At 36.9% G+C, this 72,089-nt stretch overlaps 2 protein-coding genes across 2 annotated transcripts; both read right to left on the bottom strand.

The window, feature by feature from the left end:
* Window positions 1-23,629: 23,629 nt before the first annotated feature.
* LOC127209294 (60S ribosomal protein L23a-like) lies at window positions 23,630-24,389 on the bottom strand. Its single transcript, XM_051168878.1, has 2 exons — window positions 24,132-24,389; window positions 23,630-23,876 (listed from the first exon to the last, which is right to left on the bottom strand). Exons 1-2 carry the CDS (start codon window positions 24,387-24,389, stop codon window positions 23,664-23,666), a joined length of 471 nt encoding a protein of 156 aa, XP_051024835.1. The 3' UTR covers window positions 23,630-23,663.
* Window positions 24,390-25,177: 788 nt separating this feature from the next.
* LOC127209037 (T-complex protein 1 subunit epsilon-like) lies at window positions 25,178-25,748 on the bottom strand. Its single transcript, XM_051168575.1, has one exon. It carries the CDS (start codon window positions 25,716-25,718, stop codon window positions 25,203-25,205), a length of 516 nt encoding a protein of 171 aa, XP_051024532.1. The 5' UTR covers window positions 25,719-25,748; the 3' UTR covers window positions 25,178-25,202.
* Window positions 25,749-72,089: the final 46,341 nt, after the last annotated feature.

Below are 72,089 nucleotides of genomic sequence, written 5' to 3'. Positions count from 1 at the left end.
CTGTAAGACTCGGATGTAGTTTTAACATTGTTGGAGGTGCAAAGGAAGGTCCAAATCCCAGTGGAGAAGATATAATCCCTCACTCACCTTTGACAAAGAAAAGCTCAAGCTAATCTACTAAGATCAGGACATCAAGAGAGTTAAATCCTATAGTATGTGTTTATTAGATAAAATTATGGATTACAACATCGTCCACTGTGACTTTATCTTGCTAAATGTTACTATATTTTTTATATTTTAGGTATGATCACCTTACCATGATGAGTTTTGTTGTGTTATCTACTTGTTCATTTTATTGATTCTAAGTTTACTGCAGTGCACCTATTCCATTGGCTGTCTTTTATCCTGTACTGTCTCAGTTTTATTCCATATGTTTTACTGGTGTCTGTTTCATCTCACCCTAAAAGCCTTTGCATCAGCTTTGCCATACATTCTGCAGACAGACACTCATGTTTATACTTAGCATCAAGTTTGGGAAAATATTTGCCACAGATATTCATGTGTTCTCAAAATTCTTATGTGGACACTTGCTGGAAAGATGCTGCTGTTTGAGGTTTTGGTTCTCCTGGTCCAGACAGTCACTCTGAGCTCTGTTTTCAGTACAGGACTCTCTCTCCACAGCAGGGCCTCAGGCTTTCTGCCTGACTTCACTTGGAGAGTGTCTTTAGACATAGATGCCCCTAATCACATTGATATATGCCCTTTGACCCAGCTCCCTCCCAGCTTCCCCCGCCTGTGCCTATAGAAAAGTTAGATACTGTGTTCCTGTTCATATGACAGAATTGTGCTGCCAAATGCAAAACCAAGCATCCCAAAAGTGCCTGGTTCCAACCAATTATAAATACCTATCCTGGAAGCCCCCATCCACTCCCCAAGGTCTATATAGCATTTTTTCTCACCAATTAAAGTTGTAACTACCTCTTGAAATGGTTCCCAGGGTGTTTGATCTCCATCCTGCTCATGCCCTGCCGGCCCTGTGTCTCCTCTCCTGCTCCTTTTGCCTCCGTGGGCTGGTGATGAACAGCCCCCCAGGGAAGAGGAGAACCACAGACACTTCTATCCCAAGTATGATATTTAGAGACAGGATCCTCTTGAGGCTGAACCTTCATGATGGGATTTATGTCCTTATAAGAAAAAAAAATATGTAAATGAAAACAAACAAACAAAACCTAAAAACTCCATCTTTTTAAATTGTCTTCCCTATAAATGTTATATGGAAAAAAAAGAAAGAAAGAAAGAAAGAAAGAAAGAAAGAAAGAAAGAAAGACAGAACAGTCTCCTATAAGCACTGCCCATTGAAACCCATTATTTCTGGCATCCACATCTGAAGACTCATGAAATAGTAAATTTTAACCTGTTTCTTCCTGTGATATTAATGTAGTTACCATGGAATCCCCATTAGTTCCTGTTGGAGAAGGTTCCTAGGGGAGAGCAAGGCCTCCAAATATTGCCCACTCCTTGCTTCCTAGCTTTCTTTCTCCCAGTAAGTGCTCAGATAATCCTGTTAAATTGTCACCCACTAAGGCATGATGGAGCCAAGAACACCCTCACTGGAGCCAAGCATGTGTTGCTGTCATGCTTTGTGCCTCCAGAACTATACATTGTAAAAATATCTTTTATGAAGTACTCAGTTTCTGGGGGTTTATTATAGCCATAGAAAAATTAACTTATGCTACACATCATTGATTGAAGTGAATTTTGTTGGTGAATTTATAAAGGTAAGAGAAGAGAGACAGTAGGAACGGATTAGAGGAGGAAAGTAGAGTGCTGGGTGAGACTTAATGCTACAGGCTCAGTTTACTGTGGCCATCAGCACCAACTCTCTAATAAACATCTATCCAGTGCCTGAAATAGAATCAGGAGGAAACATTCAAAACTAATTAAAATGCGGGTCCACAGTATTGACGTCACAGTGCATCCTGATCAGTACAGCAACGACTAACAGCTGTTCCTAGAGAAGGAATGATGGGAAACAGATTCGTTCTGTTGTGTTGCATCCATCCTACAAGTCAAGGGAGACTGGGATCAAGGATAAAATACATTTTTCAATAAAAAAAACCTAAAGTATTTTCATGGGAACATAATGTCTTGAACAGAGGCTCTTGCTTGCTAACATGAAAGAAAAGAACTAGATTTTGAGACACCATAATAAATACATGACCCATTTCTGTCATGTTAGGATTGTGTTACCTTGAACAAACCATGCTTGTCTCTCAAAACTTTGAGCTTCTCTGGTTCCAGACTCTAGACAGCTAATATCTTGCCTTGCAGATCCTCAGAGATGTGAGGGCTCAGAATAATAAAGGGCAAAATATGCGTACCATACAGTGCAATGCAAACCACTTTATGTGTGTCATGGGCACATAAAGTAGTGTAAAGAATCTGTGCCATGCATACAAAGGGCTGGTACTGGGTTTGGTATAAAGTTGTATGTCTAAGCAGACGTATGTGTTAGTCAGAGCCCTAACTTTCCCAAAGCTGCCTGTGTTTCTATGCCAGGCTTTTCTTACTTCAAATGTTTGATTATAAATCATCTGAACAAAAGATTTTAGTAAAACTGAACCATTGCTGCTGGAATTTACCTAGCCATAGGTGTGAGGGGTGAGGTAGAGGTGTATCCGTTGACACTGGTCTTCAGAACGCTGCATTTTGATTACTTATGGTTCTCTGCAGTGGTCTTAATCTGTTGCAGAGAAGTTTTTCTTGATGAAGAGTAAGAACTATGGATATAAGGACAAATATTAAATATGTAGCTAGGGATGGTACTGGTTTACTAAAGTGGTGGTTGGAGGTTCTCCTTCAAGATCCATGACTTCCCTAGCCCTGGGGAGCTGGTATGGTTTATAGGTTCATGCATAGTTTTCCCTTGTGGAAGCACCCTACACAAAGTACTGCAGGCAATCAAGGATTTCTGAGAATGGGAGAAATAGTCCTTCTTAGGAAAAAGCATACCAATTGCTAGACAATACACTTGGTTATCCATTTCTAAGGTGGCTGGCATAGGAAGATATGTATACTTGTCACATAATACAGGCTGAGCAGGCTGTATTCATGAATACATATGTATATACATATACACGTGAATAAAACAACCAGTAATGAAAAAACAGGCCATGAATTTGAAAGAGAGCAAGGAGGGGCCTATTGGAAGGTTGGAAAGTAAAAAGAGAAGGAAGAAATCATGTAATTATCTTATAATCTCAAAAACAAATTTAATAAAGACCATGAGCCATTCAGTTTCCAACCCCCAGGCCGGGTAGTTCACATCTGCCTATAATTCTAGCTGCATAGTCTCTAATGTCCTCTTCTGGCCACTGTGTGATATGTGCCATACTCATACACACCCACCCACCCACACACACACACACACACACACACACACACACAAGCACACACTAGTAAAATAAAATTTAAAAATAACATTGATATCTAGTTTTTTAATGTTAACTTAGTAAATCTTATGTGATATTTACTGCAACAGGCAGCCATGTGTTTAAAACGTGATATATTAAATTGCAAAAGAAGACATTACTTGAAGATAATACAAAAGTGGAGTTTTGTAAGAGACAAATATTTTATATGCATAGTAACTGTAATATATACCATGATAGTTACCTTTCAAATATAAATTACATATCACGTATATCCATATAATGTCATTTCTATTTCATTCTAAATGTAATCTTAGAAAATACTAATTGCCCTTGTCATGTAAAGGTAATTGATATCAGAACAATACAATAATATATAAAAGTAAACAGAATGAGAGAGTGATTTAGGTCAGCCTATGTTATAGGCAATCCAAATTCCTTACTGAGTATACTGTTACATTTTTCCTAAGTAGAGCACAAGAGTCACTCAAGAACAAAGAAAGGATAACAACCTTTCAAATGACTTCATTCTTTATTAGATGAAAGAAGATTTTCATCTAAGCTCCATCAAATTGAATAATGCAGCCTTATCAGGTTTATATTTATTTTACTTAAGCATAAATGTGTGTAAGCCATCCTATTTTCTCTTCATACTTAGTGAATGTAAATCTTTCTATTCTACTTCATTTGTATTCTCTAGCTAGCATCCTGACATACTGTTATGGGTGTTTGTGATGTGAAAATTTAAAATGTAACTTGCAGCTTAGTAAAATGAAAGAATTGGGCTCTGATTGGCATCTTTAGTGCATATCAAAATATCATCAGGTACCTGTCCCAGCTCTGATGCCTAATAAGCAGATTATCTCCTGTATTGAACTTTATGAGCTTGAGATTTCACTGTGCATAAAAAAAAAAAAAGAATGAACATTCCAAAAATGAGAATCAATGTATTCTGGGTTTTTTTTTCTAAAATCTACATTGTAGTTAACTGTTTGCTTGCCTGTGCATAGCAGGGTAGCTTTTATCATTTCTACATAGTGACCAGTAGAGTTTTCTCTGCAAATACTGAGCCTCCATCTCAGTGCTTTCAATTCTACAGCAAAGTGAAACTTCAATAGTAGGCATAACATTTTGCACTGCTAAATTTAAAAATGGGATGTTGGAGGTATGTTATAACATGAATGGACCTAGGGCCAGGTAAACCAGTGCTCAAAACAGAACACTGGGTTTTCACATAGACGAAGAACTTAATGTAGTCAAGATTATAGACCTAGAAAGGACAATTTCGGTTGCCAAAGGCTGATGGTAGAGAGAGCTAGAGAAGTTTTCTTTCTTTCTTTTTTTTAAATTTTATTTTATTAATTTATTCAGATTGCTACTCCATTGCTATCCCATCACTTGTATCCTCCCATTCCTCCCTCCCTCCTGCTTTCACCTTATTCCCCTCCCCTAGGTCTATGACCAAGGGGAACCTCCTCCCTCACACTATGGTCATAGGCTATCAAATCTCATCTTGGTAGCCTGCTTATTTTTTCTTTGAGTGCCATCAGGCCTCCCCACCAAGAGGACATGGTCAAATATGGGGCACCACAGTTCATGTCAGAGTCAGTGCGTGCTCTCTACGTAACTGTGGAGAACATCCTGTCCATTGGGTAGATCAGAGTACAGGTTCGATATTTACTACTTGTGTTGTCCTTGGTTAGTGCAATAGTTTCAGCAAACCCCCTGCCCCAGGCCCTGATCCACCAATCACAACGTTCTTTTTGTAGGTTTCTAGGACCCTCTGGGTCCTTCTATTTCCCTATCTCCTATATTTGTCTTACCTAGAGTCCCATTGGGATGTCCTCACATCTGTGCCAATCGCCTGGTAAGTGAAGACTTTCATGGGACATGCCTTTTGGGCTAGTGCCCAATTATAAGTGAGTATATACCATATGAGTCTTTCTGCTTCTGGGTTAACTCACTCAGTATGATCATTTCTAGTTCCATCCATTTATCACAAATTTCAGGATTTCCTTGTTTTTAATAGCTGAGTAGTATTCCATAGTGTAAATGTACCACAGTTTCTTTATCCATTCTTCAAGTGAGGGACATTTAGGTTGTTTCCAGGTTCTGGCTATTATGAATAAGGCTGCTATGAACATGGTTGGGCATATGTTCTTGTTGTGTGGTGGAGCATTTTCTGGGTATATTCCAAGGTGTGGAATAGCTGGGTCTTGAGGAAGCCTTATTCCCAGTTTTCTGAGAAAGCACCAGATAGATTTCCAAAGTGGCTGTATTAGTTTGCATTCCCACCAGCAATGAAGGAGTGTTCCTTTCTCCCCACATCCTTGCCAGCATGTGGTGTCACTTGAATTTTTGATCTCAGCCATTCTGATAGGTGTAAGATGGAATCTCAGAGTCGTTTTGATTTGCATTTCTCTGATGACTAAAGTCAGAGTTTCAGTCCTATAAGATGAAAAGTGCCTGAGAATTGATGTTGGTGATGGCTTCAGAGCATTGAATGTATTTAAAATACTACTGAAGTGAACCTTTACATTTATTAAAATATGATGCTGTATATAATGTAATTTTACCACTAAAGTATCCTAAAAACACAAATTCCCTTCAAAAATAAAAGAAATACAATAAAATGTAATAGTACTGGTTTAAAATATGAGGTTGAGGAAGAAGAGAACAAGATGGCTCTGGACACACTGAGGTGAGTCATGAGTTTAGCAAAATAACTGATTAATCTGCATAGAGGGAGGCTTAATATTTATACTCCTTTCCTGTGTATCTCAGAAATGAACTGTTTGTCCTATAGTTAAGTAAATCTGAGAAATTCCGTAGGAGACAGGCCAGGCCATGAAAAGAAGGCTGTAAGGAGGGAAGGAGAATTGCATATTGGCAAAGGCATGGTCTAAAAAATCAAACTCACCTCAATGTGTGGGCTTCCTCTCATATATGAGCCAGATACCACATGGGAAGCAAGCTGTCCATTTCTTGCCTAGTAGAACTTGCCTATATTTCTAAAACAATTTGAAGAGATATATGTGATCTACAATGAAATTCACAGAGATTTTCCCTTGCACGTATTTTCTGAGATTTGAATTCTCAGTAGTTAATTTAGAGAAAGGAAGTTTAACATTCAAGAACAAAAAACTTTAAAAAAATGTTTTTCTTTCTTTGGTTGTCCACTGAACAAAGGACAGAAGAAACCAAAAGGCACAGGACATTCTCTCAACTTCCTTGAAATGAAAGCCTTTTGTATGTCTTCTGGATTGACTTAAAAAAATCAAAACAAAACAAAACAAAACACACCAAGACAAGGGCTGAGATGAGCTTGTTTACTTGGTTGCTGTGATGCACCCGTGTCGCTTCTCATTTAATAAACTACATCAGGAACAGTGGCTCTTTGTTCTTCCCACTCTCCTACCAAAGAGCCTCAGACCCTGTCCTCAGAATAAGACTATGAGATATCGTCTTGGATACATTTAAAAGGCTGTAATTGGATGACTTCAAACCCCATTTAAAACCCTTTTCTGTGGTACTTGAAGGCCCACTTCTGTACAAAGGGTTCTCTTAAGTTTTCCTGAGAGTGGATCTCATCCCCAAGCTAGGTACAGGAGGGTATCTGGGAAACACACGTATTAGGGATGCACTGCCATTGGAAAACTGACATTCGTAACTTAATTACATTGGCAGCAGCACTACTATGAATCAGTTATTTATCTGGCATTTTAAAAGCACAAGCAGCTTGATAATATAAGGGGGAGGGTGAAACTCATAAAGCCTGCTTTACCTCAGGCTCTTGGTCCAGCTGGATTCCCTGATCTTGCTCTGGTAGGAACTTCTTCCTAAGTAATGATAATAACAGTGATCAAAACCACAAATGTAAAGTTGCTGAATGATGAATCAGAAGGACTGTACTTTCTTATAATTGCTAAAGCTGATCACAAGTAAGGGAAGAAACGGTATTTGCAGACCATTAATGTTCTCTCAAAGGACATTGGCAAATACAACTCTTTGCCCAAGTCCTATTTCTTTACTGGTTATTTGAAGGTGATAGACATGGACTCCAGAGCCAAGCTTCCACTGGGCAGACTATCACAAGTTAGAACAACAGGTCATGGTTTTTTTGAAATCATGACTTAACCCAGGGCAACTTCAGAGTTATATAATCTTCCTACCTCCACTTCAGTCACTGGGATTATAGGTGGGTTTTTCTCTTTACCAAGTCTGATAGTTTTACTCTTCCTAAACACTTCCTCTTCATTGTAGAATCTAACAAGGGCTGCCAATCACCCATGCTCTTCTGATACTCTCCTGACAATCCATGAGGAGATCTCTTTACATGGAATTCAATACATGTTTCTACATATTTTTAGACCAGAATCAAGATCGCATAATACTCTTGTTTTGATTATAATATTATTCTCTTAATTATGAGAGACATAGACTTATATTATTGACTATATTTACAATAACCAAAGATGATCAATGTTTTCTGCCAGTATGTAACATACCTTATTTTTTCCTACGTAGCTGAGTATTATAAATACATTTTGTAATATTTTTACCAAGATTCTTCCAAAACTATATAAATAATATCAGGATAGATATATAGTATCAGAGGGTCCTAGAAACCTACAAGAGGAACATTATGATGGGTGGATCTGAGACCAGGGGTTCTGCTTGACCAAAGGCACCAACCAAGGACAAAACGTGCAGTAATCATCAAACGCCTACCCAGATCTAGCCAAGGGACAGAACATTCTCCACAGTTAAGTGGAGACTGGGCACTGACTTTCACAGGATCTCTGGTGCCCCATATTTGGCCATGTCCCTTTGTTGGGGAGGCCCAATGGCACTTGGAGGAAGAATAGTGGACTACCAAGAAGAGACTTGATACCCTAGCACCATATTCAGGGGGAGGAGGTCCCCCTCGGTCACAGTCATAGGGAAGGGGGGTTGGGGTGAAAGTGGGAAGGAGGGAGGAATGGGAGGATGCATGGGATGGGATAGAAAATGAGATGTAATATGAATTATTTTATTTTTCAATAAAAATGTGTTAAAAAATATAAACAAAATTCATGTGTGTATATTATAATTTATTAGCAAAATTTACCAAACCTTATTTAATGATAATGCCTAAAAATAGATGGTTGTTTTATATTTTTGTTGTAGCTATATTATAAAGTAAACTTTTCTTGAGATATGTGTTATATTTCTTCTGTATTAGTAGAGGTGACTTCAAAATTATTTTTTATTCTTTGGTCTGAGACATATTTAAACCATTGATAGATAATTCATGCTGCTATACTATGGATTCAACTAATTTTTACCAAGTCTCATGGATAATTTCTTATGGTGTTACCATATTTTCCAATACATTTTATTGGAACTTCTCGACAGCTTTCTTGGCATAAATTTATCTGTACTGGAAGTTGCCTTGTTAAATTATTAAATCAGAAGAAGTGGCTTTGACAGTAATTCTCTCTCTCTCTGTCTCTCTCTCTCTCCGTCTCTCTCTCTCTCTGTCTCTCTGTCTCTCTCTGTCTGTGTGTGTGTGTGTGTGTATTCTTTCACTATTTATTTTGTTATTGAAATTCCAATCACAAAAGCTAACTGTCATGTATATATTTTGTCAAAACAGCTTCAACATAGGCAAACAAGTATACCTAGTCTACCTTACTTGACAGAATATACAAACTCACTTAAAAGCCTCAATTTCAATAAAGACAATGAGCAGAGAACCACTGAATAGAAAACATGTAATGTTTTATGTTTTGAAACCTCCCTAAGATAACACTAAGCAGAACTATGACCTAAATGTCTGTAAAATGGCTCATGAGTACAGGGTTGTTGGCAGTCAGCCATAGGTATCTCCTTTTTGGCAGAAGTATCAGCTGATGGCATTTGTTCTGTGTATTATGTGGGGGTACTTACTCAATTGCAAATGGCCTATCACTCCTTTGGAGCTGGAAAAATCCCATAATTCAGTTTCTGAAGTATGACAAACTTTATATTTGAACTATTACAACATATGCTCGAAGCTTATATTGTTACAAAAAAAAAAAAAAAAAAAAAAAACCTAAGATAATCCATTTGTGAAGAAAATTGTTCATTTGGCTCATGGCTTGGAGACACACATAAGTCCTTACCTCATAAAAATACCTCTAATACTAATATCTGAAGAGAAGTTTAAAACCAACTTTCGAATATCTCTGTCTTTCTGCTTCTCTCTTCAGCTGTGAGTCTCTATTAATTTTTCATATATATGATATATATGTTAGAGAGCTGTATATGTGTGTATAGTCTGCACGAAAATTTCAATTACATTTAAAAGTAAAAGTTTATATATATATATATATATATACATACATATATATATATATACACATGTATAAACAGATACATGTATAAATTGACATATGCCTGCGTGTCTAATTTGCATAACTATTTTAATTACATTAAAATATACAATATTGAAAATTAATACATAAAAAGCCCAAATTGAATAAGTATGAAAATTGGATATTGAAGATTTATGTTTCTTAGCATACACTTCTAAAATTAAACCACACTCAGTGGTTACTTATCTACATATGCTATGGATGCACCCACACCTACTCACATTTGCTAAAGCTCTTCACTGACATACATTCTGTCCTACATAAGTTTTCAAAATATTTAAGGGGTATGAATTGCACTAAAACATTTCAGGTTTCTATTTCTTCTTTTGGATCATGAATTCAAAGGTCTTTAAGAAATAGAGAGGGTTTTGTTCAGTTCTCACAATTAAGCACACATCTAACCACATATATGATAAAAGGCTGTTGGAATAAAATTGGGAAGGTAGGCATGAATTTAAAACGCGAGAATCATAAAATGCTCAGGACACTCCACCAATTATTATCCTTTCCAAAGTTTCAGTGATAAAATATTGAGAGATCTTCATTTATACTAAAACATGAAATGCTTATAAAAATGTCAGACATGAGCATATTTTTATTAAGATAAATCACTAGAAAATATTTCCTAAATTCAAAGTTGGTAAAGCTTTTGACCAAAAAGAGCAATAGCAATTTCATCCAGATATAGGACATAGTAACTGATTCCATGATAGCTACTGGTGTCAAAAACCACTGGATTGGTGGTGTATATGCGGAGAAATGTGTCTTTCAGTTCAGCCACCATTGGGCAACACTGTCACTACACCTGGGTAGTACAGTCAGATGGTATAGCTGTAAAAATCTCTCAGTCATATTCCTTCATATTCAGGCCATGAGCCATTAAGACTGCTGTTTGGCCCTGCCTTATAGTTGAGTTATTGAAATTTAATGACCACTGTCATGGTTGAACATGAAAGGTCCTTTAGAGGTGATTGGGCCATGAATACTCATCTGTTTGTGAGTGGAACTCATTCACACACACACACACACACACACAGACACACACACACACACACACACACACGAGTGCATGCACAAAACCGAAAGAAACCCAGCACAAACAAAACAAAAACAACAACTATAACAACAAACCCTTGGTAGAAGCACTTCTCCCCTGCTACTCCATGGCACTTGCTACACGATGATACACTAACCGCCATTCCGCAGTGGGCAATGTTCATATTGAAATAAAAAAATGAATCCAGCCAGGCAACCAAACCTGCAAGCACCTTGATCTTTTCAACGTCCTAGTTTCCAGAATTTTAGGGGAAAGAAAACTATTCTTTCTAAAGTACCCTCTCTGTGATATTTTGTTTCAGCTTTATACATGGACTAACCCTCATGTTCAACTCAAACAAAAATGGCCCACTATTGGCCAGTTCACTGCTTTAGTCTATAATAAAGAATCAAACTATGAATATTTAATTTTCAATATGACGAACAGGGAAGGGGCCTTAGCCTGTCGCTAATGCTGTATGAATTCAAGGTGATGTGTCCAGGCCTTGTCTTCCACTGCTCACACAGTACTATACTTACACCCTTAACGCTGTGGAGGGCTTCATGGGTATTCTGTCTCTGGTAAAATAATTTTTACAACTTTAAATTTCCATATAAAAGAAGAAGATTATGACAGGCGGATCTGGGCCCAGGAGTCCTGCTCAAACAATGACACCAGCCGAGGACAATACAGGAAGTAAACTTCGAACCCTTACCCAGATCTAGTCAATGGACAGGACATTCTCCACAGTTGAGTGGAGAGTGGGGACTGACTTTCACACGAACTCTGGTGCCCCATTTTTGACCACGTCTCCTTGATGGGGAGGCCTGGTGGCACTCAGAGGAAGGAGAGCAGCCTACCAAGAAGAGACTTGATACCCAAAGAGCATATACAGGGGGAGAAGGTCCCCCTCAGTCACAGTCATAGGGAAGGGGAGTAGAGAGAAAGCGGGAGGGAGGGAGGAATGGGAGGATACAACGGATGGGCTAACAACTGATACGTAATATGAATAAATTAATAAAGTATTTTTTAAAATTTCCAAACTTAGTAGCTGAAACTTGTCTTTAATCATCATGTTTTCTCTCCTGGAAACATTTCTTTATTTTTAACCTATCTTAATAGTTCAGGAAAAAAAAGGGTTACACCTTTATTATTCTTAGAAGCAAAAAAAGCATTCTCCTAGATATTATTGTTTGAGAGTTGACTGGATGTTGCTGAATTCAGGGTCATTGAAAATGTGACTACAGAGTGAGGATTGGCACTGAGAATGCAGGAAATGATCTTTGAAGAGAAGGAGGTAATGTTTGGATTTCAATTCTTGTGGTTATTATCTTGACTTTGGTTGGAATCATGTAATCCGTGATCTTCCATGAATACAAAACAAGAACAAGCACTCTCTCTAACACAGTTGTTCAGTTGATAAAATGTATTGAACAGATTCTTACCTTAAAATGCTTCTTTGAGGATTTTAAGACAATACAACAAAGCGAACTGTGGGATCAGTCCCTTAAATGAATGAATATGGTAGCACAGTGAGTAGACTTGATAAAGTACTCCTTGTTATAATATTTTAAAATGACTACAAGCAAATTTTTTCTTTAATACAAGTAGATGATTGCATATTTTACTGCATGTTTAGCATGTTCAAGACAATAGTGGTAATATCATTACATGTATTTTTCCAATTATGATATTAGAAACAAAACTGAGTAATAATGGCAAGGGATGACAAGGACATAGAACATTGAACATAGAACAGTTAGAATTCTTCCACATTGTAGGTGTGGGTAAAATATGGGGTAAGCAACTGTATTATTCAAGGTTCATCAAAAAATAAGACAAGAATGTGTTACTATAGTAAAAAAAAAAAAGTTTACTTCAAGGAGTTGGCAAGAACAGAATTGTCAGGTGGGTTGGCCGACTAGAAAGTCAGAGAAGAGTAGATGCAGTATTTCAAGTCTAAAGTCCATCATGCTAAACATAGGAAGAAACTGTAGCTGAAATTACATTCAAAGACCTACTACATAGAATATTCTTTTGTTTAATGCAGACAGATGAATATTTAGTTTTACTCACACCTTTAATTGATTGGTTGTGGTTCACCCAGATTGTGGAGTGCAGTATTCTGCATTCAATGTCTACAAAACAAGTAAATATAATATAAAGGAATAAAATGTGAAATTCCTTAGTTGGTCAAAAAGATTGAAATTATCACGCTGATATTTGTCCCTACAGTCTTGGGAACTGAATATGGGACTTCCTCATTCAGGCTAGACAATTCATCCCTCACAGAAAATATGTAAGGTAATTTTTTCACTGTAAATGTAAGCATGATAGCTTAGATCTGAGCTAAATTCATATCAAATTAGCCTTTCCAACCACTTATCATATAGCATACTATTAACTCTTAGCTACCTATTCAAGCCTAGTGGAAATCAATTCTTGTGCAGACTTCAATGTAAATGTCTAACAATGGTTAAAATTATGGTGCTTGAAGTTTGATATCACCAGTCTATGAGACAGAATTAACTATAGCAGTGGTAAATCTCAACTTTATTGTAATAAATACTAAAAATTAAAATAAGCACCATAGAGTAGTTTTTTCCTTTTCTTTCTTTCTTTCTTTCTTTCTTTCTTTCTTTCTTTTTTTTTTTTTTTTTTTTTTTTTTTTTTTTTTTTGAATGAGATTCTACTAAGAAACAAACTCTAAATACAGAAGAAGAAAAAAAGAAAGGTAGAGATAAGTTTGAGAATGTGGAGGCAAGAAAGATGACTCCAAAGAGAGCATTTGGAGAGACTGTGTTAACTGACAGTTTGATGCTTCACAATTACATCAATGTGTTAAAACTCAAACAGTTCATCTCACCTGGTGTAAATTATACAAGAACAAACGGTCTCAAGTTGTTTCTACCAAAAGACATACTAGTCATTTGTACATTATGTGTAATTTAAAGTGGCTCACATACCTGAAGCAATAAACCAAGTGAAGGCTCAGGAAAAAAAAAAAAAAAAAAGCTGTCAGTCATCCGGCTTACAAGTTGATTTTCCTAGAAAAGCATATCTACCCACTTGTCAAGATTTATCAGATAAAGGGGGCCATATTTAAAGTTCACTAATTTAATTTTTTTACAATATATGATTTACAGGTGTAGGCTTCAGCTCTTTATTTTCTTCTATGAATTCATCACAATGAAAATGTTTATTTCTTTAGTCAATCTTTATGTCCTGGTTTTTTTTTTTATTTTCTTTTTTAATTAGTTTCTTTTAATATAATAAATTCTGATTATGTTTCCTCACCACCAACTCCTCCCAGAACCATCTCACTTCTTCAGTGACACAATTCTACCCTCTTTTTTCCTCTCTCTCTCTCTCATTAAGATACAAACAGGAATGTACATAAAAAAAGAATTAAACTAAATTTTAAAAAAATGAGAAAGCAAACAAATGTAAAAAGGACCAAAAAGCTTAGGAAAGACATATAGACACAGACACACAGTTTCACACACAAAGAAATGCCTTAAAAATACAAAATCAGAAACCATAATACATACCCCCCAAAAGCTATCAGTTAATAAATAATTAAATAAAAGATAGATAGATAGAGATGACAGATAAAGAGATAGATGATAGATATATAGGTAGGTAGTTAAATGATAGATGGATAGATACATGGACAGACAGACAGACAGATAGATAGATGATAGATAGGTAGATAAAAGGTAAAGCCCCAATAAAGCTTTATGAGAAACAAACAAACAAACAAACAAACAACAACAACAAAAAAACCCTCCAAAAATGCCGTTGAGTTTGTTTTGTGTTGGCCATGTACTGCTGGGTGTGTGACGTGGCCCTAAAGGTAGGAACAGTGCTGGTCTCTGACTCCTTTGCCTAGTTTTGGGAGCCTCTTCCTTCTCCTGGGTTGCTGCATCCAGCTTTAATATGAAGGGAAGTGCTTACTGCAACTTGATATACCATGTTTGCTTGATATCCCTGGGAGGCCTGCTCCTTTCGAAGGGAAACAGAAGGGTGGGTTGGGGGAAGATGAGTGGGGTGAATCAAGATGACACAGATGAACTGAGAGAAGAGGGAGAAAAAAAAACTGCTATTGGGGTAATATGTAATGTGTAATATATGAGAGAATAAATTTAAAAATTAACTATATATATTGGCATGTATACTCAGTGAGGATCCACTGACATCTAACTTTCAATCTGTGAGAGCATATCAATTGGAGATGGCAGGCCAAGAAATGGTAGAGTCTCGCACGTTTAATTCCAGTACATGGGAGGCAGAGGGAGGTCGATCTCTAGGTTTGAGGCCAGCCTGGTCTACAAAGTGAGTTCCAGGACAGACAGTGGTGCTACACAGAGAAACCCAGTGTCAAAGCCACTCCTTCCTAGTGAAAGAAATTAGAGATAGCTGAGATGGCTTCTGTGTAAGGAATGGGGCATGTATCCATTTTCCCTCTCAAACTTTCCTTTCTGGGACCGTGCCAGGTCCAGCCCCATGCGGACCCTATACATGCTGCCACAGACTGAGTTAATACATATGGAAGGTCTTGTATCATTGGTGTCCTTCAGCACTTCTTGCTCTTACAGTCTTTCTGTTTCCTCTTTCACAGGGTCCTCGTTCAATCTTTCAAGTAATTTAAGCTTGGGTTTAAGCGGTCTTTATATGTGACATGTATTTGACACAGGTGTTTGAGTGTTAATCTGATTAAACCAGTGATTCTTAATTATTCCTACAGTTAGATTTCATGATCATACTATAGAGATGTGAAAGTTTGAGTTGTGAGTCTTGTTAAAGCTTATTGAACTAATTGCCTAACCATTCAGGAGTTGGTTTTTGAAACTGTTTGGCTACAGATTTCAAAATATATTCCATTTCCAAAGAAGGTAATCTTTGGAATGTGTGCTGAGTTGTTATCATAGACAATTTTATTCTAACATCCTTCCATTGAGGACCAGCAGGATGGCTCAGTATGTAAAGGTATTTGTTGCCCACCCTGATAATTTGAATTCCATAACTGTAATCTAAATGGTAGAGGAGACCTGACTCCTGTAAGCCGGCCTCTGGCCTCCACATAGACACCTCTCTTTCTTTCATATATTTCATACACAAAACATATAAATATAATTCAACTAATCTAAATAAAGCAAATGTAAAATTATTCAGTGACTCACAAATTAAAACATTATTAGAGGTTTTATTTTATTTTTCCAGTGCTGGGAATCAAACCTGAGACCCTATGGATTCTAGGCCAGCTCTCTTGAACTGAGCTACAGTCTGAGCCCCTAACATCTTTCTCAAGATGAGGTTAGACCACTGAATTCAATACTGCACTCAAGACGGAAATATTCAAATATCCAAGATCATGTTCAGCAAGGGATTTCTTTTGAGGCTTCATAATAGATTCTCAAAGTGTTTTCATCAGAAAAATATTGGGGAGTATGGCCCGATAATAGGGTTACAAGGTCTCTGTTACTGAGTTAATTTAAATTTTACAGTTAGAGAGTCTCTCAGGGCCAAATTGTTAGTGTACAAGATGAAGAACAGAGGAGTGGATTTATTTCTTTCATAATCACACAAATGGAGAAAAAAAATAACAGAATGTTGCAATGTTTAAAATCAGATGAATTCTCTTCATTGTAGTCGCATTGGCACATCACTGTGAAACATCTTTTCACAAGCTATACAAAGTTGGAACACAGTAGAAAAATTATTATTAAAAGTTCTTACAGCTAATTATGAATGGAATAGAGTGTCTCAAACAATAGCACTTTGTTTATGGAAAATAACTGGCCTATCTTCTATCAGAATTAGTTATCCAATTTCAATAATAACACTAGGGCAAAACCCCAGAAATCTATGTGCCTCCAATTACAGCTAGGCAATCAGAGTTGACCTTGGCTGGTCATGTCACTAGAAGGTTGAGGTGAAAATTGCTAAAAGATACTGGAAATCACAGTGAATCTACTCGCCTTCCAGTCACGCCAGGTTCCTCTGTCAAGATGTCCACAGAATGCCATTAATGGAATGGCAAGGGGAGGGAAGTCAACAACTGGGCAAACAGGGTCATTCATGAAAGAAGGCAAGGAGACAAGTGAAAATTACAGTTCTGACATTAGGAAGAGGGAATAAATGGAGATGCTCTCAGACTGGTGTTTGTGAGCTGTGAACAGGTAATTGCATATAATAAATTTCCTGGAATTGTCATTCTTCTTGGCCAGTACACCCTTTCTATTTTATTGCCTCCTTTGGAGACTTTGTGTGGTTTGTTTTATTTCCTCTCTTACCCTTCCACTTTATAGTTAATAAAGAGTCACTCTTAGAAACTGGAGTTACACTGTTTCTGGCAGGAAGAAGTAAAACTCCTACAGAATATCTTTTTCTCTCCTGTCTGTCTGCAATACAAATCCCTAAATCTTTTATTCCACCACATACTTTTGGAAGCTCATGTCAGATATTAAGCTAATGCTCACTTGGAATAAATAGGAAGAAAATTGGGACTTAATACGTGCCCACATCTTATCATATACCATGGTCAGTGGGTTTTGGTTTTTTTATGTTTTTGTCTAGCATCTTGTTAACCACAGAAAAACAAGAAGTGCTGGTTCCATAGATCATGTGGTATATACATATTAAAGTTATAATTCACCCAAATCTAGTACTCTTCTATTTTTTGCTTATTAAGAGACCCCAAAACATCCCTGAGGATGTAGTCTGTTCAAGTCCTTAATCATAATGTCACATTGCAGTTGCTTGATTCAGAGCTGATGTTATTCTGAGTCCACCTTCTATGTAAAAGCATATTAGCTGTGTCTTAAACAAAATCCTTCCTCAAGAGTCTTTTCTCTTCGGTGAGCATTATGTCAAGTGTATGTCACTAAAGCAAACTTTGTCGTGGCACCAAAGAATATTAAAGATATAAACCTCTTTAGAGAAATACTGTACTGCTTGGAGAAGAGAAAGTCTTGAAAGAAATGAGGGTTTTATAAGAAGGATGAAATAAACAGACAAACTAATGCTTTTGCGAAACAGTAATTTTTCTGACAGTCATGACAGTTTACTCTAATGATTTTATTGGATTTGGTTTTGGAAACTTAAGAGACATGGGGAGCAGCTAAACCCATTCTATTTTACTTTTTCTTATCCACTATGGTATGCTCCCCTAGTGTTTTTGCATAATGGTACAAGCAAGGCTTAGGAGTGTGCAGCAATACTAGGGTTGTAACTCAATACCTTGGCCCACTAAGCAACTGATAAGTCTGCACATGAAAATGTTACGCCCCTTGGGCTACTGGAATTGACTTCAATGTTTTGTGGTTTGCTGGAAACAAACATAACAAGTTCAAAGCTTGATCACTAAAAATGAAAACTTTATTAGGTTCAACAAAACTGGTTACAGAACAGCAAAAAAAATACAATATGTGGTTAACCACAAACAAAGGCAGTCTGTACGCTTAGCTCCACTGACCTCCAAAACTCCTTTTTCCCTCACAGGCATTCTTCTGGCATTTGTCCATGAGCTGAAGAATTGAATTCAGAGGAACAGTGTGAAGCCAGCTCTAATATGTTTATATAGAAGCCAAATACCATTACTCTACCAGTGGTCTCAACCTTCCTAATGCTGTGACTGTTAATACAGTTCCTCGTGTTGTGGTGATCGCCAACCATAAAATTATTTTTTGTTGTTCTTTCATAACTGGTATTTTGTTACTGTTAAAAACTTTAATGTAATTTTTTTTTTTTTGAGATACAGATTTGTCAAAGAGGTTGTGATTCACAGGTTGAGAAAAGCTGTTCTATACCAATGTATATATTTTATTCTCTTTATTTTGGGGTGAACAAATTAGGTATATTCTATTACATGCATCTTAAATAATCAATGCATATCATTCATGAGTAACCCTTAGTCTGAACATAGTCCATGGAGTGACCACCTAGCAAGAAGTGAGGAAACGGTTACAGATGGACATCAGATGCTACTACAAGAAAAACCCAATAATAGTACTTTACCCAGGATTCAATTAAGAACTCTAAGATGATAAAATTTTATTTTATGAGCAAATAAAGTATCTAAATATTAAGAAAAATTGGCCCAGCTTTTAACACATTAATTAAAACGTGATTCTTTAACCATATTATTCGGGCTTTAAAATCGGGATGTGGTGTTAAACATGGATTCATGCCAGGCATGGAAGTATGCAGCTATAGTCTGACCACCTTGGACACTGTGATAAGAGAACTATACATTGGAGGCAAAAAGGAATGACAATAGTAAAGTAGCAATCAAGAAATCAAAATAATAAAAAAAAATGGATGTTGGTTTCAGAATTCTAACATGGAAGATAGCTTGAAGTTAAGTGTTTAAATTGCGGATTATCTATTAGTTGCTCTCTGACGTGGAGACAGGAATAAGCATCAGGTCTCATGTACAGAGGAATAAGGACACAAGTGTGGCGTTTATGTAGATAGACCTAGGGATCCAACGGTAACCAGAGAGTGATGTCTGCTATTCAGACTTGAGCACTTTTATCTTAAGATCTTCGCTTGCTCAGCTTTGCTTTTCTGTAGCTTATAAATCACCTGGTATGTCTAGAAAGTTCTACTAATGAAGCTCACATAAATCCTGGTGTTTGGGTAATGGTAATACCCTGTGCTTATGTTTTGTTGACATTAAAGAAAAACAGATGTAGGTCATATGTACATAGCTCCTGATACCTTTGGAATATTCTCCTTTCATAAAAAAAAAATGATTTTGATTCAAATTAGTAAGTAAAAATTCATGGTTAGTATGTCTCTCTTGATCAGATAGTCTCTTCCCATTTCATATTTCTGCATGCCCTTGGAACCAAGTGAGTAAATTATAGCACTTTTTTCTGTCTTCTTAGATATATATTAATATTCCCCCATTTTAAAAGCTCTGGATAGGCGAAGCTTCCTTGGGTAAGCAATTCCACTAATTTTATGGATGTTTACCTTACTTTAGAAATTCTACAATATAGTAAATAACTTATCACATTATTGCTCTATTTTAAAATTTCAAATGTTTTATCATTCTTGATTATACAGAATTTGGCTAAGTAACAGTTTACATCTTTTATTTTGTCTCATACTGTGTGGTTTTGGTTTTGGAGGGTATTTTCCCTAGTTTGTGCTTTTCTTTACCTTGGTTTTGTGACCATTTTGCTTTTGTTTTTGAGAGAGAGAGATAGAAATAAGGTTGAGTGTATAGGAAGAAGAGCAGCTGTGAGGAACAAAAGGAGGACAAAATAGGATAAAACTATATGAAACATTTTTAAAATAAATTATTTGTAAATAAAAGAACGCAGTATATTATATCTTAAAGAATTAAGAATAGATATAAAACGCTCACCAGAAAATAATTATAATGATTTAAGTTAATTTATATTTAATTAGCCAAACTTGTCATTATACAATATATATTCTTAAATTTTTCATGTTACACATTATCAATGCACACAATCTTTTTCAATTTTAAAAATAAATTTAAAATCCTAAATATTCAGAACCCTACAAATAAAAGCTCTTATAATGTATTATAAGGGGCTGAGTATATAGCTTTGCGGTAGAGTGTTTACTTAATATATGTGAGACCGCAGATCTTATCATTATACAGACACACAAAAATATATTAGCGATGATTTTCTCAATCACCCTTCAATTCTCCATTGTGAGTACTCAGCATTATGTGAACAGTTGTGCAATAAGTCTGTGCATCTCAATATGACAGTTATCATTAACACTTCACAAGAAATTTATTATGAGTACAAAGGACAGATGAGATGAATGGAGTACAAGTTTTGACTTAGAAAATATAGAAGAATTTGGCAGAAGAAATCAAATGAATATATTTAATTTTTTATATATTATAAATCTATTTTTATCCTTCACATTAGAGAACTCTGCACTTATTTGCACAAAGAGTTAAATGGGTCTTATACGCATCTTGTTGCACTATTGATGATGTTCTTCACAAAACCTGAGGCCTGGTCTCCTCATCGCCTTCCACATTCTCGTTTTGTTGTGTCAATAATTTCATGCCTTAATAATACTTGTATCTAAGCTATATGCATCATTATTTATTTTTGCTTTTATATTTTAGTCTCATTTGAAAACTTTTGATTCCCACTAGTTTCCTCCTACCTTAGGCTCTGCTTGCATTTAATTCCAAGTAAATTTCACAATTACTGTCATGACTGTCTAGTTAAGAACCAATTTTTGCCAGCCTGTAAGCCAATATAGAGAAATTTATTAATTTACAATTTAAGAAATTGCTATAGCAAAAATTGACTATGGATCAAAACTTGTTAATTTGTAGAAATTTCCCTTAGAAATTTTCTTTCTCGCTTTCTGTTCTTAATTACAATTAAGCCATACATTTCTCCAATGTCTTGAACATAAACAAGTTATAGCACTAATATCAAGAAAATGTGTAGTACCCTGGCCAGGGAGTCAGGTACACTAGCTGAGCGTCTTCAGCCCTCCCTTGTATCTTCTAAATCCCATCCCCCAATTTTACCACCATATCTGCAGCAGATCGCCTGCTGTGGCCTCCAGCCAGGCTCTGCTCCCATCTGCAGTGGATCAAGTAGATCTTCCACACTTATCTGGTTAAACCAGCTCCAACTCCAGCAAATTTTCCCTGTGACTCTGCCAGCCAAGCTGCCAGAGAGGCAAATAGGAGAGTGAGGCAGATAGACAAGCTTTGGATATTCACTGGCACCTCTCTCATTTAAATGCAAACCATCAGTGTCATACCCAGTTCTACAGCAGACTACCTGTTGTGGCCTTCCCTCTCTCTCTCTCTGCCTCCATTTTAAGAGAACTAGGCCTATTCTGGTGGTAGAGCCTGTTTTCCTCCTATCTGTGGACACAACTCTAGTTCATTCCTATTTGCCCAGTTACGAATACCTAGAAACACATTTTACCTGGAACTTATAGTTGCCAAACCTATCAGGATCCCAGAAGGATTTTCCATTAGGCAACACATAGTTACCACACTCTCTGAAGAACTGGAGAGGAAGCAGGAGAATCCAAGGAACAACAACAAAGCAACAACAAAAAAACCCCAAGCTCCCCCCAAAACCAAACCAACCAAACAAAAAAAGTAGCAAAAACCACCCAACAAATATAAGACCAGATATCAGCATCCTGATTTACAATCTTCAATCTTCCCAAACTCAGATACCTACATACCAGCATGAAAACACAACCCATAATATCCAAGACAATATGTCTCCACAAATGCCCAACAACCCTGACAAAGTAGGCATTAAATATATTAACATAGTTAATACAGAAAACTAAGACATTACAGTAGCTTTGGTGAAAATGATTGAGGTCCTTCAGGAGGAAATAAATAAATTTCTTAAAGATATCTATGAAAACATGAATGATGTATCTGAAAGGACTTAAAAAGATTTTATTTTAAAAGTCATTTTAAATAATTAAATAATTAAATAAGATAACATGAAAAATAAAAGAAACATTCTTCAATACATTTATGGGGCCATAGTTACCCTGAGCCTAACCACATAAAAATCCAACAAAGAAAGAGAATTACAGATGAATTTCACTTATAAACATACATGCAAATATTCTCAGTAAAATAAATAAGAACACATTAAAAAAAATCATTAACCATGATAAAGTAGACTTCACCCCAGAGACCCCAGAGTTGATCAACATATATATAGCAATAATTGCAAGCTACCTTATAAACAAACTGAAACACAAAAAAATGCATGATCATCTCATTAGAAACAGAAATGGCTTTTTGACTAAATCAAACATCTTTTCATGATAGAAGTCTTGAAGAATGTAGACACACATGGGATGCAAGGATGAGAGATACATACCTCAAGGTAAAAAACAGTTTACAGCAATCCAAAACCTTGACACTGAAAAACACTTTGTAAACAGAACACCATTAGTACAGGTACTAAAATCAACAATTAATAAATGGGACCTCATGAAACTGAAAATTTTATGCACAGCAAAAGACACTGTCATCAGACAAAGATGAAGCATACAGAATGGGAAAAGATGATTTTGACTAATTACTTGTCCAAGCGGGGGAGGATAATATACAAACTATGTAAATACTCAAAAAAACTAGTTATAAAAAACATCAGATAACCCAATTTTTCAAAATAGGATGCATATCTAAAGAAAGAATTCTCAAAAGGGGAAATTTTAGTGTTGATAAAGAAAGAATTGTACAACATAATTCCTTAGTCATCCTGGAGCCTAGTTAGAGGCTTCATCTTACACCTGTCAGAATCACCAAGGTAAATAAACCAAGTAATACTTCCTGCTGGTATAGATTTGAATTAAGGAGAACACTTACCCATTGTTGGTGGGAATGCAAACTTATACAGCCAGTGTGGGAGTTGATGTGGCAGTTTCTCAGGAAGATGGGAATAAAGTCTACCTCAAGATCCAGAGGTAGGTATTCACATATATGTGAATGTTAGCTGTTCAGTCAATGATAAGCAAAGTACAATCCTTAGAACCACAGAGGTTAGGTATAGAATGAGGGACCTAGGAATTGTAGATAGATTTTCCTAGGAAATGGGAAAAGAATAGATAACTTGGATGGATGGATGGCAATGGATCCAGTGGATCAAGTGAAGTGTTGAGCGAACACTAGGTTGTTTCCAATTCTAGTTATTATTACAAACAGAGCATCAATGAACATGGTTGAGCAGGTGTCTCTCTCTTAGGAATAAGTGACCTTGGAGCACTCAGACCTAAATTGGATGTTTTTGTTTTTGTTTTTGTTTTTGGGTGAAAAAAGTGTATATTTACAATTAGCCAGATGGACTCAGTTTAGATGATCCCAATCTTGTTGGCAACATCCAGAGCATCATAATCAGGAACCAGTCGAACATATGCATTCTTCTCTCCGTCAGGCCTTATGAGGGTACTGACTTTGGCCACATCAATGTCGTAGAGTTTCTTCACGGCCTGTTTGAGCTGGTGCTTGTTAGCCTGGACATCCACAATGAACACTAGTGTGTTGTTGTCCTCTATCTTCTTTTTGTTGTTATTGTTTTTTTTTTATTTGTTTTGTTTGTTTTTATTTTTTATTTTTAAATTTTATTTTATTAATTTATTCTTGTTACATCTCAATGGTTATCCCATCCCTTGTATCCTCCCATTCTTCCCTCTCTCCCATTTTCCCCTTACTCCCCTCCCCTATGACTGTGACTGAGGGGGACCTCCTCCCCCTGTATATGCTCATAGGATATCAAGTCTCTTCTTGGTAGCCTGCTATCCTTCCTCTATTTTCTTCATGGCTGACTCGGTGGTCGGGGGAATTTTGATGATGGCATAGTGGTCAAGCTTGTTTCTCCTGGGTGTGTTCTTTCGAGGGTATTTGGGCTGCCTCCGGAGCCGCAGGTTCTTGGGCTGCTGGAAGGTGGGCGACATGCGGATCTTCTTCTTCTTGCGGCTGTGGACGCATTTCAGCACTGCCTTCTTCGCTTTCAAGGCCTTTGCTTTGGCTTCGGCTTTGGGAGGGGCAGAAGCTTCCTTCTTCGCTTTCGGCACCATCTTGGCGAAAAGCAAATTGGGTGTTTCAATCAAATCTCTTCCATCAGGTCTCAGGGATCCCTGTGGAAGATGAGGAAGAAAGAAAGTAATAGCCAGAGGGTTTGGAGGATATCAAGAAAACTAGACCATCTAATGCAACATGATCAACACACAACACGAGCTCACAGTGACTGAGACAGCCTGCACAGCACCTGCAGAGTCTGCACCAAATGATGTCCTAGAGATGAAAGGGGAAGTGGACGCATCCCTACATCCTTAACCCAGAAGCAATCTCCTATTGATAACCACTTACAAATGGAAATTTATTATCTCCAAGGGAGTCTCACTGAAGAAACAAACAACTCTTAAGGTTGTGTTGCATACCCAGAAGTAGATGGCTATGATAAAATACATATTTTGTGAGACAAAAAAAAAAAATCTATTTTCAATAAAACAAAAAAGAATATATCATCTAGTAACTTGGTGAGTCTAGTGCTAAAAAATTGCATGGAATTTCTGTACCCGATTTCAGACCACATCACAAATAACACATTTCTTCCTTCATTCACTTATATCCTCAATAAATACTATTAATGATTTTCAATATGGAGATCATTCACATGATTTAGGATGTAGGAAAAATTAAAATTTAACCAAACCATTCCTTGACCTGGGAACACTGACTTAATTCCTTGTACACTATTTCTTTCTTCAAACAATTAGAATTGGAGATTCCACTTCACATGTCTTACAGCATCCTCCATGTTGTATTTTTTTTTTTTTTTTAAACAGCACAACACACCCTTTATTTAGTCACAGTAGCGGATGGACAGTTTACTCCTCAGATTCCCCAGGCTTACGGATGTCATCAATCTTCAGAATCATTCTAACCATCTGTGTAGCAAGAGAGATCTGCTGCTTTTTGCCAATCAAGGTTTCTATGACATGCTGATACTGCATATCGTTGGAGCCCTTGTGCAAACAGTCGATCCCTAGGGCAGGGTTGGACTCCTTCACTTGCTTGGCTCGAACTTCAGTCATGGTCTGGATGGGATTCATGCCACTGTTTTCTGCAAGGGCCGTGGGGATGACTTCCAAGGCGTCTGCAAAAGCTCTCATGGCATACTGTTCCAGAGTTGGACACTTGTCTGATGCTTGGCTGACTGCCAGAGCGCAGGCTATTTCGGCTGCCCCTCCTCCGTACACAACACGGTTGTCCCGGATGAGATTCCGGATGACACACAGGGCATCGTGGAGAGATCGTTTTGCTTCTTCAATGATCATCTTGTTTCCTCCTCTGATGAAAATGGTCACAGCTCTAGAGTTCTTACACTTCTCAGTGACCAGCATTTTGTCTTTGGTAGTGCCAAACGAGATCTCCCGTACTTTGAGCTCATCAAAGTGGAAGGCAAAGTGGGAGGGAGGCTGGAGGACACCAAACTGATAAAGGGTGTGGTCGTCGATAAGGACTTCAGTCACCCACAGATGCCAAAAAAAAAAGTGGAAAATGCTAAGATTGCAATTCTCACATGTCCATTTGAGCCACCTAAACCAAAGGCAAAGCACAAGCTGGATGTAACCTTCTGTGGAGGACTACAAAGCCCTGCAGAGATACGAACAGGAGAAGTTTGAAGAGATGATTCAGCAGATTAAAGAAACTGGTGCTAACCTAGCTATTTGCCAGTGGGGCTTTCATGACGAAGCCAATCACTTACTTCTTCAGAACGCCCTGCCTGCAGTTCGCTGGGTAGGAGGACCTGAGATTGAGCTGATCGCCATTGCAACGGGAGGGCGGATTGTCTCAAGGTTCTCCGAGCTTACCCCGGAGAAGATGGGCTTTGCTGGTGTGGTACATGTTGTATATTCTTAATAAATGCCTTTTTGTCTTTTAATTCTGGTTATTTTCAGGATAATGTGAAATAGATAAGGCATATTGACAGTGGCCAAAAACCTTTGCTATTAGGAAAAATGAGATTAAAACCTTATCATCTCTTCCTTATAATTGTGACTAACCCTCTCTCACTGTTCATAAGAGATGGCTCCAATAACCCTGACAACAGAAGAGTCCAGAAAGAGTAACCTCATTGTGCAAGGTTATATGTGTGTGTGCTGTGGTGCTGCTCATGTTGATGAGTGTTAGTTCTGAGGGGAGCCGCATATTCTTAGAGAGAAGCAACTGGAGTTGAACTTTAGTAGATGAGTCATCCTGAGATCTGAAGCTCCCAGGTAAAGGTCAGATTAATGCCAATGACAAAAGGAAACATTAACAAATAATCCATGTTCCCCATAGAGAACTAGAATCACGTTAGTTTTATATTGATCTATAAAATAACACTGCTGTTCTTAAAATATATTACATCACTGATAGAAAATGGACAAGCCGCAGTATTGATAAGGTATCAGCTGTCAGCCTAGAGTCTATAATTTTCTAAATGTCCAATCTAGAGATGATACCCTCAGTGTCAGTCTCTGGCAGTTGAAGGAAGTATTCGATGTTTTTGATAAATGGCCTACTATTTGCACCCAAGACACTGGTGCAATATGGACTTCAAATATGGAAAAAGAAAATAATTCTATAGCTATTAGATATAATAACTACATTTGTGATGATTCTTTTGAACAAAAAGAATTATTTATCATCATCATCTTATATAATTTTGTGTTTGGATTATTGCCATCTTATTTATTTTTGTTTTGCTTTAAGAACATCTGGACCATAGGTCCTCTTCCTCCACATCCCAGCTCACCTCCCCATCTCCCCCAGATCCACTAGTCCTTAGTTTCACTTGAGAAAAGAACAAGCCTCCCAGTGATATCAACTGAGCACAGGATAAGAAGATACAATAAGACTAGGCACAAACCCTCATATTAAGGCTTGGTGAGGGTCCATGGTAGGAGGAAAAGCATGCCAAGAGCAGAAGAAAGAGTCAGGGACAACCTGGCAGTGGTGGCACATGCCTTTAATTCCAGCACTGGGGAGTCAGAGGTAGGTGGATTTCTGTGAGTTCAAGGCCAGCGTGGTCTATGGAGCGAGTTCCAAGACAGCCAGAGCTGTTACGCAGAGAAACTCTTTCTTGAAAAAAAAATAAAAAAGAGTCATGGACACCCACACTCTCAGTGTTAGGAGTCCCACAAAACATCAAGGTAGCTAACATAACAGATATGCAGAGGACCTAGCGAGGACACGTGCAGGTTCCAAGATTGTTGATTTAATTTCTGTGAGCCCCCAAAGAGGCCTGCTCAGTTGATTCTGCGAGCCTCTGGATTTTATAATTCTTCCTCCCCCCCTTTTTTTTGTGTGTTTCAACAATATCCAATCTATAAGTATAGCAGAATATATTAGGAATCATTTTATTGATTTTTTTCCCCCTTTCCCCCATCCTTGGTCACTGAGCTATCCATCCTCCAGTTCCTGGCCATATAAGCAGTGCAGGGAATAGACTCCCTTCTCTGTGGGCTTCAAGTTAGACCAGTCATTGGCTGGATTCTCCCATAAGTTCTGAGCCTTCATTACCCCAACCCATCTTGCAGACAGGATGGTTTGTAGGTCAAATGTATTGTGTCTGAGTTGTTGTCTCAGTCCCACTACGGAAGCCTTGCCTGGTTACAGAAGATGACCTAAAAAAATAAAAAAATAAAAAAAATAAAAAATAAAAAGAAGATGACCTAACGGCCATGCCACATATGTTCTCATCTCATGTTTTATATTTTTGTCGAGAAAAGAGATTAGTGTCATCATTGAGTTTACTTTCCAGAACTGATTTGAAATGTGCTAAAGTAATGTTATAATAGGGTAGCAAACTTTGATTCTGTTGCTGCTTACAGATGAGGATCTGAGGGTACGTAGTGTAAAAAGCCTCCTGAAGATGCTGCCATGGGCAGATCAATCCATGAAACCTTCATCACATACGCTGCCCGTGCCTCCAAATTCTAAGCTATGGATTCAGGTCTTCCCATGTTCGGTTCTCATCTCCCGAAACTTCGAAACATTTTCCTTAGCTTAATCATCAAAAAAATTAGTGTATATATATGATACTCTATATAGTTTCATTTTTGATATATATTTTTTCTAAGTATAATGTGTAGGTGATTGTGTGGAACTGAGCTGACACAGAAAGTGTATGCAGCCCATCTTGGTGACTGTGATATTACATTGGTAGCAGAGAACATCGCCTTACTACTGTATCTAACCATTCTGCATCTGGTTTATAGAGGTGAATGGATTTCAGGAGAAGATCCAAAAAAATTTAGGCAGTAAAAGTATACATAAGTCCTTGAATTATATCCTTATTCATATTAATAAAAAACAAAGACATGGAAAGTCCATTGCAATAGCCAGGAAAACCAGAAACTAGCAATAGAGAAAACATACTATTCTGTTACATCTAACTCATAATTGGAAAATTTAGGGAACAAATTATGAAGGAATCCTCAGGTATAAATGGAACAGCTATATCACACATCAATATACAGGTTCTGCAAAGAGAAAAAAAAACAAAATTCAAAATGCATCATGAAAATGTTCTGTACTGTGTGGCTAATACATCTTACAAAGGGACTGGTTTAACAAATAGATAATAACTTGTCTTTTATTTCCTGATCTCCAAAAATTAACAGAATGTGGATCCAATGGTGGCACTTCATATATGAATACGTAAACTGAGGCTAGTATGTCAAAATGAATAAATAACAGTGAAAATCTCACATTATTTTTTCAAAAAACTAAAGATGTTGATCTGTTATCTCCAAATCCAAGATATTGGTACTAATTCCATTAAAATCTCTATTTTTTTTTTTCATGATTGATGTTTTCAGAATAAATTTAAAACTCCATTATCAAAATTCCAAGATGGGTTTGACTGTTTCTCCTTAGTATAAGCTAAATCCTGTGTGTATCTACCTGACAATTCTCACGGACATCAAGATCCCTGGTAACAAGTTAACAGGAGTAGGTATTTGAGCAGGATATCTTCCTCTTTGTGCTCATAAAATAAAATTTTACTTGGAAGGTGGGATGCTCTGTATTCTTACTTCTGCTTCTACCTGGTCTGTATGGCAAGAGGGATTCCAATTGGCAGCCAAACTTCCCTAAAGTAGCATACAATCATACAAACGTGAGGAAGCAACAAAGAGGCCATTTAAGTCACCCACCTTAGTAGCAGTCAGTTTTTAACAGAGCATTATGTATTCCACTAAAATTCTTACATTTTTAAAATTTTGCATAAAATTTCATTGTCTTAAGCTGTAGTCTGCCTTATAAATCCTTTCTTAAGTGACACATCATAAATCTAGAAAGAAATATCAAATATATAATATTTATCATTAGTATGATTTTTGCACTTCTTTTTTTCTCCTTTTATATTTTTTATGAAAATAATTTCAAGGAAAAATCCTAGTGCATTGTAAGCAATTTTCTATATAAAGTTAATAAAATGCATTAGAAACTTTTCACCTGAAATTAGCAAGTATCATTTCTGTGAGTTTTGATGAATTTTGTACATAGTTTGGTAGCTTGCTAATTGTTTACATTTAGTGTCCTAATGTCACTAAATATCAAAATGAAAGTTCACTGTGTATCCCTGTCAGTAGGCACGTTAACTCACAGGTCATTTGAAAAGAGACAGTGAAGTTTTTTCATCCCTATTTGCATCAGCAGGCAGTGTGTACTGTTGATCCTAGAGTTGCTTTCCAAGGTTCTCCAAGGTTTGTTCTTAGAGTTAAAGATGACTTTAAAAATAAAACTGCAGATACATGCCAGTCTAAAGTCTAAAAAACATTGAAATTATACCTTTGTATCAAAAATAATTTGTCTTTTAGGTAAATACAAGGATCTGAGGAAAGAATGCCCTTTCATGTGGAGATGAGGTCGGTAGTGCTCTCCTCTCTCCCTCTCTACTCCTCTCCCTCCTCTCTCTATGCCATTCCACCCCCCCTCTCTTTCTCTTAGTTTGTTTATATTTTTAATCGCTACTATTATTTAGTTTGAGGTCTGTAAAAACATGATGAGTGTTCCAAAGACAAAATTTCAGATATTGAAGAGAAAATTCAGGCACTGTGGTAGAGACTAGTGCAAATATAGAGCCCATTTGAAAACATGGTTACAAGCATTTCAGCAAGACCCTCTTATTAGATCAAGTCCATGTCCAGGTAAGTTCTCTTATTGTTTGGACCATTTTATACCTACCACATTTTCTTCAGGTCCAGGATGCGAACAGACCAGCTACCATTAACCTTAAGACACTTAATGAACCAATTCCAAAACTGCTTTTCCTGCCTACTATGTCCATCCTCATAGAAATCATGTAACGTGGTCTTGCACAGTTGGCCCATAGCCCTGTTGTATTCTGACTAACCTCCGTGATTCCCCTGAATGTGATCTGGTGTTCTCTGAAGGTAAGAAAAACATGGCAAAACTGCAGAGCTCTTCCCAGCTTCTCTTACATGATCCATAAAATTCTCAGGGTATGTATACTATATATCATAATAAAAGCTTTCAGTATCGTTAACTGTCTTAATTTCAGTGTTGCTTTATTTCAGGCAATAGAGAAGTTGAACATAAAGTGAAAGATTGAACAACTCAGATGCAATCAGGACACATACAATTTTCCATTAAGTTCAAAGTCTTATACAAGTACTGTTTTTGGTGCCTCCAAATAATTACAACAGTAATATCAAAGTTCACTGATCTGGGACACTGCTCAGAAGAACAGAATGTTTGCTCGGCATGTGTGAGGTCATCTGTCTGATCTGCAACTTATGCAAATTATCACAGATCATCATAGCAAGTTTAAAAACTTTTAGAAGCTATGACTTATCAATATAAGGGAGAATAGTACCCATACTATTGAAAATTATTGCTAGTACACTGGCAGGATACGGGGTTGCAAATGACGCACTATGTAGAAAACAGAAGAGACAGCAAACAATCCTCTCACAGTATCGTCAAATCAGCACTTAAGCAAAGCACAATAAAATGAACTATGACTGGATTTGAATAGTAATGATTGTCAAAATTGGTGTAGTGGTTGGTACATCAATTCTAAAAGAATGATACTTCCAGAAGACAGACCTGCGGAAAGCAGAGATACTACATGATGTATTAATATGCTAACCTAAAAAAAAGACTGCCTCCTTTATATCTAAAATTTCATAGGCATGGGATAGTGTGGATTCTCACTGTCAGTCAATGAACTAGAATTCTGACACATAACTAATTACTTAATAGTCTGAATGTTTACCTTGAAAAAGGACCCCTAAAATATGTCTAATAAATGATCTGGAACACAATAGTTTAGCAGCAGGGGGAAGGATTTATTTCCAATTATTGAGCATAAAATGTCTTTTGTTACATATTTCATCAATATGAGGAAGAAGTATGTGGGAAGGTTGACCCAGTCATGAATTAGGTTCTGCCCATTCCAATGTAACTTTACACTTAAAAAAAAAGTTCCCCAGGGGAAAAAAAATTCAATAGAATACACTAACAGAACATAACACTTAATATGTAAATTTACTAAGTATAAAAACAACAACTACAAAAAAGCACGAGCAAAAAACTTGATGTAGCTTAGTTGCTGGGCATCTGGAGTGTGTACCTGAGGCCCTATAATGGCTCTCATACTTATAAAAACAACCAAACCTATCAAACTACCTGTGGTTATTTCTTTTGCAGGTTATTGTCATACAACATACATCACCTTTTGTTGAAGGAATGCTACGACTTAATCTCCTTTAGATCAATAAGGTCCATCTGGGTCTAAATGAAACAAACAAACAAAAACAACAACAAAAACCATATGTGATTAAGTTTCTTGTTTCTTTTGAGAGAACCAATTGAACTGACAATTAAAACTCCATAGCTTTAAACAGGATAACAAGCCTTGAAAAATATGGAGCATTATCTCCTGGGCTGGCAACAAATAATTCACCTAATTTGTTGCCTATTAAGTCTAAGTGACTCTATTACTTAAAACCCTTAGGGGGATGGAGGTGGCGGCAGAAAGAGAGCCACAAAGTATTATTTAAGGTTTTTACACCTTAAACATTTTACAGGATGATAGAGGGTTTCACAGAATATGGAGATATGTGATGCTGACTAACATTCTTATTGAGAAACCTAAAAAGTAAGTGAGTGAAAATTTTAAATTATTAGAGAAGAGCCAAATCAGGAAAGAGGATGATTAAAGACAAATTTCCAGGTTGTATACAGAACTTTTAGATTAGAGTTTGACAGTATTGTTTGTATGTGAACGTTCTTATTTCCAAGTGTCTGTTGGGAGACTGAGATGAGGTCAACTTCGCACAGACTCCTATGCCTTGAGAAAATGGAGCACTGGTCTTCTTTAGGGAAGAGTGTCTCCTAACACCATCCCGCTTTGAATCGTGACCCAGAGATATTCCCTATTAGCAAAAATGATAGGACAAAGACATCTTTGGATACAAGTGGCATTTGTTATCAGGACTATTAACATTTTAATTAAATTAAAATGATATGGGATCATTGGAAGCTATGATATATTGTCAACCAAAACCAAATTCTCTTGGGGGCTTGTCCTAAGAGAACTCAGTTTAGAATAACACATTATCTTTCACACTTTTCAAACTATTTTCCCAACATATTCATACATAAAATTTAGCATTTAATTGAAAATAATGAGGTATATTAAAAACAGATCATATGAAGTATGATGACAACTATAATGACAAGTATTAAATGACAATCTTCCAAAGAAGGCTGTTCTTCACGTGCGCGCGCGCGCACACGCGCACACACGCGCGCGCGCATGCACACACACACACACACACACACAACACAAGGATGATCATGTGAGATGACATACACCCATCTTTTCTTTATGATCTTTCTCATATGATGTACCTAGACCCTAAATGTGCGTGAGATTATCTATTTAAAACTTTTATGCAATTATCCTTTTTTTTTTTCAGCATGGAGAAGACAAGCATTGCTTTGGTTATTTTATGCAATTTTTAATATATGACAATTTATAAAATATATTCAATAATTTTTCTTGCATGAAATGTAAGTATCTGTATATATTTGTTAGTTGTAATGTATAAGTCTCATGCTGAAAACGGCCTTATTGTCTTTTTAAGTAAGAGACAGAAGAGGATTATAGTTAGGGTGAGAAAGTAGCTGAAACCTATAGGGGAAAAAACAAAAAACTTACAAAACAGTTGAACTCTGCTTCAGGGCTTGTTGAAATCCATTATAGAGCAAGGTGCACTTTGAATGTGTAAGTTTTAAGGTGTTTGGGGTTTTGTTTATTGATATTTCTTATGTTTTATGTATAATTATGATGCAGGAGTAAATTGAGTTTCCTCTTGCGGTCATTATTGTCATTTCTAAAAGAATTTAAGAATGGACTCAAGTAGAAACTCAAGGAAGCTTTATCGCTATTTAGAAGAACACCCCACGTCCTGCTGAGAAGACAGGCAAGCTGTGAATCTCAACAGTTCCTGAACAGCAGTGGAGAGAAAGGGGAAAAGCCATGCTGTTTAAAGGCATGGAGGTCTGACCTGGTAGTCAGAGCCACAGGACAGTTAGAGGAGGGGAGAAGCTTCAGAGACTGCAGAAAAAAGCTCAAAATGTTGGGGGAAACCCACAAGTGGAGGGAATTGTGCCCAGAAAACAGACAAATAAAAGGAAAGGAGACTGTATGTTTTTGTGAATAATTAAACAAAACAAAAAACAAGAAACATAAAGGTTAATGAAGCTACACGGCTGTAGCCTGGTCAGTTCCTGAGCTGGAAGGGGTGCTGGGCATCAGATTTCTGGGAAGAAAGAGTCCAGCGTGTCATGAAAGATCTAGTTATTTTTCCTCTGTCTGCAGATTGCCTTAAGGTGAGTCACCTTTCTTAAGGATGGATCCTTGGCTATGTGACTCAGCCCAACTGGGATGTTATGTTTCCACCCAGGTCAGAAATTCTATTATCTTTTTTTTTTTTTTTTTTTTTTTTTTTGGTTTTTTGAGACAGGGTTTCTTTGTGTAGCCTTGGCCATCCTGGACTCACTTTGTAGACCAGGCTGGCCTCGAACTCACAGCGATCCGCCTGCCTCTGCCTCCCGAGTGCTGAGATTAAAGGCGTGCGCCACCACGCCCGGCTTAAATTCTATTATCTTAACAAGGAGTTCCTTCTATTCTAATAGTTAAGTACTGAGACAGAAATTGCTTTGGTCTAAATTATGCTCACCAGCATACAATCCCATGTGTATTTGTGTATTTGTATGTGCCTGTGTATATTTGCCATATAACATTTAAATCAGTAATTTCATATTAATCATCTCTGTATCTTCCTCAATGTAGGTAAATGATTGTTGGGAGCTGAGTGACCTAAAAGCCTCAGGTGGACTGAGAAGTGCTGGACAGGAGAGTTGACTTGGAGGTTATCTCCCGTGGAAGGTGCTGACTGGAAGATTTGCATAACAACAGGCCTGTAGATAGACTTTTCCAACCCCAAAAGTCCCTCTTTTCTGTCCTATAAACCCCAGGGCTCCCATAACACAGGTGCCCAGTCTCACATTCACAAAGAAATTTCAGATTTTGATTTGTCATGATTAAAAGTACAAATCTCTTTCTGAAAATGACAGTCTTTCTTTTATCTCTATGTCACCTGGATCAATTGCTATCTAATAATCAATGCATTTTGACTTTATGAATGGGGAAACAGAGGCCCAATTATTAGGTGGAGACCACAACTACTGTGCAGCAGAAAAAAAAAAAATCAGTTATTCTGTGTGACTCTCTGAGGATTGCAGTTCTAGAGTCTCTTATATTGCTGTTTTTTTAACCTCACGTATTTAATGTGAACGAGATAGAAGATTCAGAGGAAAAAAATCTGAGATTTAAAATTACACTGGATAAATATATTTTGGCATACTTCCCAATATTTCAGTAGATTAGTAAGAGGGATATAAAGGCTAAATTTAATTTTTAATGTTTTCTGCTCCTATCTCTCTGTTGCTGAGGAAAGCCAATGGGAACTGAGTTGGTAAATGAGTATTCAAATGGAATACAGGGACACAAACAGAAACTAAAACAAAACACAGAACCTAGATAATCCATAAACTAAAACAATCAGCCCTTAATTGAATGCATGCATGTAGACAGAGATCTCTCTCTAATAGTGAAACAGTAGGCAGTGATTAATGACTGGAAAAAAATCAGCAAAGAATCCTTCCTGAGCTCTGAATTGTGCCCTGAATATAAAAATCTGCCAGAACAGGTGACATGTTGCCAAGGGTTCCAGAGAGCAGACAGAAGAAATTGCAGATCTGCCAACAATTTATTTCCAAAGACAGAGAAAAATGGTGACGTAGCAATGTCACAAAATAAGGCAGAAAGCTTTTTTATTTCCCTTCTGCCTGAAGAATGCTAATCCAGACTATAGTTTTATTATCTGAGCCACAGGGAAAGACAAAATGCAATAATTAAGAAATCGAAAGACTGTCATAAAAGACAATGTGAAGCTGGAAGCTGAACAATTATTTAAAGTGTTCAAAATGTTCAGCTGAGAACTTCACTGTTCTAAAGTTTTGGGGGAAATGAATAGTTATCTCAAAAAAGATGAGAAACTGTAGGCTTAGAAAAGTAAATATGGGACCACAATGAAATTTATTCATCGGCCACACAAATACTGAGGTGCAACTTACCATCAAATGTCAATTCTATGACCAGGGAAATGCAAAGGTAAGGATCATTCCTTTAGGTTCATCAACTGTAGTAGTTCATTGTGCTTACAGGCAAGTCATTGAAAAGTAACTATCACTGAATGGATACACTACTCTTACTACCCTCTTGAAAGAAAGTACGAATCACAGATATTTATTGTTTGTTGTATAACATGCAGAAGTTCAAATGCACAGTTGTAAGAACTTTGTTGTACCACTCAGTCATACTTAGCTTTATCATTCTGCCTCTACATGCCTGATTCAATCAGAGCATGCTATGTCAAAGCCACTGATATCTAAAAAATTTTGAAATTTAAGTAGGATTGACACAGATAATGTGAAAAGGAAGACTGTCACAGAGTAGATCTGAAGGTGGAGGAAGGATGGATCAAGGTAATTTTGGTAAACTGTGGTATAATAAGAAAAGAAAAAAATGCCCAGGTTGAGACCTCTTCGATACTACATGGTACTATCAGCACAAGGAAAACAAGAAACAGCATATTGCTGTTCATACAACGAAAGTAAAGACTGAGAAGCTAGTGGGAAAAGTGGTGCATCAACCGGACTTCAGGGAAAGTCGTATGCTCAAGATATTTTGTCCAATATAATATAGACTACATCTTTGTTTGTTTGTTTGTTTGCTGAGGTTTTTTTATGTATGTGCATTTTGTTTCTGTTTTCTTGCAGGTTTTTGCTTGGCTGTTTTCACTTTCTTTTTTCTTTTCCTTTTTCCATTTTGTTTTAAGAGCGTTGTATTAGAGACAGGAGGAGAGGGTGGGAGAGTATATGACGTTGCGTGTGTAGGAAGGTGGAAAGAATCTGGGAGGAGCTGGGTGAAAGGAAGGCATATGATCAAACTATAATGTATCTAAATTGGATTAGTTAAATAGAAATGGAAAAGAAGAGACTGATAATTGCAGACAAGGCAGAAAATGCAGGTTTAGAATTTTCAGTATAAGAGCAGGCAACACATGAGGAATGCTCCTCATGAGCAGACCCAAGCAGGGAGATTTTCAAAATTCTCAGGTTCACTGGGTCCCTTTTTTGTTTTCCTTGTCTCTTTCTCCATATTATTAAACTTTCTTTAATTACCTATGAAGACATCATATCCAAACGCCCTGCAAGAGAGGTCTGCACCACAATTCAAAAGCTTGCCTACAGGCTGGTCTTGGTGGTTGAGCAGGAATTATGTATAGAAAATGACAGTCTCATGTATTAAGCAATTAGCGCCACGTCACAGAGGTTGAAGGTTAGGGGCTCAAATGAAGTCATTTAGAATAAGGGTGAAGGTCAGGCTTACAATAGCATGCTTTAAGTCAATTCGCTAGAGAACCTGTACATAATAAAGGTAGAACAGGAAGCAAGGAGAGATGGCTACAGGGGAAGGAAAAAGTAAAAAAATATAAAAATAAAAACCCAAATCCATAAATTCATAAATGAGAAAGACAATAATATAGCATTTTCTTATTTATAGGGGAAACCCATACTTGTAACACTTTAAAGTACTTTCTTGCTCATTATTCTAAATTCTTTTCACACCAGTGTCTTGTTTTTATCAATACAAGCATAATCTCCTCATTTTTACAGAAAGGAATTGACATTTATTGGAGAAGATGGGAAAGCTTTCTCTGATGTGCATGTCAATAAACATTTGAGGACCAGTAAGTTTGTATCTGTCCCCTCAGCCATGCACTTTATCCGGGCCACAGTGATGAAGAAGTGTCTTCCTAAGATCACTATTGCTGTGAAGAGACATCAGGACCATAGCAACTCATAAATGAAAGCATTTGACCAGGGCTTGCTTACAGCTTCTGAGATTTAGTCTATTGTGACCCCAGCAAGGACATGGACACACAGAAGCAGATAGAATGCTGGAGAAGTAGCTGAGAGCTCCACACCCATAGCTTGCAGGCAGCAGGAAAGAGAAAGCCACTGAGCCTGGCTGGAGCTTTTGAAATCCCAAAACCCACTCTAAGTAACCACTTCCTCCAACAAGGCCACACCGCCTAATTCTTCTCAAATATGCCACCTCCCTGATAACAAAGCATTCAAAATATGAGACAGTGGGATCCATTCTTATTCAGACCACAACAAAATGAGAACCATGAACAACATATGGAGGAATGAATATGGTTTTGTTCTAATAAATCTTTATTTACAAAGAGGAATCGTCAACCCAGTTCATTGCATCAATACCAGTTCTCTAACTGCAAGCAAATCACAAAGATGAGACCAGAAATCCAAGCCTTTGGTTCTCCATTCTATATTTGATACACTATATTGTTTAATTGGTGCTTAATGTTTAGAAGCTTAATGATAGTGTTACATTGCTTACTCCTGTCTATATTTATTATCTATACCCACTACTAAAGTCAGTCACTGCCAGGAGTTAAAATAGGATATGTCCTGACTCCCAACTCCTTATTATGTTCTTTTTGATGATGCATCATCCTAACAAGGGGGCAGATCACTAAAAAATATAATAAGATAGTCACCGAATATACAGCTAAGAAGAAAATTTTAATGGCTTCTGTGTTACCAAAGGGAAAGCTGTAATTGTAAAATTCCTAACCATTTCTTCCTTCCTTCCTTCCTTCCTTCCTTCCTTCCTTCCTTCCTTCCTTCCTTCCTGTGTTATTTTTTTCTTGGATCTATGTCAATCACAAATTGCCTTAGATTGTGCTTCATTTTATGACTATCATTTTAACAAGGCTATGTCATCTCTGGAATTGTTACTATTGTTGATTCTGTATGATGAGACTGAGAGTCAAGGAACTTCCTTAAAGCTCTCCTAACTTAGGATGGCTCACATTACAAAAAACATAATCAAATACATTGAAAATAATTTTAATTGACTCAAGTGTTTTTCTTTTGTCTACAGCAAATGAAGGAGAGCATATTTTCTAAAAGTCTACATGACTCCTAGATATTCTCTGCTTATGAAGAGCCGGCTAATGTCTTCTTCTTTCCTCCAGATATTGCATCAAAAACATCAGTAGAGAATATTTCAAAGATGGTCCAGTAGTTAGGAGGTCATATTGCTCTTTCAGAGGACCAGAATTTCATTATTTGTGCCCATATCAGGTGGCTCATAAACTCCTATAGTTTCACTTCAAGGGTATCCAATATCCTCTGGCCTCCATGGGCATTATCACTGTTACACACAAAACACACAGACACACTTTATCAACCATAAAAATTATATATATATATATATATATATATATATATATGTATATATATACATATATATAAATTGCTCACTCTATTGTTCTGTATTTTATTATATATAATAAAATATGTATATATTTTATATAATAAATATAGAATTTTAAAATTGATCTATAAATTCACAAATTTGAAAGAGTACGTGATAAGGTACATGGGATGGTTTGGAAGAAGGAAAGTAAAGGGAGAAATTATGTAATTGTATTTTAATTTCAAAAATAAAATCTTTTTTTTTTTAATAACCAATTAATTGGGTTGGAGATATGCATCAGAGATTAAGAGCACTGAATGTTCTTCCAGAGGTCCTGACTTCAACTTCCAGCAACCATATGGTGGCTCACAACCACCTATATATAATGTGATCTAATGCCTTCTTCTTGTGTGCAGGCATACATACAGACAGAACACTACACATAATAAATAAAACAAATCTTTTTTAAAAATCAATTATTCTTGGGGCCACCAGGTCTCGACATCCAGGGGTCGTGGTCAAATATGAGGCACTAGAGTACGTGTGAAAGTCATACCCTACTCTCCACTCAACTGTGAAGAAGAGACTTGATACCCTATGAGCATATAAAGGGGGAGGAAGTCCCCCTCGGTCACAGTCATAGTTGAGGGGAGTAAGGGGGGAATGGGAGGATACAAGGGATGGGATAACCATTGAGATGTAATATGAATAAATTAAGAAAAAATGCAAAAAAAATCAATGATTCAAATATGTCTGTCAGGTATATTGGGCCAAAAAAACTGAAGAAGATGCTCCAACATAAGAGAGAGTATTGGGTGACTATTCAGGTAACAAACTGACTCTGTCATCCTCTCATTTGGAAAGCTACTAACCTGCACTCCCGGCATACTCAGGTAATCAAGTTTATTCCTTCTCAAGTCTCTGATGGAGTTGAAGACCAGGTAACTTAGTTTTACAATGAAACTTAATTGTTTAGGCGTTAAAATGTTTTTAGGTCTAGATAGATGTTTTACGTTGATATTGACAAGATGTGATGGAGATGATTTACATTCAGAGTTTTAGACGCACCAAGATAGGAAAGACGTTTTCTTCAAGGCTGTCAAAGCACCAAGAATGTAACATTTATATAAGTCCCGATTATATAATTCCTGATTGTGTCATGGTTCTTCTTGCTATAGGTAGTTTATTGTATATATATGGAATGATATAAATGTATATATAAAAAATAAAAATAAATAAATATATAAAAAATCAATGACTCACAATTAGGAAATTATTTATACAAAGAATGGATGTGGGAATACATAGATATGAAACCAGGATGTTCTGGAAACAAGCTAGGTGTTCCTCAACAGAAGATGGGATACAAAAATTCATTACACAGTGAAATACTACTCAGATGTCAAACACAAGAAAGTCATGACATTTGCAGAGCACTGAGAGATGTATGGAACAGTTGGGGGATGGAAGGAGCCAGAGAGTTCAAGAGACCCACAGGGAGGCCATCAAGGTCAGCAGATGTGTATGGAGGTTGCTGCAGAAACTGATGACCAACCAAAGACAATTCATGCAGAGACCCTATATCTCCTGTTCAGATATAGCCAATGGGCAGCTCATTATCCATGCTTGGGGAAGAAGAGTAGGGACTGCCTTTGATGTGAATTCCCCTTAGCAGGTGGCCTTGTGCGTCCACAAAAGAAGGGGCTGCAGGCTATCCTGATGAGACCTAATAGGCTGTGGCCGGGTGTTGGGGGAGGAGAGCCTCCCCTGTCAGAGGACTAGGTAGACAATAGGGCTCACGAGGGAGGGGAGCAAGTAGTTAACACTTGGGATGTACTCTGAATAAATTATTTAAAAAGATAAAAAATATAAAAAAGAAAATAAATGAATGGCAGAATTACTCATATTTGAAAAAGGCTTTTCCAGACACATTGTAAATTGTTAGAGTAATAGTAACACTTAATATTGCACTAGTGAATGTATCTAAGGTCTCTTTTTGGAGACAAAGTGTCTGCTTCCTGACATACACTATTTGATGAAAAAACTTGAACCATGTCAGACCCAGTGTCTAGCCTTCTTTGCCTCTTGTTAGAGTTGAAGCCAATTCAGAGGGTATAATTGATTAGCATTTAGTAAAGTATTCAAAAACATCTTTAGAGAAATCTAATAGAGAAATTAGAAGCATTCTGTCTGGTTAAAACTACATGAGTCCATCTACATAAAACTGACAGACAGACAATGAGAAGTGTAATTACCACCAGTACAACATCAAATTGAGGATAAGATTAAAGGATTAGATTAGAACAGCGCCCGAGAAGGCAGAATTTGGAATGTAAAGTGCAACTATACTCAGAAAAGTAACTGTTTAGATGACAGCTTTATAGTTAAGCTCGTTTTTGTACTTCACTTCTGCTAGCGAGTGAGATGGAATGACATTTCAAGAAGACTTCTTCAAATTGAAGATCTATCTGAAGAATAAAAGAACAGAAATGGTAAGGTAATATTGATACATAAAATTCTGCATGCGGTGTTTAGATCAGCTTCATTCATAGTAAATGAGTCTGGCTTCAATGAAAATGTTTCCTGAAGGTAAATTGACATATCCATGAGACGGAGTATTATGCAGTGATTAAAACTACTGCATAGTCATTAATTCCAACATACATGACACTGGAATGTGTAGTGTTAAGTGAAAGAGTACAGTCTGAAAAAGATTGCCTGCTATGACTCCACTATACAGCACTGTGAGACAGTCAAAACTATGTGGGTAACGAATCAACTGATCTGTGGTTACCCAGGGATTGTGAAGGAGAGAGCTTAGAGCCACGAAGGATTTTCATTAAGATATTCAAATGTTTCTTCATACAATGTAATGACAATATATGACATTTTATTTATCCAGACCCATGAAAATTTATAGCATTGAGTGAACTCTAATGTGTTTAAGTTAAAATAGAATTTATATACACAGTTGGAACACTCTCAAGATGGAATGCAAAACACAACAAAGGGACAAAACTCTAGCTGAGACATACAGAACAATTTCATTGCAAATTCAAGTGAAAATCTCAACCTCAGTGATTATAGAATGTAATGGGTTAAGACAAAAGTCAGTTGGATGTAATATATTATATGGATATATAGATACTCATTATATTATAATTGAAAATAGTTATCTCCACCTCCCATCTTAAACTATGTGATAGGAGTCCTGGAAAGATTTTGTTGGTCTTTTTCTATTGTTAGTTTTTTGTTGTAGGCACTAAACCTAGAAACTTGTGCTTGCTAATTTAGTGCTCTACTACCATGTTAAGCCCTTGTTCCCCTGTAGCTAAACAAGTTAACAAATAGTACAAGCTTTCCAACTGCTGGCACAGGAGGTTACAAAGATAGATAAAATGATTCATATAGAAATGGGTTAGGGTTATAAACTGGAGTGTAAGCTTAAATTTTTATTGTTTACTATAGGGAAACAGGTAAACGCAATATGAACACACCATATCAGATGTACCTCTTAGTCTGTCACTGGAGAGATATAGAAACCAGTATTGCAGTACAATGAGCAAAGCACCCACTACACAAAACTTGGTGTCTAACACCACTTCCCCAAAGAGGACACTTATCTCCTTGGAGGAACTATTTCTTCTAAGAGGCAAGAGAAAACAAAACGTGTTCAACCTTAAGTACTTTAAAGTGTTGAGGAAGTATTCATAAATGCACACAAAAACATTTTCTCTCTCAAGCATGTGCAAACACACACACACACACACACACACACACACACACAGTAATGACAGTCAACATGTCAAAGGAGTACAGGCACCAAATAGAATACTTCTCAAGGGAAAAGTCAGAATAGTGTGAACTACAAAATGTATCAATCCATTTGAATTTTAACTCAAATACTAACATGAAGTTTCTATGAGTTCAGAGAGCTATAAGCAAATGATATATTACATAAGTAAAGAAGAGACAATTCATCAAGCTCGTTAAACTTAATTGATACTTCTTTTTACCCCCTAGTAGAACAAACTCCATAGCATTCAAGTGTTCGCTGTGCAGAGCCTTTGCCTTATATTAAGAACTGCAGGCAGCACCCAACTTTACATCAGAGAAACAGGAAGCACATTATTGGTCATGTGGGTCAATTTGATGTTCATGGCTATGAATTTCTGATAGGATCACTTGGTATGAACTGAGTTTTACTAGTGTGATCCTCCTTGATTCAACAATGGCACTGTAGTATGAGAAAAAAACTGTTTGTCTCAATTGAAATACCTTACTCCTTCTCAGACACACCACTACAATAAAAAACGAACAAACAAAAACCGAGACAAACTCTTAAATAAAGAGCAGCCTACAAATTCTCCTAAATATTACAACTGATATGTTGGGTTTTTTTTTTTTTTTTTTTGTATGATCATGGTGAAAACAACAAATCATTTCTCAAATTTTGTAAAGTATATATGTTAGTGGGTAATGTGACTCAATAACCTGTTAACAAATATGCTACAATGATGTGAGGCATTCTTGTAAAGAAAGATGCATAAGGTATAATAATTTTCATTACCTTTGTGACATAAATTAAAAATGGTTGAAAAACAGTTAGAGTCTAATGCCAGGCAGTAACACAGTGATACATTATGTACCCTATGGACTTCTTATAGCAGGCAGCATTTTGATTTCATCATCTTTCTCATTCTTTCAATATAGACATAAATTCATGAAGAAGGAAGCATCCTACATACTTCTAAGTTCTCACTGATTCTGGTACATTCTTATTAAATATAATTGCTGAAGAAATTTTGGTAAATGTGGAAAAGCTTTCAACAATGGAATTGCAATGTTATATAATTGGGTAACAAATTAATTTGGAACCAAATGAAGACATGCACACAGTATTATTGTGAAACATCCATGGCATGCTTTATTCTTGAAGCAATTGTAGCATGTAAAGTTAATATTATTTGAATATAAGTGATGAAGATTAAATTCCGACACATACTGTAAATTCTGAACTAGTGTGTGCTGATGCGAGTGGCCTCTAGAAAAGAGCATCGTGTTTGAGAACCATAATGCCCCGAATTATGTTACTGTAGAGAAAAATGTAGTATATCTTTAACTGTTTTAATAAATGCCATTCAATTGAAAATATTATGAACCTCTGTGTTTTTACATTGAATGATCACTACATATAATAAAATTTATAGAAGTGACAGAAAGCCTTTTTATAAGCGGTCAGTTAAATTAAATACATACCCTGCACAATTACAAATTATTCTGCTGCTGTTAAAAATACTTGGCTGATCATGGCTCCAATAAAAATGTCGAAGATCTCCAAGTCCAGAGGGCTCTTTTTCTTTGTGGTTAATAGTGATAATGCACAAAAAAGCACTTTGCTTATGACTGACTCTTTCTCTAGTTACTGCATTGCACATTTTCAAGGAAAAAATCCATTTTAAATCATGCGCAGTGTTAGCAGGTATAGTGATTTGAACAAAAGTGTCCCTCAGTGTCTCAAGTGTCTGAAAACACGTTACCCAGTTGGTTACACTTTTTGGGGAGGTGTAGGATGTGTGGATTTGGCAGGGGACTTAAGTCACTGAAGGCATATTTTAGTTGATACTGCCTCTCACCATTGCAGTTCATCCTCTGTTTCATGTTTGTTATTGGGGAGATGGATTCCAGCTTTCTCCTCTAGTTGCCATTCCTGCATGCTAACATGATGGACTCCTAACCCTCTGGAACCATAAGCCCAAACGAACCCTTTCTTCTCTAAGGTTCTTCTGTCACTTGAATGTGTTTCAGACTTCTGACTCTTCTAGTAATTTGGTAAAGAATGTCCTTTATACTACGCTTTAAGGATTTTTGAAATAAATTCTCAAAAGCACTTTTGCTGAGGTGGCCACAGTTTGACTTTGAATTTACTTACCAAATTGACATCAGAAGAGATTTCAAAAAATCTGTTTTTACCAACATAGTGTCTAATTTCCCATATGTTGACAACTGAGATTCATGTTAAATGTCATCTCTGCCGTTACTGCTCAAACACACACACACACACACACACACACACACACTCAAAAAAAAAAAAAAACTAACCAAACTCTACCTCATATTTGACCATGTCCCCTGGAGGGGGAGACCTGGTGGCACTCAGAGGAAGGATAGCAGGCTACCAAGAAGAGACTTGATACCCTATGAGCATATATAGGGGGAGGTAATCCCCCTCAGGAACAGCCATAGGGGAGGGAAATAAGGGGAAAATGGGAGGGAGGGAAAAATGGGAGGATACAAGAGATGGGATAACCATTGAGATGTAACATGAATAATTAATAATAAAAAAAGAAGTTATTTAAGACAATGTCCTAGAGCTTAGATAGCATATTTGTCTTCACTAGTCAGAATGTTAGGCTCTAGAATACTTGCAATAACACTGAATAATGCAGAATAATGACAATATGTTTTTAAAAGACTTGTTCCTTACCCCTGCCTACACATTTACCTTGAGCTTTGGTCAGAGTGCTTCTTGGCAGGCAGCCTGGCTTCAGGTGGAAGAGAACATTATCAAAGTGCAGCCCAGCAGGAAAAATGCCCGTATTCCTTTTACTTTCAGTGCCCAGTCTCCTGCTGATATCTACCATGCCTCCGGAACCACTGGAATTAGAAGGCAACAGGGTCTCATTGACAAATCCTTAGAAGTTAGCTTTCAGAGGTTCACAACATATTCAGAAGCAATAACAAATAGATATAGGGAAAAATATGCTCCACGGAGTACACATTTGCCTTTCATTTTCAAAATTGCTTTGCTTATTTTCAGCTTTTCGTGATGGCACACAAATTTTAGAATAAAAATTTTTTTTTCTGTGAGGCATGACGTTGGTGTTTTGAGAAGTGTTACTTTGAATCTGTTAGCTCTCTTAAGTAATGTTGATATGTCAATATAATTTTATCATCTGTTTCTAATCACAGGCCATCACTAGATCATTTGTTTATTGAATTATTAGCACTTTTTAGTTTTGAATGCAAAGATCTGTTTACTTTGTTTGATTACATATGTCCAAAAGTATTTCACGGTATCTTTAAATGGTGTTAAATTCTTGATGTCATTTTAAAAATAATAATTTATGCATAAATATACTAGAGATTTTGTATATTTATTTTATATTTGAGTAAAAAAAAATAAAAAGGAAAGTAAAAGAAACGGCTGCTCCTAAGTAAGGGGCAAAAGAAAGCAGAAACACCACTACACTTCCCACATATCTTTAATAAACTTTCTTCTCCACCATACCTAGAAACACTCATTTTCTTTCATTTTTATTTATTATTTTCATCCATCTGGTTTTAAACTCACAGATGTGGCTTTACAGGAGTGCCCTCCCAAGTAACTAATCCTCCCTGACCCAAGCTGTGGACTGGACTCTCCTGAGGTATGTATGTATCATTTGAGTCCGCCACCTTTTGCCTCACATGAATGGTTGTAGAGTCCACCTTTTAGCCATTTCTTCCCTGTACCTTATCAAGCCATTTCTCCTTGCCTGCTCAGTAAGTGCTCCAAATCCCTACTAGTCTCTTTTGGGCCATCTACCTGATGTGCATCTCCCTTCTATGCCCTTTTGGAGAAACCAATATGTGGGCATCTCCCTACTATGCCTTTCAGGGCCCCACTTCATGAGCAATTTTACTTACTAAAACACTTGTCTTACTACAAGCTCTCCACCTATTTTGTCTTCCACCTAATTTAACCCCTGCATCAAGAAGAATTCCTTTTCACCCTACTGGACGCCCATCACATGGAAAGTCTCTTGTTATCATGATACGCCCTCTGCTCCCTTGTGGATCCTCAGCTTGTTTCTGTTGTTTTTCAATACCCTTACGAGATACCTACACATGCCTGGGTCTGCCACCCTAACTTTGCTCCTTACCCTCAGTTACCTGTTCTATCTCTTCTTGTGCCCCTGTGGGCCTGTCTATTGCAAGTTTCATTGCCTCCCAATAGGAGCTGCCGGCAGAGTCCTATGGCTTCTCTATGCTCTAGTGAAACCCTCATTCAGGTACAGTTCCTGCCTGTTCCTCCTTGTTCCTATGGCTCCACTGTTCCTGGTCTCTTAGCTACCTAACTGTCTCTATGGAGTTTCTTTTCATGATTCTTCATCCTTTTCTTCATAGACTCAATTGCTTTTGTGACAAAGAGATTTTCTTTTTCTTTTTTTTTTAATAATCAAGGAAATACAATCATTCTAGGTTTAGTCCAAGGATAAGGCCCAGGTATACACTATGATAACAAAGGCAATATGAATATAGAAACAAAGAATAAACGGTTAACTATACAAGACAAGGCAGACATTTGTTTTTTAGAAAAACCTTGACATAAAAGTCTCTTGCTTTGAACACATTAACATACATTTGAAGAAGAAAAAGATAAAACTTCTGCTTGAACTCATAATGAGCATATAGATAAAACAACTGCATTAATTTTTTTGCATTAAGCTTATAATACACAAAGTATCTAGTTATAGTTCAATGACAGAACATTGAATCAATAGTCCTACTGTAACACTCTTTATGTAACATTATATTTATTTTTCTTCTTTTTAATTAAAATTTATTCTTATTACATCCCAAAAATTATCCTCTCACTTGTATCTTCCCTTTCCTACTCTCCATCCTATTCCCCTCCCATAGACCTCTGATAGAAGGGGACCGCCTTCCCCACCATATGACCATAGCCTATGAGGTCTCATGCAGATAGCCTGCATCCCCTTCCTCTGTGGGTCCCTTGGCCTCCCCACGAAGGGAAAGTGAACAAATCCAGGGCATCAGAGTTCATGTCATGTGCTCTCCCCACAACCATGAAGAATGAACTGTCCATTGGCTAGATCTGAACAGGGGGTCTAGATTTACCTCACAAATGGGACCTCCTAAAACTGAAAAGCTTCTGTAAGGCAAAGGAAATTGTCAGCAGAACAAAGCAAGAGCCTACACACTGGGGAAAAATCTTCACCCATCCTATATCTGACAAAGGCTTAGTACCCAAAATATATAAAGAATGCAAGCAATTAAACACCACCAAACCAAATAACCCAATTAAGAAATGGGGTTCAGACCTAAACAAAGAATTCTCAAAAGAGGAATATCAAATGGCCAAGAAACACCTAAATAAATGTTCAAAGTCCTTAGTCATCAGGGAAATGCAAATCAAAATGACATGGAGATTCCATCTTATACACCTATCCAAATGGTTAAGATAAAAAACTCAAGTGACAGCAGATTCTAGTGAGGATGTGGAGAAAGAGGAACACTCCTTGATTGCTGGTGGGAGTGCAAAATTGTACAACCCCTTTGGAAATCAATCTGGTGCTTTCTCAGAAAATTTAGAATAGTGCTACCTCAAGAGCTAGCTAAACCACTCCCGGGCATATACCTGAAAGATAATCCACCATACAACAAGGACATTTACTCAATTATGTTCATAGCAGCTTTATTCATAATAGTTATAATATGGAAACAACATAGATGCCCCTCAACTTAAGAGTGGATAAAGAAATTGTGGTATATTTACACAATGGAATACTACTTGGCTATTTTTATAAAAATTATTATAATTTATTCCGAGTACATACCAATTTTAACCCCTCATTTGTATCCTCCTGTTCCCCCTTCCCTATTTCTCTCTATTTCCCTCCCTGAGAACTCTGATAGAAGGGGACCACTTCCGCTACCATATGACCATAGCCTATCAGGTCTCATCCTAATAGCTTGCTTCCCCTTCCCATGTATATCTCTGGGCCTCTCCACCAAGGGGAAGTGATCAAATTGGGGGCACCAGGGTTCATGTCAGAGAAAGTTCCCTCTCTCCCCACATCCGTGAAGAATGAGCTGTCCATTTGCTAGATCTGAACAGGAGGTCTAGGTTTCCTTCATGCATGGCCCTTCCTTGGTACAGCAGTTTGTGCAGCTATTAAAAGCAAGGAAATCTTAAAATTTAGCTGGAAATTGATGGAATTAGAAATGATCATCCTGAGTGAGGTAACTCAGACACAGAAAGACACGCATGGTATATACTCACTTATAAGTGGATATTAGCCCAAATGGATGTTCTCTGAGAATCTACATGCACTAGGGGACTTGGAGAGATGCTGGGACTCCCTGCTGGACTCCAGGTGAGAGTGGTATAGAAAAATGAGGGGATGGAAGAACCCAGAGTGTTCAGGAGCCCCAAAAAGAGACCATCAAGACTGGTGGATATATACCCAGGCAGGCCGGCACAAACCGTTGTACTACCTAGAGATTTTCTTAAAGCCTTTATGTCTTATGGAAAATGCCTTGGCCTCTGTATAACATGGTGGCCAAAGATAGCACACTTGAGTTCCAAATTCACACAGGTTCTAGCAACTTGTGTCAGCCCAACCAAAGTCTATTACCTCTAAGGTCCTATCACTTTCCATTCTTACATACTTTATCTCCATGGTTCCTCTCAAGAAATCTTTTAAGATTTGTCAATTTATTGGGTGTAGTTAAAGAATCTGTTAAATATGAAACAAATTTATCTTAAAGGCTTATAGTTAAAACTTATACATAGGGATTTTAGTTCTTTACAACATCCTACATATGTGACTTAATTCTGGCTTAGAGTATAGTATATATGTAACTTGTATTTATCTTGTTAAAAAATAGATGTACTGCCAGGTGGTGGTGGCCCATGCCTTTAGTCCTTTAATCTCAGAACTTGGGAGGCAGAGGCAGGCAGATCTTTGTGAGTGCAAGGCCATCCAGGTCTACAGAGTGATTTCCAGTACAGTCAGAACTACACAGAGAAACCTTGACTCAAAAACAACAACAAAAACAAAACAGAATAAATCTACTAGGAAAATGTATTTTAAACTTCAACCATGTGACTTGCCTCCGTCTTAGCTGATGATCTCATCAAAAATGTAAGCAGCCACATGACTGGCAGCCATCTTTAGTAAGGTTAAAGACTACATTCCATGTGACGCACCATATTAAGATGACCATACGGCATAAAGCAACTTTTTAGAACTACTGAGTCCTTAGTTTATAACTATATCTCTTTTTAGACTAAGGAAAAAAAATAAGTCTCCATCATAAGATACTTATATGATAATAAACATTTAAGGTTATATTTACTACAATATGCTATATATGTGATTCAATTCTAGTTTACAATATATTCTATATGGTGATAAAATTTTAAGATTGTAAAGGTCTATTCAGATTAACAAAACTGACTCCAATCTATAGCTAAGAACTTATATCTTTGCTAATTGTTCAACACTAAACTTCTATAAATAATGGATTTTTAAATATATTTTATTAATTTATTCATATTACATCTCTATTGTTATCCCAGCCCTCCCATCCCTTGTATCCTCCAATTCCTCCCTCCCTCCCATTTTTCCCTTACTCACCTCCCCTGTGACTGTGACTGAGAGTGACCTCCTCCCCCTGTATATGCTCATAGGGTATCACGTCTCTTCATGGTAGCCTGCTGCCCTTCCTCTGAGTGCCACTAGGCCTCTCCATCCAGGGGATGTGGTCAAATATAGGGCACCAGAGTTTGTGTGAAAGTCAGACCCCTACTCTCCACTCAACTGTGAAGAATGTTGTCACCATGCACAAAATCAAATCCAAGTGGATCAAAGACCTCAATATAAAACCAGAGACACTAAGTCAGTTAGAAGAAAAAGTGGGGAAGAGCCTGGAACACATTGGCACAGGAGACAACTTCCTGAACAGAACACCAACGGCCCAGGCCTTAAGGTCAACAATTAATAAATGGGACCTCATGAGGCTGAGAAACTTCTGTAAAGCAGGAGACACTGTCAACAGAACGAAGTGACAGCCTACAGACTGGGAAAAGATCTTCACCAACCCTACATTTGACAAAGGTCTAATATCCAAAATATATAAAGAACTCAAGAAATTAAACACCACTGACCCAAATAACCCAATTGAGAAAAGGGTCTCTGAACTAAACAGAGAATTCTCAACAGAGGAATATCTAATGGCTGAAAAACACTTAAAGAAATGCTCAACCTCCTTAGTCATCAGAGAAATGCAAATCAAAACAACTCTGAAATTCCATCTTACACCTCTCAGAATGGCAAAAATAATGTGTTTTTAATAAATAAGGTATATTTCATCAATAAGATGTTTAATTTTTTTCACAGAACAATCAGGAATTATATTCATGTTACTTTCATAATGTTCTGGTTGCTTGTATTTGGTAACCTTGAAGAAAACATTTTCCTATCTCGGTGAGTCTAAAATTCTGAATGTAACTCAATATCTATCATATCTCATCTCTATCAACTTAAAACATCTATCTAGACCTAAAAATATCTTTTTTAAAAATTTTTTATTATTAATTTATTCTTGTTACATCTCAATGGTTATCCCATCCCTTGTGTCCTCCCATTCTTCCCTCCCTCCCCTTTTCCCCTTATTCCCCTCCCCTATGACTGTTCCTGAGGGGGATTACCTCCCCCTGTATATGCTCATAGGGTATCAAGTCTCTTCTTGGTAACCTGCTGTCCTTCCTCTGAGTGCCACCAGGTCTCCCCCTCCAGGGGACATGGTCAAATGTGAGGCACCAGAGTACGTGAGAAAGTCATATCCCACTCTCCACTCAACTGTGGAGAATGTTCTGACCATTGGCTAGATCTCGGTAGGGGTTTAAAGTTTACTACTCAGCTATTAAAAACAAGGAATTCCCGAAATTTGTGAATAAATGGATTGAGCTAGAAATGATCATAATGAGTAAGTTAAGCCAGAAGCAGAAAGACTTAAATGGTATATACTCACTTATATCTGCATACTAGCCCAAGGAGCATGTCCCACGAAAGCTTTCACTTACCAGGAAACTGGGTCAGAGGGGAGGACATCCTATTGGGACTCTAGATGATATAAGCATGGGAGAATGGCAAAGTAGAGGGATCCAGAGGGTCCTAGAAATCTACAAGTAGAACATTATGATAGGCAGATTTGGGCCCAGGGGTCCCGCTCAAACTAAGGCACCAGCCAAGGACAATACAGAAGATGTTTAATTTTTAAGGATATACCTAACAGAGATAAAGCTGAAAAATACCAATCTTATAAAAGCTACTAAATTACTGTAGATCACTAAAGATATTTAAGACATATAAGTTAGTAGTCACTTTATAAGTGATCAAATTCTTTTATGTGTCAGAACTATACTTCAGCCATGATAAGCATTAATGTAATCAATTTCAAAGAATAAGCATTACTTAGACCATTGTATACATTTTAAAATTTAAGCCTAAAACAAGTAACTAGAAACAAGCAAATTTAATAAATAATTGTCCTCAAACTATTCAGATACCTGCTGAATATGGCAGTTAGTGTTTAATTAAAAATAAAGCTTCCAGTATGAGAGATGTGGCAGCTCCTGGCTGCACCCTTGATATCTCCTGCAAAGAAAATGTAGGGCACAGAGGAACTCTAACTGGAACCTGCTTTAAGTATGACAAATCTAGCCACTGAGTAAAACACTGTTTTTCACTTCCCCTGCAGCCAGGACCCTGTCCAAATTGAACAAACAGGACACTGATGGGTTAATGACTGAAGTCTGATACTGCCTGGGGACCTCTACTATCTTGAATTACCATGGAGGTACCTGGCTTGTTTTTTCAGGTCCCCAGTAAGTCTTTGTCATTTTTATTATATTCAGGAGCTACTTTGTCTATACTACTTTGCTTACTCCAGTGAAATTTATCCTCAGATCTCTGATGGTGTTGAAGTCTAGGCTCATGATAGCTTTGCCGGTTTAACAGCAGAACACAAGGTTTCAGCTGCCTTCCCAATTCTCTCTATATGTAACAATGAAAGTGAGGCTTCGGACCTCACTTTTCCAGAACTACCACCGGGTCCAGACACAGCTTATCTCATTACCAGACTCTAAAAAGAGATATGCTCACAAAACAGGTTTCAAAATAACTTTGTAATATTTCTTCACTTAAATTAACTTGCTTCACAATGACTGCTGTCAGGAATCAACTACCTGTGTCTCCTGGTAAACAATTGGGTTTTTAAAAAGTTGTTTCAGGTATTTAAAAAAAATGTTTTAGGTTTCTTTTCCTCAGTATGCTATTGTTATATTGACTTCAAACATTCCATGCTTTAACATTAATCAATGGAATTTTGATAAGCTGTCAATCTAGCTCTCGGAAGCACTGACTACTATTATTATCATCACCAGCCCCAGTATTTAAATTTTGTTTGGTTTTTGTCTAAGTATAGACTTAAAAGTTCTTCTCACTGTGCTAAAAGCCTATATATATATATATATATATATATATACACACACACACACACACACACAGCCAGTCTTCTGGATAGAGGAAAGGGCCTTGCTGGTTTTTAGGAAAAATACTTTAGGGTTCCCAAGCTTTACTCTAACCTTTTCTACAATGTGGACTTCAGAACATATTACAAATATACTGAAATCATGAGAATTTTAGTCATGTGACTTTTTTTTAACCCTCAGAATAGAAGTTGTCCAGGGCTCTGAATAAAACCAACTCTTTCACAAGACTTAGTTTGTCTCATTTATAGGCTCCGTTCTTTCAGGTTGCACTGCACTGCCTCTAGAGAGGTGATAGACTTGCTTTACATATTAAAAATGCCATCTGTAATGGTTAATGTATAATTTTATTTTTCCTTCCGATTTGCAAACGTTTACTTATTTTACTTGTCTGAATGCTTATGATGAACCTCCTTAGTCTATTTGGACTAAAAACGGCAAGAGGATTCACCTTTATTATATTCTAGACCTCAGGAAAACATATTTATCTTTTTCCTTTTCTCATTGGTTATATTATTTATGAGTTTTCATAATTAGTTTCAATACACCGTGGAATTTTCTATACCAATAATATTGAAAGAGTTTATCAAGAATATATTTAACTTTGTTAAAAGGTTTTTCAACAGAAATTCAAGTGACCATGTGGCTTTTTGTATTCTTTTATTACAATGTATAATGTTGATTGATTTGTATAGACTAAACCAATCTTGGATGTCATACGGATAAATCCCATTTTAAATAATGCATTCTCATTTTGTTACATTGATGGGTTCAATTTGCCAATATTTATTGAAGATTTTTATAAATGAATATCAACAGAGAAACTAGCCAGTGGTAAGTACCCTGTGCTGCCTGTGAGGGTAGTTACCAAGTCCACGATCTATTAAGAAATTCACCTATCAAATTTTTACCGTTCTTAGAAGCTGATGATTATGTAGACATGATTGGTAAGAAATTGTATGTTTGAAAATATCCAAAATACGATTTTCAAACTCAGGATCAAACATTTCCTTGAACTTGAAATTCTATGACAGATATATTTTCAACCACTTCATCTTTAAATGTGGAAAGTGTACACTTAGGAGAGTGACTTGTTAAAATATAGATCTAGCAAGAGAAAGTGCTGAGCCTAAATGCATGCTATTGATCTGGCTAAGCCTCTGAGCCTTCTCTTCACCTATTCATGAAGACTGAGTGAGGAATTTACACTTTTATAGAGAAGCATTAATTTTGTACTTAGTTTTTTAGAATGTCTCTAATTTGGGTTGTATGTACTGATTTTGAATAAATCCAGTGGTGATTTTAGCAGGAATAGGCAGAAGGATTCAGGTTGCACTGTGAGTCTATTCTCATCCCCACATTTCATTTTCAGGATCAAATATTAGGTTTTTGACACAATTTAAATTAACAAATTGACTAATATAATGGAGGTACTTTAAAGCTTTGGGGGAGAAGTGATATATATATATATATATATATATATTTATATTATATATTTATATAATAACCTCTTATTTATTCATTTAAGAGACATCTGGTTACCATGTAACCTCATGTAGCTGGATTTGAAATAGCGTAGTCAGAATCAACCAAGATTGTGTTTTAGGGGAGTCAAGCAAGAAGGTCCATTTCTAGTGAAGGAGCTATGAAAAATTCTTACTATCAATGTCCATGTTCGACATCAACTGGGGAACTAGGAGGTGGGACGTGAATCCTGTGGCTGGCTGACTGGTGAGGTGACCCCGTAGACTTTCTCTGAGGACAACACTCCAAGCCGGAACTGATAGTTACCGGCAATAGCTTCCACTTGGTGGCAAGCTGGGGTTACGGCCGATGGCTCCTAGCAGAGGCTAGAGCTGATGGTTCCATGTGGGGACTAGGGCTGATGGCTCCTGCACACACACACACACACACACACACACACACACACACACACACACACACACACACACGACGATGAAGTAAGACAGACTCCAGCAGGTAGGTTTTAACAAGCTGCTTGTTCATCTTTTTATCATTATCTTCTGGTTTTCATCCTATCCTTATTCTTATCTGTGTTCTTATCCTATTTCTTATTCTTATTGTTTTTTCTTCTTGCTATCCCTCTTCTTTTCCTTATATTTCTCCTTCTCCTTATTCTCACAGTTTCTTTACCCCAACAAAATCTTTCAAGCAGCACAAAAATCACAATGTGTTTATACTCTATCTCTCTATAAATAAATTATTACAATGGATATATGTAAGAAAATCACATTCCCCAATACCTTCACGTGATCAAATGTTTTCTGTACTATGGGCAAGGAACAAACATGAATAACAAGTTATTTCTAAGAACCCATATACAATTGTACATAAGCAACTTGTTACATATTAACAGAGTATAAGCAAGCAAGGGAAGTTCTCAGCCAGCTTTTCTTTACTGGCTGGCCACAGTTTGCAGTTACAAAGAAGGAATTAATTGACTTAAGAAGTAATCTTATGAAGATCTTAAAGGAATTACATATCTAAACTCCTATACAAAAATAATTAGCTATGTCTATCTTATGTCCTGAAGGTGCTCATCTACTCATTAATATGTTTTATTAAATCATATTAGGAAGCTGAGGGCAGAAAAATAGAATAAGGAAATCAATTGTCATCTCAGTCACCAGCCCAGCTTGAAAGAGTCACATCAGCCAGTGCTGCTATGGACCATTGTTCTTGCTTTGCCAACCTCAAAAAGTCCTACCTTTACTAATAAGAGTGTACTTTCTATTAACTTCAATTGTCCCCTAAGATTTCCTACATCAGGCCCAATAGCAAAAACATCTTTATGTTACTTTGCTAAACAATCTATTTTTCCCTAAGACTTTATATGTCAGAGCCACTAGCAAAAATATTTTTACCTAACCTGTTGAACACTCTATTTTTTCAAATTCTTTCTAAGGGTAATGATCATTGTTATCAATCTACTTCTGCAGGTTCTTTTCAAGGGTGGTGGTTGAATCATTAATCTGCTCCAGCAGCAATGCCTGAAAGAGATCAAGCATTGTTATTGTGTATGCCAATGATACTGCCCAGTGAGGGGCTGGGAGGCCCCTTTATAGTGCTCATACAATTCATGTATTAAGGGGATTATAAGGACCGCAAAGGTAACAAGCAGAGCTATGCTCCATAACAGCATGAAGTCCTCAGGACACGTAGTTCTTGGGGTTATGCCTCGCCAAGACACACCCATCGTGGGTTTGCTAACTGGTGGACTGAATTCCATCATTTCTAGATCTATTTCGCTGTTCCTCTTGCACAGATCACAACATCTTACCTTCTAAAAAAGGAGGGCAGTTTTCTCTAAAAGTATTGCTCTTAATAAGTCAACCATGGTCCAGTGGAAGGCCACACATCCTAGAATGTTTATGTGGCTTAAATTATCATTGATGGAGAAACACTACAAAATTATTGAACAAGAAGGGAGAGGGGGTAGATCATGGAAAAATGTGTGTGTTGGGGGCAAAAATATGATCAAACCACACTAAAAAAATCTCAAATTTTTTCAAAAAAGAAAAATAATCTAATAAAAAACAATTTTTTACTACATAAATAGAAAGAGTCAAGGTATACATATGTGCATTTGTTTGTACGTATCTACTAAAGATCTTCCAACCTCCCAGAAGCACTATAATCTAGGACCAAGATTCTAACCCATGAGCTTTTAAAAGACATTGAGCATCCTATTTTAAAAAAAAATGTTTCTTTGTATGATGTTAAAACTGACTTGGTTGTTCTCTCTATCCTTAACTAGATGTTCTTTGAATTCCCAATATGGCAATACTAGAAATAATATTACACCTTAAATATCTATGCTATAGGAAGTTCTAAGCATATTGATAGAAAACCTAGAAACCTATAAGCATTGAGTCTTTCTCTCAAGGTAGATATGGTTTTGCAATAGAAAGGAAAACAAAAAACAAAAATGTAGACAAGTATTTTCTGAATCTCAAAAAGTTAACATGTTCATTTGTTTGTTTGTTTTATTGATCCTCTCATCCTTATACGGCCAAGTCCTAAGATTTCATTTCTTTCTTTTTTTTTTTTTCCCCTTGAGACAGTGCCCTTCATGGTGATATAATTGTACAATCAAAAATGCTTTAATATTTCTGGCATCCTGTGATGGATATAAATGTTCAAAAGCTTTGATGAATTCTCAAAAGCAAGATTAGAGAACCCAGTTGCCGCGAGCTCTGAAATGTTTTAAGTGCAAACTCTTTGTGAATTCAAACCACTGTTTGAGGCAGCCATCATCTAAGACACATTCAGGTTAGCATTTCTTGACCAAACTTCAGCTAGGAAATGAAGTCCTCAAATTCCGAACTTTTATTATTCCTTTGTCTTTACACTCAAAATCAAGATAACGGAGAGGGGAAATCTGCAATGTTCCTATTATATCAAACTAAAAGAAAAAGATAAAGAGAGAAATTAATGTAATTTAAAATGAAGAAGATACACTTGGAAAATATGCAGGATTCTCATATTGTTTACCAAATACAACTTCAGGAAACATTCATGTTGTCTTTCTATACAGTGTCCACAAATACCGAATATATTTTAAAATATATTTTATTAATTTATTTATATTACATCTCAATTGTTATCCCATCCCTTGTATCCTCCCAGTCCTCTCTCCCTCCCATTTTCCCCTTACTCCCCTCCCCTATGACTGTGACTGAGGGGGACCTCCTCCCCCTGAATATGTTCATAGGGTATCAAGTCTCTTCTTGGTATCCTGCTATCCTTCCTCTGAGTGCCACGAGGCCTCCCCATCCAGGGGACGTGGTCAAATATGGGGCACGAGAGTTTGTGTGAAAGTCAGACCCCATTCTCCACTCAACTGTGAAGCAGAAAGAGTCAAATGGTATATACTCACTTATATCTGGACACTAGCGCAAGAGATATGTCCCATGAAAGTCTTCACTTACCAGGAAAGTGGGACAGAGGGGAGGATATTCTACTGGGATGTTAGGTGAGAGAAGCATGGGAGAATGGGGAAATAGAAGGATCCAGAGGGTCCTAGAAACCTACAAGAAGAACATTATGATGGGCAGATCTGGGCCCAGGGGTCCTGCTCAAACTATGGCACCAGCCAAGGACAATACGTGCAGTAAACTTCGAACCCCTACACAGATCCAGCCAATGGACAGGACATACTCCACAATACAGAATATCTTATTATTCATTTGTAACTAATAATATGGTCTTTGGATTAATTCCAATGTAACCCAACTTTGGTTCTAACACTTTGCAGAAATATACATTAAGAAACATTTCCACATCAGTTTTTTCCTGCTAAAGATATTGTGCTACTTTAATTCTAAAAGTTCCTTCAGATGTGTTGTGTTCTAATAATCAATTATGCCATGGCCAAAAGACTACATTAGGTTTTTTATTTTTATTCCCACACTCTATTCTAATATAAAAAAAATTTAATGACAAAAGCCATATTTGGGTATTAATCATGAGATTATTAAACTATATCAAATAATACTCTCTCCTTCTCTCTCTCTCTCCTCTCTCTCTCTGTCTCTATCTATCTATCTATCTATCTATCTATCTCTTTCTGTGTGTGTGAGAGTGAGTGTATTGTCTTTGTACAGAACATTGGTTTTTTTATAAATTTTTTTATTAATTTATTCGTGTTACATCTTAATGTTTATCCCACCCCTTGTATCCTCCCATTCTTTCCTCCCTCCCATTGTACCCTTATTCCCCTCCCCTATGACTGTTGCTGATGGGGATTACCTCCCCCTGTATATGCTCATAGGGTATCAAGTCTCTTCTTGGCAACCTGCTGTCCTTCCTCTGAGTGCCACCAGGTCTCCCCTAATATGTTATAGACATACAAATATTACCACTTTCTGTGTAGTAGCAGACACGTTAACTCATACTGCTCTTTGTAAAGGAATTAGAATTGGCATTCTTCCACGAGGTCACTAATGAGATGGAGCATCCTCTGGAAACCTGTAGTTAGTAATTTTACTGTCTTGTCGAATGTATGTGATAGTTTCCCTTAAGTTCACATTCTAAGAACCATATTCAATTTCATTCTTTCTGAGGACAACAGATAGCTTTAAATACCTCTCTGAAACTTGAAGCTTCCATCTGTCAACTGTGAAACCACAGCTTCATATCCTGGTCACAGTTATTGTACAATATTTCCTCAGTGAGTTTCAAAGCTTTGGTCCTTTTTGTTCATGTTCTCTGTCTCCTTTCTCTGTTCAAAGTGGATAGTACATCAAAAGATAGAATGTTTTCTATCATGGACTAGTAAGATTAAGATAGTACAAATGGCCATCCTACCGAAAGCAATCTACATATTTAGTGAAGTCCCCATCAAAAATTCCAACACAATTATACATAGGTCTTTAAATAATGTTCTCAGCTTCATGTGGAAATACAGAAAACCCAGGATAGATAAAACCACCCAGAACAATAAAAAAAACGGCTGAAGTTATCACCTTTCCCTATTTTGTCTTCTCCTACAATGCCAGAGTAATAAAAACAGTATTGTGCTGGCATAAAAATGGACAAGCTGATGATGAAATTATATTTGAGACCCAGACATAAATCTACATATTTATGGCCACCTGATATTTGATAAAGAAGAGAGAAATACACACTGAGAAATAAACAGCATCTTCATCAAATGGTGCTGATCATCCTTCAGTTTGAAAATGAAAAAATTATATAAATAAGTGATTTTCTTTGTTAACAATTGAGATACTTTATGTTATTAAAATTTTGTGTTTTCTTAGAATATTTTTGACATATAAATGGTACAAAATAGATTGCCCATATTACTCTTTGGTATTTGTAAATAGTTAAGTGCCCATCTAAATTCAAATAATGATTAAGTAGGAAACCGTAGAATTGACACTAGATCGTAACATTGTAGCTAAGGCCCTTAATAGCTCTGGATGCTGTGGAAGAACCGGCATTCAGATAATTTTGTGAAGCATGGGTGTTGCAGCAAGTTTTCCCTCCTACACTCAGGGTCATGGATAATAACTCATGAAACTCAAAATATTATTTTCCAAATCCAAGGCCATATAGCTAGGCTCACTTCTGACTAGCTTATAACTTAAAATAACCCATTTTACTAATCTACACATTGGTATATGGCTGGTTACCTGTGCTCAATTATGATATGTGTGTCCTCATATTCTGCTGTTGAATCTCCTGCACTTGGCTCTATCCCAGAATCCTTTCCGCCAACCAGATGTCCCAGTTCTTATTTCAGGCCTCAGCTATAGGCCATCAGATTAATTATTGACAGGTGAAGTTTCCATACAGATACAAGATATTCTTTCAACACATGGACTTAGTAAGAACTCAGACAGTGAAGGAAAGGGCACACTACTCAATTTGGGTCATAGTGTAATATAGGAATTTTCAGACTGTAGGAGCAGGAAGGGTCATTCTTAGAATCAAATAATATTTTTAGTATGGTTACAGGAAGGTACACATATGTAAATGTAGTATCCCCACATGACTATAAACAGTGTACAGAGTGAAGCTTTCTCTTCTTTAAGTCTAATCACAGTATAACAACAAAACATGCAATGTTATCTCCAAAAATATGTCTAATTTCCATTTATTATATGTCATCAGCATATCAAATTGTGCTTGAAGCATATAACAATTCAATTGTTGCCTAAGTTACTAATAATGAAATTGCTATAGGAAGATTATAGATGAGAAAAAGAGTATAATTGATTTCAAGTGCTTAGAACTCAACCCAGACTGTATGTGACTGGAAACAATATAATAGTGATGAAGGAATTAAATAATTCTGTCTTTAGGACTCATCTAGTCTGTTTTGAGTGCTGTATATCTTTCAACTTGTTTTAATTTTCATACTCTGGATTGTAGATGAAGTATGAAAGTTACAGATATCTATGGGATTTAAATAAGATAATTCATTTTTTCCTGACTCTGGCCATGTAATATATATCAAGAAGTATTAAACTTTTATGTTAGTTTTCTTATAATTTTAGTTGGTATGCATTTGATAATCAGTGTTATACGTATTAATGCCAGGAAATAAATATAATTGATAAGGCTGACCTCTTCTTGCTATTATTAAATGTTGAAGGCAACCATGAAAGTTCACATATAATGGAGTAATAAAATGTTAGGGTTTCATAGGGGAGGGGAATAATGGGAAAATGGGGGGGGGAGGAATGGGAGGATACAAGGGATGGGATAAACATTGAGATGTAACAAGAATAAATTAATAAAAAAAAATGTTAGGGTTTCACTCTCATGCAATGTTCCTTAAATTGGTAATCAGAACAATTACATCACACATTTATTTTGGGTTGTCAAGGAAGATGACATTAGAGTTCTATAATAAATAATGTCTAATGCCAGCACTCCTATTTATCATAGCTTAACAGTGTAAGCTTGACTCTTAATAGGAAGGACATTCCATTTAAGTTCTGTGTGCTAAGTGTTCACTGAATTACAACCAGCTTAAAACTGAGATTACAGAAGGTAGAATATTAGAAAAAGAATAGGGCAAGTGGTGAGCAGTAGAGATCTTAGCAAAGTGAGAGGGGCTGTAGAGAACATTAAAATGGAACCTTGTCTTCAATATGAATGGTTAGATATTTCTGGAACTCTAAGGTCAATGATTGAATCCTGAGTTTGATTCAGCATCTGGCTATGTTTAGCATGTTTTATTAGAATATTGCTCAACTGAGAAACTGAACATGCTGTGTACTTTGATTTTTCACCTCATCATAAAATGAAACCATACACATAAGTAGTTTGATCAGTTGATTGTTGTGCACATTTACAACACATCAGCTTTGAATGTCCTGGTTTTTAGCCAGTAAGAACACATTTTTCTGATAGCTATTCTGAAGGAATAAAAAAAAAAAAAATCTGGAAATAAACACTCACATCTCAAATTTGCTTATTTTCTGCTTTCATTGTATACCAGAATAACTAGGCAGACAAGAACTTTCCATAACAGTGTCTATTTTCCTCTGGAGAAGGCAATGATACAGTCCAGGAATTGAGTCAGGCAGAGAGACCTTGTGAGTTGCAGAGCAGGTGAAATGACTGAAACTGGTATAAGTAGCTTCTGGATAGAGCCAATGAATCAGATATAATAAAAAAAATGAAATTAGTTAAAGTATGAACTAATGCAGGTATATGACAGTTCTGGAGAACCAGACATTCCCATTGTGGCTTCCGTGATATACAGGGACCGACCCTGCTAAAATGCTAGAGTAAAATCAATAGTTACTAAAATATAGCATAAGTAAAGAAAGCAGAATATGGTAAAACAATTAAAAAAAACTCCATTTAAAAATTCTAACTGTACATAGATGTTGATTGCCAAGTTTTGGCCGTGTCTGTGTGAACATCTAGTGGGGAAAACTGCATGAATCACACGATAAAGCTTCTTAGTTACATCACTTCTCCAACCTTTCCAAAGTCTACTTGCAAATAGATTCTATATATCACATTTACTATGTGTGCCTCTAAATATTCTACCAATTAAAAAGAAAAGAGACAATTATTCTAATCTCAAATAGTACATTTGAAAAGTCACATTGAAAATAGGTTATTAATACACATATGACACATATTGTCAGCTCTTTAAATTTTCAAAGTTTGATACCCAGAACTCTGCAGTCAGGTAAATCTGTGTCTATCTTTGCATTCCTCGGAAATAGAAGTATCCAGAAGGTCCTGGAAACCTAGAAGAAGAACATCAAGATGGGCTGATCTGGGCCCAGGGGTTCTGTTCAAACTACTGCACCAGCCAAGGACAATACTTGCAGTAAACATCGAACCCCTTCTCAGATCTAACCACTGGACAAGACATTCTCCACAATGGAGTGGAGAGCGGGGACTGACTCGGACGTGAACTCTGGTGCCCCAAATTTGACCACTTCCCCATGGTAGGGAGGCCTAGTGACACTCAGAGAAAGAATAAGCAGGCTACCAAGATGAGATTTGATAGCCTATGATCATATAGTGGGGGAGGAGGTCCCCCTTGGTCACAGAAATAAGGGAGGGGAATAGGGTGAAAGCAGGAGTGAGGGAGGAACAGGAGGATACAGGGGATGGGCTGATAATTGAGATGTAATCTGAATAAATTAATTTTAAAAAAGCATTCCTAGAATAGGATAAAAAATTTTGCTATTTAGATTTTGAGAGAGAAGACTGCCTCTGTGAGTTAGTTATATAGACATTTAGTACCAATAAATCCATAAAATTTTTACCTGAGTTCAGAAAGAGAAAAAATAAAATATCATGTGTGTGCCTATACATCTTTGTGTGTTAGAGAAAGAGAGGAGAGAGAGAGAGAGAGAGAGAGAGAGAGAGAGAGAGAGAGAAGAGAGAGAGAGAGAGAGAGAGAGAGAGAGAGAGAGAGAGAGAGAAGAGAGAAGAGAGAGAGAGAGAGAGAGAGAAAGAGAGAGAGAGAGAGAGAGAGAGAGAGAATGAATATGCGTAGAACAGTCATGGCAGAGCTGGATAAACTCAGCTTATAACTTCCACTGAGGCTACAGCTGCTAAATGCCTCTTCTCCATCATCATCACCATCAAGAGACACATGAATGTCTTTAAGGACAAGCTTTATGGTGAGAATATAGAGCTCTGAGCTCTGGATTTCTAGGCTCTGTTTAATATACTTGGATATTTAAGAAGTTAGCGAAATCTAGGTTGACATTTGGGGAGTCCCTAACACTGAAAATAAGTGCACCTCCCAGAGTACAATCTATCCTACCGTGTGCATTTTTTTCTGATTATCAAACTGATTATACACAGCTGTCATATAAGATGAATACCAACATCTGCGACACTGCATTTAATTTTTATAAAAGGAAAACCTCCCCTGCTGCCAGAGCTCCAGAAATGAAACTATTGAATACATAATTCTGGGAGGCAGAGCTGACCTTTGCTTCTCTGGCCTGGAGAACTCCTTTAATTGCATATCCAGCCTGTGATGGCCTACAAGTCAGCTTGGGGCTCCACAAATGCTATCCTTTCATGAATTTAATCTGCTGGCTGGTACCAACCTTTATAATGAGATTGGGATAATAAATACACAACTCACTCCCCAGCCAAGACTACGCTGTCTATATTGGAGACAACATAGGCAGAGTGGGCAAAGGCTACTCATACCTGAATCTCTCAAAGCATGTGTGTTTTTTTTTTTAATTCGAAAGCAGGTTTTAAGAAAAGAGGGTACAATTTTTAAAAGTTAAAATGTGAGGCTTCCCTTGCAGCTAAAATGTAGATGTGTGACTTAGTTCCTGTCAGTCATGCTGTCAATAGCCATTAATTTGTTCTCATAAGAAGACAGGTAGGAAAAAAAGCATGAGTCCATGGTGCATGCTACTAATGGAAGCCTCCAGGCTGCTCAAAAATTAATATCTGAAACTTAGTCTTGGTATTATTTCCCTTAAATGAGCTTAAAGTACAATGTCAGGGCCCTATCAAAAAAATTCTGCCAATTATACAAGAGTGTTAAATCCCTCCAAACTATATGCCACAGTTACTGCTCTGCCGACAAATAGGATTTAGTTTTATTCCAAAATATGGATTTAATTATGAAGAAACCTATCAACTAATACTTCTTATTGCACCTCCCATATATATTCATATATATGAATAATTATAGAAAGAGAAAGAGGAGGAGAGAAGAAAGGAAAGAGAGGAGAGGAGGGTGATGGAGACGAGGGAAGAGGAGAGGAGAGGAGGAAAAGGGAGAGGAGGAGAAGAAAAGAAAAGGGCAGTGGAAGAGAAGAAAGTACAGGAAAGGAGAGGAAAGTACAGGAGGGCAGAGGTGGGAAGGAAAAGGGACTGAAGGAAGGGGACGAATGTAGAAAATCATAGAAGTAAATAATACTTGCAGTTAAGAATAATAAAATTTATATCCTCATCATAGTGACCTCCCTCCCTTCCTCCAGGTCCTTTAAAGTGAATAAATAAACTAATTAATTTTGAAAAAAAAAACAGATTGCAATTAAACCACATATTGAAAATCTCAGCCTATATGACCTGCATACAGAATAAGTGGAATAAAAAAATAGGAAAAAAAATCAACAAATGAAGAAGGAACAACATGGAGGCGAGTGACTCAAGTCAAGTCAGTTTCACGGCTTTTCTTATGTCCAGGGATGTGCCTGTGTCTTGTTACTGTGCTCAGGACTTTACCTCTAAAGTTAAGACCTCCCCAGCAGAATGTGGCTCCTCTCCCATCAAAGACAAATATCCCTCACACGTGAACTTAGTCTTCCCAGTTACCAGGTGATTTTGGTTTTACTGAGCTGCCTCAGTCTTCTCAGGACAGCAGGAAGACTGGACAGGCTACACTGGAACTGGAGCTTTAAATGTAAAGATCCTGTGGTTTCATATGGGAATTTAGAACTCTGATTACACTGTTTTTTTTTTTTTTTTTTTAAAGGTTTTAACAGATTATAAGTATCTAATAGATTTTAACTATAGAGAGTAGTTGGCTTCCTTTTTGGATTCAGTCACTATGTGGCTGGGAAGTAGCCATCTCCCCGGACCATCTTCACCTGGTGATGTTGTACTACGCATTCGGATACATTTGGACGTGGACCTAGCTGGCAGACAGGGCCATAAGAGTGGGCTTTGTGCATCATAGGGTATACCCTTCTTGTCTAATTCTCTCCTAGCTGCTTGGAGCTGCAACTGTCACATATTCTGATGATCATAGAGCAGACCGTATACCTTCCACACCACAATGGACCCTTCACCCTCAAAATTTGAGCCAAAAGAAATACCTACCTCCTCTAAGTTGCTTTCAACTATGTTACCACGGAGATGAGAAAATAATAACCAGCGCACCCCAAATTTTGCCCAGGCAGCCGTTGTTAAAGCCCTCTATTGAACAGACGGTTTTAATCCACGGTTGAAAATACAACGCTCAGAAGTGTATTTCAAAAGTGAGACAACAGGCCTGTGGTGCTTGTTGTTAATTCTCAGCCTGTCAGACTGGGAGATGGACCTCTGAGCAAGCCTGTGGAGGATTCTCTCGATTCCGTTAATTGTTCTAGGCAAAGCTACCCACTGTGGGTTGTAAACAGTCCCAAGACTAGGAGCATGAACCTCATAAAAGAAAGAAAATGTGAAGAGACAGTTTTCTGGGTTCGGCCATTTCGGGAACAAGCTACGTCGTGCTAGCGGGCATTTTTCCCAGGTCCAGGAATCCAACTCCTGCCCCGCTTCTTTTTGAGCTTTCGGTTTTTCTGTTAACTAGCAAAGTGTTCCTACCCTTTTAAAATGTTGTATGGTCTTTCATCAAGGTCACAGTTCAGAACCAGAAATGGTCGCCTCCCTGTCTGCACACAAAATAAAGCTTGTATTTTTAAGCGTCTATCTATGAAGTGAGTTTTCTCAGCTTTCCCCTCGAACTCAACAAAACCAAATTGAGTAATAACTAGTATGCCTTCACCCAATGGGATCAGTGCTTCAATCTGCTGCAGCCTTCGCGTCCCCCACGTGATGGGATATACTTTGAATCATTAGAAAAAAGCATTCTCCCAAAATTTGCTTTTGTCAGAGGATCTGATCATAGCTACAGGAAAAGAAACTTATAAGAGTCACATCGTAAACTGGAGAAACACTGACTCCCTTTAGAGGGCATCTGTTTGATGACTCAATAGTACTCTATCACGGCCTCAGTACCACCTCGATGCATGTCTGTGTTTCTCGAGTGTTAGAATAAATATAAAACTACTGCTTTTATTGTATTCTCTTCTGTGGCACTTTAAATCCCTTGCTGTTCACTATGAAAATGAGCACCTATGGAAACAAGGCTGATTACTCAGAATAGATCTTTTTAAAAATAACTGTAATTAGCACTAATTACCCTCTTAAGGCTTACAAGGTTAAAGAAGTTATTACTGTTATTATTATTATTTTTTAACCACAACAAGAGCAAGATGGATCAAGTTTCCTCAAGAGAGTTTTGTGTCTAGATGTTGTAGATTGAGTTCATTAAATGTGGATTATACAAATTCACCCACCCTTTTACAGGTGCATGCATGGGCCTGTGCAAATGCATCAATCAGATCTTAATTATTGAAAAGGAGCGGGGATGCTCCAGGCCATCCAGCTACCTGTGACACTACAGCACTTACTCTAATTTATACTTTACAAACAAGCGTAAATATATCCCCCCTGAGCAAAAACAGTAACTCAGCTCATGCTTGCTGAGGAACTCAAGGTAACATTTTCTTCTGAGGTTAGAAATTATGCCTAATATATGCTGTGTTTCTCTTTTGTAATGCTAATTAAGACAAAGAATGAAGGCGGCAGCTGATTCCTGCTGTATATGCTGAACCAACTGTGCCTCGTATTTTCATAGATGGAAATAGAATATAAAATAGAAAGATAGAAGAAAAATTTGAAAACAAATTCTCTTTCCTTTGTACAACGACCTCTAAAATTTTTATATGACTCTCTAAAAATAAATTTTAATGATAATGCTTAATTAAATGTTAATTAATAGGTTTATTTGCACGCTAGATAGTTTGAGTTCCTTATGTGTAAGGGTAGTTATAATTATGCTTTTAATGTTTTCTTGTCATTCTATAGGTTGTAACTTGATATATGATCATCAATTTTTTGGTGTATCAAGGATTCTTGGTGCAGTATACTGCCATTTGTATATTTTTTGCATAATTTTCCTGTGTTTTGTAGGCTGTTCAAAATTATGTTGACTCCCAATGTTAAACGTTTTCCTTACATGATATTTTCAATTTTTAGTTCATTTGGCACTGAATTTTTAAATATTGTATGAATAAAGACCTAATGATTGAGTGTATATGTTGTTTATATAACCCCAGAATCACGAAAAATTTTTTTCCTATTCTTGTGATTGGTGTTTATGTAACTTGATAAAAATGGATAAAAGATTTGACTAGACTTGTCTCCAGTGATGACATAATAATAACCAACTAGTACATAAAAATTATCCACATCACTAATCCTCAGAAGTACTAAAAAATTAAAAGCATCATGTGTTGCAACCTTAAATTATTAGAATGATTATTATCCTAAGAAATGAATCATTTTAATAATTAAAGAGGTATAGAGAAAAAACATAGTACCCTGTTAGGACTGTTCATTAACACATCATTTGGGACAACATTGTGAAGTTCCATAAAAAAATTAAAATATAACTGTAAAATTATCTAACAATTACACACACATCATCCCCCCGCCCAAGTCAGTGTATTGAAGTGATTGGCCTTCACACATTCACTGTAGATTATTTACATAATCCTGATATGGAACAACCCAAGTGTCTACCAATAGACTAAGGAAATATGGTTTATATAGGAGGTGAGATGTTCTTCAGTCATTAAGAACAAACTTTCCATTTTATAAAAATATGGATGAATTAGAATACATTGTATTAAATAAAATAAACAAGGCACAAAAGAACAAATACTACTTGCTTTTATCATATACAAAATCTAGAAAGGTTAAACTCGTTGAAGTAAAGAACACCAGGAAATGGATAAAATCCATACAAAGCTGGGAAGACACTGGGCAAAAGTATGAAATTTCGAATCTTTGACTCAATTTAAGGAAGATATTATAAAATAGATATCGTTGATAATGAATTGCAAATTTTATATAATTGTACTTATCAATCAGCTTTAGTTTCACTGTGACAAAATGTTTTACGAAAACAATTTGGAAGAAAAAATATCTACCTCGCTCACGGTATTTTGTACATCCAGTTATAAAGTTAGATAGGGAATTGAAGAGTAAAAGAGTTCACATCCTGGTTTCTAGGAAGCAAAAATGGGAGAGAATTTTTATACTAGCTACCCTCCTATGCCTTTTCTGCTACCAAATGAATCTCAAAAATTATTAGTGTGATCCGTGTTAAACACAGATACTCTCTCCTCTCTTAATCTTTTCTGAAACCACACAGAGAGTGACAGCCAAAGATGTGTTGACTAATGCTTTAAGCATCTTCAAGGTAATCAACTTGGAAGTATAGGTTAATCTTGTGCATATGTGAGTTACTATCTAGCTCATGTCAGGCATACAGGTTTTCGGAAACAGCACATATTACACATACCTTGCCATTAAAATGTAAACACAGAATTTATATCTATCTATGTATCAATCTATCTATCATCTATCTATCTATCTATCTATCTATGTATCTATTCAGAGGATCATACCTTTGCAACTACATATGTTATTTTTTAGGTTGTCAGACAAGAGAATAAGGATCTTATTATTGTTGACAACCACATAGAGCAAGAGTTTAAACAAACAAACAAAACCCAAACACATTATGTTTAATTTAGTGCCTATACACTATAGTAATTTAGATACTAAACTATATGCAATTACCTGAAGTATCAATTTTTTTTTCACTTACAAAGAGAAGTTTATTTCTCTTTACGACGTGTAATCAAAACAGTGTTGATTTGGAAGGAAAAGGAGACTGGCCATAGTATTTCTTCTATTTTTGTTACTTTAAACATATCGCAACAAAACTTTGAAAGGTTGTCCTGCTATTCTTTGTGTTTAAAACCGAGTCTAAGAACTAGATTAAATGATCCACTTCTTGCAAAACCTTGGCATTCATTATGTGCAATTTTAACATGCTACCATCACCTTTTTGCAGAGCATAGCATAGACAAGGAATTTCTTCTTCAGCGGTTGACTTTAAACATTTCCACAAGTGAAGTCCTAGGAAATCTAGGCCAGAACAAATCATAGAGACTCTGTGTCTGATGGAGAAACGGAAAGTAGATGTTCTTACATGTACTAGACAGGGACTGCCACCTATGGTATCCATATATGAAGTACCTCCACGGTAAATAAACAAATCGCAGAGACTGGGTACCATTCTGCTACCTGCTATGTGGTGAGGGAGGAAACACCTTCATTACGTATTTATCAAAAATTATGATTATATGGAAGGAGAATTAAAACAAAAACCTTTTTTAGCTTTTGCTCATGTTTGCAAAAGATTATTATCCCACCCGAACCAAACATTAGAAAAAAAGAGTGCCTCAGGCGGGGGGAGGGGCTTCACATAGACCATATCACGTTCATTTGCAGCCTGGAGAGTAATGACAAGCCATCCTCAGAGAGGAATCCCGTATTGGCGAGGTCAGTGGGATCTGGAGGGAAAAGGCATCAATGGCTTCAACAAGACCAATGATGAGGAAACTAGCAATTATATTACCAATAGCAGAAAACATCCACCTGAGAGGAAAGGCTGTATTTGCAGGTACCAAGTGAAAAAGTACACAAAACAACTTGATTCCATCCTTTATAGACATAGTATACTACCCTAATTCTGTCCTGTTCATCTTATGGGCAAGGACACAGAAAAAAAATAGCATTAAGCATGCTTAAGCCCACATAGCAAATGAAAACTACTTGGAAATTTCATTGTTTCTTAGTCAGAATGTACAAAATTAATAAGGACATCTGGCCACAGATGCCAGAGAAGGGCAACATATATTCATTACTGGTGGGAACACAAACTGAGACAGCCACCATGGAAATCATTGTGGTGATTTCACAGACAGATGGAAATAGATCTCTCACATGACCCAGCTCTACGACACTTATATTCCAAAGGCTCTACATCATACAGCCAAGTGATTGCTCACCTGTGTTTATTGCTCTTCTATTTGTTTTTAAACTTATTTTTAAAATTTTTATTTAAAAGTTTTAATTTATTATAATTAATATAGATTTCACCCTAATTGTTATCTCCTCACTTGTATCTTCCTGTTGCCACCCTTCCCTTCCTCTTCTGCCCTGTTCCCCTACCCTAGGCGTCTGACAGAAGGGGATTTCCTTCCCTGCCACATGACCACAGACCATCAGATAACCTGATTCCCCTTCCTCTGTGTGCTTGCCAGGCCTCCCCACCAAAGGGAAGTGATCAAATCAGGGGCATCAGAGATCATGTCAGAGGCAGTCCTTGCTCTCCCCACAACCATGGAGAATGAGCTGTCCATTGGCTACATCTAAACAGGGGGTCTAGGTTTACTGCATGCACTGACCTTTGTTGGTGAAACAGTTTGTACAGGCTCCACTGGGTCTATTTCTGCTGGCCTTGATGGTACCCTTGTGAGGACAAGGAAACTATGGTACATTTACACAGTGGAAGGCTACTCAGCTGTTAAAAGAAAGAAAGAAAGAAAGACAGATAGAAACCTTGTAATTTGCTATCAAATGGATGGAACTAGAAAAGATTATCCTGAGTGAGGTAACCTAGACCCAGAAAGACATGCATGGGAGATAATCACTTGTTATGGTATTCTATTTTTAATAGACAGAAATTGGAAATATCCTAGATAGCCATCATCTGAGGACTTGATGGTGAAAATATCTTTCATTTTCACTATAGAATCTTATTCACCTGCTAAGAAAACTGAAATTAGCAAAATATCAGGTAATGGATGGGGTTACAAA

Source organism: Acomys russatus, chromosome 26 (genome assembly GCF_903995435.1).
Source record: "Acomys russatus chromosome 26, mAcoRus1.1, whole genome shotgun sequence".
In the NCBI taxonomy this organism is placed as follows: Eukaryota; Metazoa; Chordata; class Mammalia; order Rodentia; family Muridae; genus Acomys; species Acomys russatus.
The sequence above is the reverse complement of the archived record's forward strand: the minus strand, read 5'-3'. Positions and strand labels throughout refer to the sequence as shown.

Bases quoted from the DNA above. Each gene is read 5' to 3' on its own strand.
- LOC127209294 (XM_051168878.1), bottom strand. From the start codon at position 24,389: ATGGTGCCGAAAGCGAAGAAGGAAGCTTCTGCCCCTCCCAAAGCCGAA. The intron at 23,877-24,131 runs ATGAAGAAAATA...AACAATAACAAC, and splicing joins CCCCGACCACCGAGTCAGCC to AAAAAGAAGATAGAGGACAA.
- LOC127209037 (XM_051168575.1), bottom strand. From the start codon at position 25,718: ATGCTGGTCACTGAGAAGTGTAAGAACTCTAGAGCTGTGACCATTTTC.